The sequence below is a fragment of the Phalangium opilio genome, unplaced genomic scaffold (genome assembly GCF_054372755.1).
Source record: "Phalangium opilio isolate 3A_F unplaced genomic scaffold, DU_Popi_V2 ptg000085l_1, whole genome shotgun sequence".
Lineage (NCBI taxonomy): Eukaryota > Metazoa > Arthropoda > Arachnida > Opiliones > Phalangiidae > Phalangium > Phalangium opilio.
The window spans coordinates 856,354-928,442 of record NW_028324190.1 but is presented as its reverse complement, the minus strand read 5'-3'; the positions used below and the strand labels follow the sequence as shown (position 1 = coordinate 928,442).

Here is a 72,089-nt window from a genome sequence, read left to right as displayed (position 1 = left end):
CCGTTTTAAGTATGTCAAGTTTCGTACCGAACATAGTTTGCATAACGAGTCTAAAATATCATTTTAATAGCTAATTTTGTTAACCAAACACTCTCGCTAATGTTTCTGTTGCCAGGGTAACTTAAATGAAAATGATGAGTAATGCATTTTTTAATCAATATTTTTAATTAGAAATAAAATCCAGACTAGAAGAGTTGTACTTAAAGCGTGGAAGGGAATGGGTTTTGTAGGGGAATTTTTACCCTTTCTAAGCCTGAATTCTGCTATATACGGGCTCGCGTTACATGTCTTTTTAAAATATTACGTTTCGTCGGGGTTTCAACAAGGTAGTTTTTCTCGTAATAGAGTTTGTGGAAAATAGTAGGTATTTGGCTTTAGTTAAGCCTTTCTCACAAAATATTGAGGAGAAAATTCGATATGAATAAAACGGAAGCGTGTTTGTATCATACGTAATAGCAAAATCTTCCCGATGTTGAGAAGTTAGTTTTCTTCGAATAAATCTTGTGGCGCCAAGATTTCTGAGGAATTGAAGCGCTCTCTTCGCGTAAACTGGCGCGTGGACCAAACTCTTACGTAATTATAATGTGGAAGGGGAAAGAAAATAATTCCCCGCCCAGTTCGAATATCACAATCGATTTTTGGGTGATTTATTTACATTATTTCAAAAATTAGAATTTTGGTGAGATGTTAACCTATTTTAATGGAATTTGTTGTAGTTTAAACTTTAAAATAACCCCTACCTCAGTAAATTGCATCTAAAAGGTTCACTTTAAATGAGACTTACCCCTTTAACTCATTTCATATTAAGGCGACATATTATAAGTTAGGTTTTATTGAACGCTTTCAAGCAGTAATTACAATTAAACCTTTCAACCTTCGGAGAAAATACAATTTTATATTTTAAAATTAACATTTTATCGCCAATTTACAAGAAATCCAATTTAAATGTCGGTATATTTTCAAGTTTCAACTGGAAAATACGCCCACATCTGTATTTTTTCGACTTTAGTTAAAACTGTCATTAAGATGACGAAAAGCTATTCTATCGGCAAGTTGTTTGATGAAACTAAAACCGTTTTTGTCAAGTTTAATTTTTTTTTAATTCTCACGAGAGTAAGTGGATAATTACCCCCAATAAGTTTAAGAGTAGATTCCAACACGCAGTGATTTCGTTCGTGAACTTTACATTTCGAAATAAATTCAAAGTTTGTGTATTAGTGAGAAATTTAGATTTGGTGCGGTGACGTATTTAATTTTACGAGTTCGTGTTATTTAATAGAAGATAATTTCTGTTGTGACGACGGCTACTGTTCCCAACAACAACATGAGAAGAATGTAGAAAGGAACGCCGACGCTACTCAGGTCCAAATAAGTCACTCTTTTCAACGGTTTCTTCCATTTGAGCTGTTCAATTCTGTAATCGAGCTCAAAGTCCAGATATTTGAAAACTTTCGTTTCGAAAATGGGCGCCATGCTGCGATAGAACATTCGTCAAATCCCCTTCATAACTTTACCATACGATTGTTACCAACCTCAGTTGGACGGACTCGTGCAGTTGGGGAATGCTTCTCACCCAAGAGGTGTTGAACATGGTGTGTACGTAGTCGAACGCGACGTCTTCTTCCGAAAAGTAAAATCCACCTTTGCTCTTGATGACCTCTACGAAATTTTTGATGTCCTTTTCGAAATCGTCTAGGCCTGGCGTGCTCATCCTTTTATATGGTACCATGGAAAGCAGCATTTCGACCGTTAATATCATAGATTTTTTCCCGGAATTAACGGGTTCGAAATCATTATCCAAAGTAACTGAAAGTTCTTCAAATAGTTTCATCTTATCGAATGCGCCTAGCCATTCCTTAACAGCCGGGTCCTGGCTTGCCTGTAGATACGCGACAATGATGTCAGAAGAATTGGTAAGCTTAAAGGGCTCCATCAGCGACTTGCGGGTGGTAGCTTTGGAAGAGGTAAAAGGCGGTCTGCCGTTTGCACGTGTAATGACAGAGACCCCGCAAGCCTCTGGTGTAGCCCTTTAACATACAGATGGATATTCACCGAAACTTGGAGCTGTTCGTATGTTTCCGGCAACATTAATGGTGGAATTCCTGATTTGATCAAGTCCGAGAGAGTGTCGATGCGATTGTAGCTTTCCGTTGTGAACTCCGTCCTCAAATAAGAACCCAAGAAAAACAGAATGAAAGTCACCCCGATTCAGGGTTGGCAAGTTTTAAACAAATTGTTTTAAACTTTGGTTTAAAACTTGTTTTAAACAGCCATGAAAAAAAAACATTAATTTGTTTAAAACGTTTTAAACAAACAGTTTAAAACATGTTTTTTATGGAGAGGAATTTCGAATATTTTTAACTCGTTTTATTTGAAAATGAGCGAAAATAATAAATAATAGAAATAATAAGCTTCAGTCAAAACCTTGCAATAATTTGACTGTTTCATATGAGTGTTTAATTGTTTGGAAACCCTTCCAGTTAATTTATCCGTTACCAATCTGTATTGATGACTGATATTCAATAATTTGATTAAGAATAACTTATTTTGTCGTCTACCTAAGGTAAAGGAAGAAAGTTTTTCTACACTGTTGGTACATTTTACTGTTCTAAAGTGATTACGCGTAATATTTAAAGCCGGGCCCTAGACAGTGCTAAAATTAATACGCTTAATCCGTAAACGGAAAACATGAAGCGCCTACAAAGTAGAAAGGGGTGGTGAAGTTTCAAATGTATGAGTTCTGACCAAGAAACTCTGCAGTATGGAAGCGAAAATTCCTTAAAAGTGGCCCCTAAAGAAATTAAGCATTTGGACATTTGGGGTTAAATGAACAATTTTACCCATCACCCTCATTTTGTATGCGCTATTAAAAAATTACATTTTCCTTTTGAAAAGATCTCTTGCTCTTTTTAAACAGTCAGAAGAAGAACATTTCAAATATTCAAATTTGAACCCTCAACACGTACTCCCTTTTAAATAATTAATTTCATGATAAAATGTCTTCGGAAAATCTAATTTCGAATCGTGTTTTAAACAATAAAAACACAACTTTTTTTACTACATTTTTGCCAACCCTGGCAAGGACCCTTTCTTACACCTTCAAATTCTAAATTTTAGGAGCTCTTGATTTCGTCTTTTCGTGTTTTTCTTCTCAATACGTTTTCGTGATCCGTTGGTCAAGCTGTATGATACTCGCTTTGGGTTCAAGTGGTCCCTGGTTCTAATTCCACACGGACAATTTCTTACACCCTGAAATTCTAAATTTAAGGAGCTCTTGCTCTTTTTAAACAGTCAGTAGAATATTTCATATATTCTGTATTGATCGCTTAACACGCACTCCCTTCAAAATAATTAATATCATAAAATAATTTCGGAAAATCTAATTTGTTCTTGAAAAAGCTCAAATATGTTATTTTTCAATTAATTTGGAGGGAATAAATCGATTAACAATTAAATAAGTTGATTGAATTAAATTGTGATTAAAGAATAAATTAATATAAATAAAGAAAAATCGCAATATCGGATCTTCAGTCAATTAATAAACGTCACTCTTATTGTTTGTTTTTTCTGTCTTGGTCCAAACCAAGACCATTTTGTTTAATCAAGCAGGCTGTGAAAATAAGCTCCTTGCGCTAGCGCGAGTAGTGGCTTAAATGGAGAGCCGCGATGTATAATGTAGGCTATTAGTTCTGCAAGAGTGATTTTAAACATGTTTAAAACTAGGTTTTTTTGTGTTTTTTACTGTTTTTTTCTTCTTGTTTAAAAAACAGTTTAAAACAACAAATCGTGTTTTAAACAATAAAAAACACAACTTTTGTTTTTTATAAAAAAACTCAATTTTTGCCAACCCTGCTCCGATTAGCCACGACGAAGCCAGCAGACGACAAGTAATGTCGGGCAACACGGACGGAATCGCTGTAAGGAACATAATCATACAGTTCGTTTTTCCATGTGTGATTAAAGCGCCAGCCATCTTTCGTTATGGGGACATAATCTTTGATAATTGAGTCCCTCATAGAAAAATGATTCGCTCAAGGGTGAATTGTTGTCAATTGTAAGCGTGCGCTTAATCGCTTACGTTCGAGGCAGAAGAGCGACGCGTTCTCCCAAACATTTTCTAGGGTTTCTCCGGCCATTTTCTTGACCACTTTCTTGATGGGCACCGATTTGTATTTGTTGATTACGATAGAGTGAACGACGAGCAAAAGTGACAGAATGACCAAAGTGACCACAATTAAAATCACCACCTAATTAAACCGAGAATTGAAGTTATTGAATTGGGTGGTGAATGGAATGTTTATTGATATACTAAAGAGTCCATGTTTAAGAAGGACCAGAACGTGGACGTGACTCTCTTCGGGGCACACGAAAGGATTATCGTGTTGGTCGTTCCGTGGGGAGAAGACGGAGTGAAATGTTCCTGTCGTTTATCGAAAATTGAGCGTGGCGTGTCAAGCGTGAAGATATGAAATTTCTAAAATCATCGTAAGGTTTAAGTATCTATAATTCTTAGTTACGTAGTTAACTACAGCGTTTTAATCAGTTACAGTGAACAAGTCATCCGTAGATTCGATATATAATGAATTTATTAGAGAAACTGGAAGAGGAGCCCACTTGACTCTGTAAATAAAGCGAAAAAAGAATTAAAATATGAACTAAATATAATCTCATAAGTTTTCGTAAACTGAATGATATTCGTTTCTGATAGATAAGATTAAAATTGAATCACTTTTCGCAACTGTTTGACTCTTCGGCAGACCAATTTATTCAAACGAGCGAGGATTAATTCATCGCGTTAAGGCAATTCTTTCTCGCTCGCCCCAAATTAATAGCCGTCTAATTAGAGTTCCAATTGTGAAATTTACTTCATGTTCAGGGATCGTTTTAAATAATCCGCCATTATTTCGAACCAGGATATTTTGCATTTGATTATATCCCATACCTGACAAGAAATAGAAATGCAATCGTCAACCAGAATAATTTTTATTTACTGGAAAATAATTATAATGAATACCATAAATAAATAACAACCAGGGAAATTCAATTCCAAATTGCGTGCTATATTTAAACGTAGCAATTATCAAACCAAATATGTTTTTCAAATAAATCTTTAGCACATTCCAATAAAATAATCATGCGTGTTTAAACCTTGACAAAAAGTTTAACCAAAATATTCTTAAAGCAATTTATTGTTTTAATGACTTATAAGTAATTACTGAACAGCCATAACTTTAAAAAATTACAATTTATATTTTAACTATTATATAAAATAAATATTACTATTAACCCTAACTTTTGTCATCTATAAACTACTGTAACTCTCATTTGACTTTATTTATCAAAGGTAAAATAGTTACCATTAGTTTCATAAATACTAGTAAATAATTTGTTGATCCTATTATTTCCTATATTCAATGATAAATCTAAGCACAGTTCCATTGCCAGACTCCCGTAGTACGCTGGCTAATCATTTATCATCTATCCCAATGGCTAAATCCAATTAAAATTGTACTTAAGAACAGAGCGAAAAATAAAATATGCCAAACTACCACACTATACGGAAGAGAAAATTTTTTTAAGACGCGTTATATTTATACTATATAATTATTATGATATTGCCAGCTTTTCCAAAATACTATAAAACTGTATTTCTTTTCCCCCGAAATATTGCCAAATTATTGCTAGTTGTCTTATTTAATCATGTCATTTTTAACAAAAAAAAATTACTATTTTAGTTTTCTTAAATTAGGTTAAAGTTAATCACAAGAGATGGTATTCTATATGATGAATCTCGTGTAAAGGTTAAGAGAAATATCCGTTCTGAATAAGATCTTGTTGACACAATGACATTGGAAATGGGGTTCAAAATTAGCGTGAAAGCAAGTAGTATATTCTGGTCTGGGTTCATCAGAAATAGTCGAACTAAAATCTATGTCATGACATCACACCCTAGTATAATATCTTATTTCATCAGCTCAAATTAAGACTAAAAATATTGATGTGACGTCCCTTTAGCTACTAACTCTCAGTCTATTGAATGACACACTATTTCCTTTTCTGCAGCATAAATTAATCACCACCGCATGTACGTAAACTGAATAAAAATTAAGACCGAAGTAACAGATATTAATCAAAACGCGTCTTGGATTTAACCAAGACCTAAACAGTATCGATAAGAACAAGGTTAATCACTTGACTGAAAGAGCAGATATTGAAACTATTTTTAATTAAGTCTTACATGCTTAAGAAAGTAATGTTCCATCACCCTATTCCATTGAATAAACTTATTTTACTGGTAGTAAATATTTTCCCTCTCAATAATTTGAAAAATTTACTTATTTCGGGTTTTCGAGCACAATTTCATTCCCCGAAAACATTTTATAACTACATTTATTATCACTTTTAAGAGAGAGAAAATACCATATAACTACACGGTAACAATGACAAAACCATTTAGGGTAGTCTGCTTTAGCCTCTGCAGCGCCCGATACGAACAAGGAGGATGTATTATGTATAGTTGTGAAGTGCGCCTTGTGCCATTCTCATGCCTTGTCTTTCGCTGGCCTCGTCACCAAGGCAATAGCCCACTCAATTACGCGTTAAGCTGCTCGAGAATTCTGTGTGAATTACTTTTTAAGGTCAGCAAATAGTAATTGTTTTTGAGAGCATTCCTCGCCTTGAAATAGGACAACTACGAAATAATTCGAACAAATCTTATTTTATAAATAACTTCTACCATTTCAATTTCTATAAAACTATTCTACCAAATGCTTACAGAGTGCTACCAGAAGTCTCTGGGGCTACTAGAAATACTACATTTACTATAGGAAGATTCACAGCGACAAGTTTAAAAATCCCATATTCCTTTAAAAACCGTTAATACCAGAAGTAAACGAACTTGATTTACTTCTGTTAATACGGAAGATATACAGACTAAGTAGCAGAGTCGAGCCACAGCGTCGTAGATCACGCGACTCGGTGAACGCAGGCTATATTGCATTATAACCAAGTCAGAATTTTCAGGCTACGACCGCGCTTAAGTTAACAATTACAACAAAGAAATTTAAGAAAATCAAAAAATTACGAATATCATGCACGCCCCTACTGCTTGCGAACCATAGAAACGCCATGGCATAGAACCGTCGCTGCTATAGACCCTTTCTACGTAAAAAAGAGAGATGCCAATCCTCAGTATCAGGACATACAGGGGGTTCACCCCTCGCCGTCTCTGCTCTATTTATGATTTTTCCATCGAGCGAGATGGAAGGCAAAGTTTTACCCCATATCGAAGTGGTCTATTACATAATTCAGTTTAACCAAGAGTAAAAATCATAACGTCGCTATTGAATGTGCTGCCATTGTTGAAATTTGCACTAAAAAAAAGGTTTCACTATGAAGCGTACAGGGCATGAACGGGGATATGTTAGCAACCTATTAACGACACAATGTCATACACGTACTCTCTTAAAAGTGATAATAAATGTAGTTATAAAATGTTTTCGGGGAATGGAATTGTGCTCGAAAACCCGAGATAAGTAAATTTTTCAAATTATTGAGAGGGAAAATATTTACTACCAGTAAAATAAGTTTATTCAATGAAATAGGGTGATGGAACATTACTTTCTTAAGCATGTAAGATTTAATTAAAAAAAAGTTTGAATATCTGCGTATTCAGTCAAGTGATTAACCATGTTCTTATCGATACTTTTTAGGTCTTGGTTAAATCCAAGACGCGTTTTGATTAATAATTATATTGCCTTTAAATGATGAAACGTATGCTAGTGTATATAACTGTCAGGGAAAATAATTAATATTAATTATATGTAATTGAATATTCAAGAAAAACCACTAGCAAGGAAACTTGAGATTGAAATTTAAATTTCGGGTAGAAAACCACTACCCTATTCTACCCTACCGAACCTATTCCTTATGTTTAATTATAATATTCCAATAGAGATTTCTTCTACGCTGCTATTACCAGTGCTAATGGTGAAGTAAACAGTCGGTGTTAGAGAATTTGGGCTAGAAGTATTATAGCATGTATTTTACTTTAGTAGTGTTCGTTATAATCAGCACGCCGGAGCTAAAAAATTCCTCTAAAGGAATCTGTTAAGTCCTTTTCTACTTCCAGGGTACGATAACATACCACCAGAAGCGCAGAAACTCGAAAAGGTTTCATTACATACCTTATATTTTCAAAATACCATTTTCGAAATCATTTAATACCCGCACTGTGAAACAACTAATAGAATACGTTCATGGGCACTAAAAGGGTCGCGGAGGTATTTTGTAGTACCTTCAAAATACCTTTATTTTTAACAGTGTAATTTATTTCCTGAATAACGTTTCTCCCCAAAAAAGGGACAAATATTATACAAAAACGAGTATATCTTGCAGTCTTTAAAAAACTGCATTAATACACAATCCTTGGCAAAATAAGGAAACTTTTTCAAACCCACAAGGGCCCGAAATCAGAAATTAACATATGTATTGAAATTTTAAATAATTTTAATCGATATGAGAAATTTAATTGAATTAGTGCAAACATTTGTTAAGAGTCAAGTTTTTAAAACAAAAACGGGTGTAAATGCTGCGTTGTATTTCAAAGGAGCTCAGATTTTCAAGTAGAAAAATGAACTTTTAGTATTTTAACCATTCAGGGTGGAACTGATCAGAAGAGCACATATTTGGAGAAAGATGCCGCTTTACTACTCCTGAAATGAGATCCATCATTCTGATTTCTGGCTTTATAAGCAGTGTCGTTGTTCTGACATCACTATCTTTGAGTTTTAAACTCAAAATCTTTCTTGATTTTAGCTGTTTGTTCCGAAAAGCCGCATTTATGCACGTTTTTTTTGTAAAATTTCGAATCATAACAAATGATTGATCTACGCATTTGATACTAAATTTCTCATTTCCATTGAACTTAATTTCAAATTGCAATACATATGTTAATTTCTAATTTCTGGTCCTTTGTGGATTTCAAGTGACCTTGTTTCGCCAAGGATTGTGTATAAATGCTGTCTCTCCCACCAACATATCCGAATGTATTATATGCCTTTTCACTTTAATCTTTAAATAACATAAACAGATTATCCGAATGTATTATATGCCTTGTCACTTTAATCTTTAAATAACATAAACAGATTAAGCCTCGGTTTAAACACCTCAAAATTCAAAATGTCGGCTCCCTAGTATAAACACGCGCTCAGTGTGAAACAAGTGACTAGCATACCCCCAGTCTTATAAAATTCACCCAGTGAACACCGGGTATTAATGTCTCGTTTTTCATTCTCCCATTATGGGCAGAATACAAATAAAGAATTGTTAATTTTAAATAAAAAAGGATACTCTATCGACTTAACAGATTTTACGTATTCTAATAAAAATAAAGATTTCAGTTCATCACGAAATATTTTTGACAAATGGAACTTTGATAAAAAAGGAAAATGAGTATTATTCGATGTTTTATAAATAGAGAGCTTTCAATTGGAGGAGCTGAGTCTCGTGACATAATTTACGCTTCAATATTGCGACACTGTCTAATACAATAACGCGTTCAGAACTATTTAAAACATTAAAACATTTCTCTAAGTGAAACAGGAGAATTTAATATTAGCTACAGACTAGCGTCCGATAGGGAGAGTGAATTATAATTGAATCTCAGTGTTTTCCAGAGTTTTCATAGTTACGACATATCCTTAGCTTGAATATGAATGTACCATACGTTTTTTCACGTCAAGTTTTTACTCTCATGAGTTTCAGAGAGCTAAATTTTGAACAGTTTCTACATTTGGGTTTTGCTTCATACGAAAAAATATGGTTTTGAAATTATGAATATTATAGCCTGTGTTAAACAAGCCGCCTCTGGACTAGATTCCTAGACACTGTGAGTCGATAAGTTTTTCTTATTCAATAACGGATTGTTTTAGAGTGATATATTTGGTCAATTTTTAAACGATTTTTTGAATCGACATTTAAAAAATGACCTAAAAATCTCACGATACAAGAACGTGTCGCGAAATAAACTTTGAGAAACGCTGTCCTAAACCATATATATCAATAAAAACACCAAATAAAAAATATCCTAAAGAGTATTTTCACCAGAAAACTGTAATCAATGTTTTGCCCTTATCAAGCGGGAGAGGCTCTTTCAGATCATCAGTTCATGCTATAATTCCTCAATTCAAGAACTTGGAGCCTTCGATTTACGTGTATATTTTTGAAATAGTGTCGTAGCTGAACGAGCATTACCAAAAAGGCAACCGTCATTGAAGAGATGTACACGACAAATATGGCGCCAAGGTCTCCGAGAGACGACTTTGAAAACTCCAAAATCTGCTTTGTCTTGAGGTATTTTGAACAGGCGTTCTCGTTCAAAAGATAGTTGGCTCTGATTTGATGTCCAGTCTCCCAAAAGTTCATTAGTCTGTCGCGTAATGAAAATGTCAGCGAATGATCATTTTACCAATCCAATGATATTGTCTCTTACCTTAGATTAATCAAGTCTTGAGTGGAGGCCACAAAACCCCCCAAGCTACTAGCGTAAGGTCACACCAAGTACAGTTAGTCTAAACGTATGGTGCGGGACTGTCGGCGATAATTTGATTGGACCAGTCTTTCTACAAACAAGACTAAATGGTGAGGCGTGTTTGAACTTCCTACAAAATGATCTACCGGACCTACTGGAAGACCTACCATTAAGATTGCATCAACGAACGTGGTTCATGCACGACGGGGTGCCACCACATTTCAGTCGTCAAGTTAGAGCTCATCTTGATGCCACGTTCCCCGGGAGATGGCCAGCTATATCTCCGGATTTAAATCCGTGCGATTTTTTTCTATGGGGACATCTCAAAGACTTAGCTACCGCACCATAAGAAAATAATATATAGTATGAAACGTAGTACATTTTCATACTACAGCATTTGCTCCCAAGTTTGGCACGCTTACGCTTTTACGCCCCGTGAAGAGAAGTTTCGGTACTACGAGTAAAAGGGGGGCGAAACCGCCTCCGCCACCTAAGGTGCCCACGAAAGGCACGATGGGCCGGGGATACTCCTTACCTCGTGCAAGTGTAGGCACTAGCCTCGTTCGTCAAAGTCTCGCACCATCTATTAATTTATTATGATAATTTTGACATGCACTTAATCAGTTATAATTATCATAATAATAACTTCTAGACCTTTAACTATTTAATTACGATATAAAATTTGAAAATTTTCTAAGCAAATATTTCATCTTTTTAACGCCAAAAACTCTTAATAGGCGGCACTAGGAACTTTTTACAAATTTCAATGGAAGAAAATGCTGTTTACGTGGCTTAAATGGAGATTTTCATACTTATAGGGAGCTATATATTATTTTCTTATGACCGCACCGAAGTCCGTGATGTCCAAGACCTGAGACAATGCATAATTGACGGATGTGAGAGTATCCGAAACACGCCTGACATCTTTAACCGTGTTCGAGAATCCATTACAAGACGTGCCCAAGTTTGCATAAACGTTAATTGTGAACACTTTAAACAATTCTTGTAAACTGCATTTCAAGCTCTCTGTAAAACCTGTGTTAATAAGAATTAAATATACCTTTGTAATAAACATTAAAGGTACCTGTGTTAATGACCATTAAAACAACCTGTGTTGATGACCAGTAGGGTTCATAAGAGTCTCCCAAGCACTGTGGAAGGCAGGGGTGGTGCAAGTGGCGGGTGGTGCAGAGTGGTGCGGGTGGTGCGAGGGGGGAGCAGATGGCGCCAGTGACGCTGGAATTTTCGAGAAGTTTAATTTTATCACAAACACTAAGATAAGATAAGGGATAAGAAAAATAAAAACTGGGAATTCAAATCAGTTCAATTCTAGTGTAGTTTAAAATTTAATTTCTCAATGCTGATAAGATAACGGGGATATCTCGGAGAAAAATAAATCAATACAGTAGTGGTATGTTATATACCATAAAATTCAATATAGACAAAGGTTGATAACACTCTATTTGAAATGAAACGTGTTCGCTTCTCAGGGTGCATACTGCATATAATACCATATGAAGATAGGGTCAATTATGATGCAAGAAATAGACGACACTTCAATATGTTAATTAGATTAAAATTCGAGCCATTAATTTCCCCCGTATTAATAAAATGGCGAATGAAACATTCCCCGAGTGAGGGAAATCCCAATGTGTGAAACCTAATGTGGGGCGTAAAACCCCAGAAAGGGTGCCTGTTGGCGTGATTAGAACCCAATCATACCCTAGAAGAAAGTCACGTGACAATACAGTATAAAAGACGAAGTCAGTTTGAGGATAAGATATTCTACAACTCTTCAAGTCCTCCTCCGAGAATTGCTCCTGAAGTCACCCTACAGAAATGGACCCAGTCAAATTGTAAGTACTAATTTTCTGTCATAATAATATAGTTAAGCCTTGTCGAGGTTGTCACCTCTAAATGTATTTCATGCACAGCTTTAGGGATAACTTCATCATGTTCGAGCTCTCCGGTACCACACCACCTGCACCCTTTCAGGAAACTGAATATAGGACAAGCCCATTCATTACCTTAGAAAACACCGTCAGACGTAATAACTTGAGATTAATAGAAGAATTTGGAGATATCGGACGGAGTAAGGATTACGGTAAACCCGGAAAAACTACGGGAGAAGATATTGTGATATATCCTTTACCGAACAAGGTATATTATAGAGACGGCAGATTATATTACATATTGCAATACGTTAATGGACCTTATTTAAACTTCGGATTGAAACATTTGGCAATGTACAAAGTACTAACTACTACGGTTGAATTACCACCAGGGTCTACAATAGACACTTATGCTAGACAGTTCCCATGTATCATAAATAATAAAATCCATCGCTTCGAATTGAAAGAATTTGAAGACGCTACCTACTACGCGCACTTTGTACATATCACACTCCACAAAATGTACACAACACCGAACCCAACTATTTGTGAACTAGGGAGTTGCCATCTTCGCAACGAAGAAAAGTGTAAATTTCGGACATTCTATTATGGGGGATATGAGTTTCATTGCCCATACCAGTACTTAAGAGTTCTAAACTTAGCTCTACACATGTGTCTATTTATGGTTTTTAAAACCAACAAAACGGTTAGAAAAAATTATAAAGACAAAAACGATATGGCAGCGCATTATCTGTTTAAAGCTATGCTCATTTGCAGGCTGGCCAAGTGTCTTGACAACAACACCCATAGTTTAATGTTTCGCGAGATTCATCGCCACATGAGATCCAATAAGACCTACACTTATTTTGCAGACTTTTTGTAGGTGTCCCCGTTTGTTCGAATTGTACGTTAAATGAATAAAAATAATTGTCAACTCCAATTTAAAGAGCTGTTTTTATTTGTTGGTAGGTCTTATCTTATAATATTATAAAGTAGTGAAATTAATTAAAATCACTCTCATCAAAATATATCACGATTTTTAATTATCTTCAATTTAAAGAGCTGTGTTTTTATTTGTTGGTAGGCCTATCTTATCATTTAACACTAAGAATTACTACAAAAAGTGCTAAAGATTCGGTTCTATACCATTATCAGTTTGAATCGCTGCAGATTAACTTTGAAAAGTGCAAAGTGTAATGGCAGGGAAAATGATAGGGCTAAACGGGGACCAGTTTATTTACAGTTTCGTTGGCACTAGTTCCCTTAGAACCACATACTAACAAGTTGCATCTCGTTAAGTCTGTTCAAACTTATTGTTTGTTTAAACGTTTTAAACTAAATAAGAATTATGTTAACGTATTGAAAATCCACTTTTAATTAACCTTCATTTATTTATCCACCTCTGTAGAACACGGGATAAAACTCCACTAATTGAGAATACATATATGCACTTTAAATTTAAATTAGTTAAAATTAGTAATTCCCTCGTGGGCGGGTTGATGTGTGGATGGTTCGTTTACGTTGGTTGTCCTTCACCCTCCCGCTGATCCATGAAGCGATGAATGTCACGTTCCTCCTGACTTGTCAGTACCGGAAAGTCCTCCACTTCCTCGTGGTCCATAAAACGATGAATGGCTCGTTCTTCCTGACTTGTTAGATCCAGAAAGTCCTCCTCTATCTCCTCCTCCTCCTCTCGGGCCAATACGTCAACACCTTGGAAATGTTCACGCATGTGTAAGATGGTCTCATTCTGACCATTGAACCATTTGTCGCAGATGTGACATGCGACCTGAGGATGTGGGGGAGTGTCATCCAGCGTGATTACTTCGACACTCTCCATGGGCTCGTTCAGCGCACGATTCCCATCGTCAGACAGTTCGCTTAGATTTTGGGGTGAAAGCACCGAGGACACACTACAGATGCCGTCGGAAGGGACACCAAAAACAGAGGGTGGACTGGGGAGAATAGGGTCGGGAGTGGGATGGGTAAGTTTTGGCCTTTTGGCCTCGGGAGGGGTGGGAGGGGTCAAACGGTTTTAAATACTCATGATGAGCTCGCGCATAGCAAGAGCTTCCATGCGGTTCAACTCTTCCATACGTAAAGAGTCATCAGAGAAATTAAGGGATAACCTGTCAGGGTACTCGGTAAAGTATGGAGTCGGGGGGATAAGGGCGGAGGTTGACGGAATAGGGGTGGGGGTTGGTGGAAGTGTAACGTCCGTAAGGGAAGGGGTGTCGGAGCTAGAGCTAGATTCAGAGCTAAATCTAAATCTCAGCATTGAACGCTTTTTAGGAGAAGTTTTCAAGTGCCGGGCTGTCACGTGGGCAGTTAACGCAAAAAATAACTATCAAAGACAGAACTTCTAACAGATGTTAGGGAACAGTTGGAAAGTCGTCCAGAGTCAGGAATAGAAAATGATTATTTCAAGTGCACGCCGAAGTTTTTATACCCTTGGCGTGATAAAATGACCTTATGAAATTTCTCCATCTTTGGGTATGAGGGGCTATGACTAAATAAATATTTTACACTATTTGGGAGATACGGTATGATGTATGCTCTAAGTGTTTCCCCAACAATTATTTCCGCAATTATCTGATACACATTGAACTTTAAAGGGTTTAATAAGCTTCATTTGCTCACACATTTCCCACCATAAATTGGAAATACATTTTTCCCCGTTTGAAATGTTTGCGTTTAGAAATGTGGTTGCCATATTTTCTATTCACTATCAAATTAGAACGTTCAAACATTTGTTGTTCATTATCCCGGAAAGTATGTGAAAGAAACCAAATTTTATCTCAAAATCGGTACTCTTATCAGATCGAAAGTTCGACTTTTCAGAAAGTTGGGAGTTTTAATTTCCATATTATTTCAAAATCTACTTTTATTATTTATATACTTTAAAAATATATACATTTACTTTTAATTAATTTAACATTATTTTTTGAAGCATTCGAATAGAGGGTTTATCACCCACCCACGGCCCCTTACAAACACCTCCCATTTGGATGGTTGAAGTGCTGGAGGGAAGGCATATCCATCCTCCCCTCTACACCACTTGACGATGAACTCATCCTCCTCCGCTTACTTCCAACGACGTCACCGTCCAGGGAGGCTATTCTCTAAAAATCGAAAATCATTCGGATCACTCCGAATCCTTATGATTCGGATCGGGCTCATTCGGAGTGGACCGAGAAAACCGTATTCTCTAACCCCAATCCTTATCATCATTCGGATACTTCGAAACTTTTCTCTCAATCCAAATGGACGTCACTTCCTCTTAAGCCACGTGTTGATTTTTCCATCACGTGCGGTACTTTTCCACGCCCACTTCTTCCTTATTGGTCAATTTTATTAGGCGCGCTTTCAAATTGAAAGGATGGACACTTTGGTTTTACCCAAGGAGTGGAAAATTTTGGAAAACGAGTCTTTGTATTGGGAATACATTCAATACAAAGAAAATTTTCTCTTTCGATTTCTTTTCTTAAGATACAAACACGTGCTTCTTTTTTGGTTTGAAAATATTTATTTTTGAGTTAATTTCACTTGAACATTAATTTAAAATGGGAGTTAAAGTACACGCCAAGCAACAATTAATTTACGTCGAGTTTTTAGAAGCTAATAGAAATTTTGTGGACATGAAATTCAGCGCTACATTTAGTAGGGTTAAGTACGAGGCCATGTGGGAGGACCTAGCCTCCCAATTAAATAGTTGCGGAGTTGGGGCGACGAAAAATGTTGAAAAGTGGAAGAAGGTATGTTAATTTAAATACATTTTAATATAAATTTTAACATAAATTTTAACATAATAACTCCGTTAGTGCTTTACGGCATGGAAATCCGCCGTAAAAGCCAAAGCCTCTAAGGCCAATATTGGCAAGACCGGTGGTGGGCCACCTCCGGAATCTATTACGGATTTAGAAGGGAGGCTAATGCAAGTTTTTGGAAAGGGGTTGGTCACGGGCCTAGAGTCGGTCATTGACGCTGGGTTCCCCGAAGTTCATACCCCATCAACTTCATCCCTCCGTTCTCCTGCGGCCAACGGTTCCTCAAAGGAATCCACCTCGGCATTTGTTCCGTTGGATGACAACTTTGAGGTGGATGTGGCACCGATTGTCACAATGGTGGTTGGAGTACCAACCATAACTACTCCAACCAGCCGCGAGATTTCCGGTGGCGAATCTAGCGCAAACGATGAAATGGGTTTTGTGCCAAACTCAGTTGCAGATTCTGCAAAAAGTATTTTTATATAGCAAATAATTTAGGCTAATCCTGACATTTACTAACAAGTATAACAAATTTATAGAATTGAATGAGGCACGAAAAAAGAGAAGGGCCGAAAGCCGCAAAACGCCGTATGAACGGGCCGCAGAGCATTTGGGGGAGACCCAAACTGCCCAAAATATCGAATATGGAGGCATTAGGAAAGCTCTAGAGTCGATAGCCGCGTCCCAATCAAAACTGGCTGAGGCGGTAACCACATTGGCCAATGCCTCAGTTATGCAGGCTAATGCCTCAGTCAGGCAGGCTAATGCCTTTGAGATAATTGCGCAGGCCTTAAGGGACAGAGTCTGAGCATTGGCGAAGAAAAAAAACAGCCCTTTTAAGGGCTACTCGTCAATAATATACTGTCGAAATAAAGGGTTAAATTTTTTTTAAAAATGAGTCGTCACGTATGATGACTTGACCGTCGGATCCCTTGTGACGAGGAGATTTGTAAAAAAAATTGAACTCTTTATTTTGGCGCTATATTGTTGGCCAGTGACACTTGAAGTTCCGATTTAATCTCATATATAGGATAATGTCGTGAACATGTGCGGAGTATATTGCCTTCTCGTGGCAAGTGTCGTAAACTTGCTTTGCAAGGCCGAAATATACACGCTTGCTTATAATAATACAGTTATAAATTTCACAAAAATAAAACTTATCATAATATAATATGGTTTTTATAAACTAACCATCTTATTACATTATTACTTCCATTAAAGTAAACTCTAAGTAAATGTGTATGAAAACCTTGAAACAAAAATTTTTATTTAATAACATAAAAGAAAAAAAATCTTAGCCCTACGTAAATTAAAATGTAAAAAATTAATAATTTCTAAAAAATGTAAACATTTTCAAAGAAATATTTAAAAGAAACGTTTATGAGAAATATGAAAATCTTGAAACAAAATTTTTATTTAATAACATGATAAAAGAAAAAAACAATCTTAGCCCTACGAAAATTGAAACGAAAAAAATTTATAATTTCTAAATTAACTAAAAAATGTAAGCATTTTTAAAAGGAATATTTAAAAGAAACATTTTTGAGAAATATGAAAACCTTGAAACAAAATTTTTATTTAATAACATAAGAGAAAAAAAAAATCTTAGCCCTACGAAATTTAAAACGTAAAAAATTAATAATTTCTAAATTAACTAAAAAATGTAAGTATTTTTAAAATTATTATTTAAAAGAAACGTGTATATTTCGGCCTTGCAAAGCAAGTTTACGACACTTGCCACGAGAAGGCAATATACTCCGCACATGTTCACGACATTAGCCTATATATGAGATTAAATCGGAACTTCAAGTGTCACTGGCCAACAATATAGCGCCAAAATAAAGAGTTCATTTTTTTTTACTAATCTCCTCGTCACAAGGGATCCGACGGTCAAGTCATCATACGTGACGACTCAATTTTTAAAAAAATTTAACCCTTTATTTCGACAGTATATTATTGACGAGTAGCCCTTAAAAGGGCTGTTTTTTTTAGAGGGTACATCAACGAAAACGACGAACCACTCTGTCCCTTAACCTTCGCCCTCAGGGCCGGATTAACCACTAGGCAAGTTAGGCAATTGCCTAGGGCCCGGATATCTGAGGGGCCCGTAATCAGCTTGTTTTCAAAAACTGAGAAAATGAAAAACCAACAAATATATTCTCCACTCTTTCTCTACCGAAAAATAACGTCACTGACACTATGGAAAAGCCATGTGAGATGTTACGGCAGCCTTATGTTGAAAAACCCGTTACCCAAAAACATTATGGCAATTTAAAAAGGCAGAAAGAAAAAGACGAAAAGAAACTTGAAAATTCAATGGAAATGTATTTTTAGAAGTCGCAATCCTCGGAGAAAGAAATTTCATTTTGAATTCGTGTTGTTACTGACCGTCGTTAAACACTGGTGTTGCATTGTATGATTCCTTGATAAGTTTTATTCAGGGTGGTCGTGATAATTTGAAATATTTTAAATAATTGCTCAGCTCACAAAAGAGATAATTTACAAAAGTAACGAAAAAAGGGGAAAAATACGTAAACGGTTCTTCGCCGAAGGCAAAGGAAAGAACAAGGCGACCCATGGGTTGGACTCGTAATAGTAGCCACATCATACCGTACCTGACAGAAAATTTGAGTGAATAGCCCTCGATGCACTACCTTAACTGTTTTAAAATGACTACTTCATTTTTTACTTCTGTTATAATTATAATAGTGTGACACGAACGGAAAACGTGAGTACCCCCACGATGAGCATCCTTTAACAGTGGTTAAACGAAATACCTATAAAAGCCCATTAAAAGAAGTACAGAAAATGAGAGTGAATAACCTCTCGATGCCCAAACAAAAATAATAACCCTTAATCCTTACTTTAATAAATTTACTTACGTTATAATTTTAATATTTAGGGCCACAAGCTAGTACTTTCTTTTAAAATTATTCTCGATTTTTGGAGAAATACACGTAATTTCTAATAAAAAACATCTTTGACCATTCTAAATATAACTTCGGAATATACTTCCTTTTGCTTTTTAAAAATTCCCCTTGATTTCTTTGGATTTTGAAATAGGGGAGTGGGATTGAAAGCGTGAAACCCTTATTGTCGACGGGTGACAAGAAATTTAAAGGGAGTATTAAACCTTCCATTTTAATTAAGATAGCACCATAATCCTCTATCTCGCTTTAAATATGTCGAGCAATCGTAAAACACAATTCAAAATGCTTAGTCTTACTGGCACAATTAAATGGAGTGCTTAAAGTTACTATTATAATCCCCATTCTCTTAAAATACACGAACGTAAAAATCACCACACCACAATTCTCTCCCATTCACTCTCCCTTAAATGACGAACGAAAAATTCTATACTGCCAAACGCGCTACTCTTTCACGTCACGTCTACTGGTACTAGTACCAGAACGAGTACGAGTACAACAGGGCAGGCCAAACTAAGAGTCTCATCGTAGATGTACATCATACGATGTGGCTAAAAACGATGATAACACACTGATGGGACGGGACGCTTTCAAATTAAAAGTGTTTTACGTCTAATGACAAATACTAAAAAAACAATCTGAAGTTAACAAGGACACTGATGAAAAGTTCAAACCTATTTTTAACATTAATGCCCCCGATGAATCTTTCTCTGGAGCTTTCCAAGAATTGGCAGAAACGTATTGCAATGATTTAAATTTTGAAGAGCTTGAAAACGAACTGCTACATTTCAAGCATTTCGTGAAGAATGAAGAAAGCAAAAACCCAGAATTCTTTCATTCCTTCATTCGTACCAATAATATAATTTCAACTTTACCAAACTTAAGAAATTATTTTGAGAATTTACTTGTGTTTGCAATGCAAGTGGCGAAAGATCCTTTTCGGCTTTAAAAAGAGTGAAAAACTACCTAAGAACCACATTAGCCCAGGAAAAATTAAGTTCTGTATCTTTGATGTATATTGAAAAGGATTTACTAAATGTCTTCATAGAGTATGAAGAGATAACTGATAAATGTTTTGAGTTAGAAAGAAAGAAATTTAATTATTGAGTTCAAAAATAAATTTAAATATGCAGTTAAGTGTTAAGTCATTTAAAGATATGAAAAATAGTATGTCTCCTGGATTCTCTATAACTGTGGTGTGTTGGGGGGCTGGGGCCCGAAACTAAGGCCTTGCCTAGGGCCCAAAAAATGGTTAATCCGGCCCTGTTCGCCCTTCCGGGTTCCAGTTCCCATTACGAGGGGGAACAATGTGAGGATGTGGGCGGTCATCTTCCACATATGGGGCATCGTCGTCCTCTGCGTCAATGTCTTCCCCAAGGCCATTCGCCATACACATGTTATGTAAAACAACACATGCCATAACGATTTGTGCCGCGAATTTCGGATTGTAATGGAGAGCCCTAGCCTTTAGCAAACACCGAAAGCGTTGCCTTAGGCATCCATTACACCTTTCAATGGTACATCTAGCCTTAAAAAAAGCTGACATAAACCGAAATTCTGGGGTACCCTCTTCGGGCCCTATAATGGGGACCAATAACCATGGAGTTAATGGATAGCCACTATCTCCTACAAAAATAAACAAAAAATAAATAAATAAAATTATTAAAAATTGGGCTTTGTGACTTTAAACTAACCCAACTCAAAATTGAAAAAAAAACAGTCACACCTCCCCATATAAAATTAAATTGGTTAAAATAATTTGGTCAATTAAATCCGCTCGCAATGAATATATTGGATGGCACATACTAGCTCCCTATTATTACTTGTAATTCTGTGGAGGGTCAGTTTTTAGTCATGTTAGAGATAAGCAATATAATTAATAATTACCAATTATCCAAGAATAATTTAATGACCCATTTAAGTATGACCGTTCCAAATGTCTTGAAACTTTTGTACTGCGGTAAATAAATGAGTCGTGCGTTGACCCCGCGAACTTGGCATTAGCCGCAAGAATGTTTAAGTCATAGTCGCAGACTAATTGAACATTTAAGGAATGATAAGACTTCCGGTTCACATAAGAGCTCTCCGGAAAGTCGGGATCATTATTCGGAGGTGGCACGATTGCAACGTGGGTGCAATCAATTACTCCGATAGTTCCGGGGAAATTGCACTCATCTTGAAACCTCATTTTGATGGCATGTTTCTCTACCTCCGTTACAGGAAATTTTATGTGCCTCGGTACTAGATGACGGTTTATAGCTTTAGTAACGTCTGTTAGACTTCGGCTTACGCTAGATTGGCTTACACCAAGAAAAATGTTTTGCCCAACATCTAACTGGTATGAACCCCTACCGTAAAACCTCAGTGCAATGAGAACCTAGAAAAACAACGTCGATTAATCGTAAATTATAATCCAATTGTGTGGAACTCGTGAGATTATTATACATTCATTAATGTAGATCATTAGCCCTCTATCAATAATTTTAATAGAAGCTAAACGAAACAACCTAATTTAATCTAGTAATTCCTAATAATTTATGCAATTGGTCAAGAATAGGTGGTTCTAACCAATTATTACAATTGACAATTAAATCTGTGTTAATTAATGTAATTGCATCTAGCGAAATGATCCCTTAAATGTATGATAAATTTAACGCTTTCTTACCTTTAAATCTACTGGCAAAGCCGTCGATCTAATATCTTGTAGAGGCTTGGTCAACGTTTCGCAAAGGCCTAAAGCCATGTCCCGCGTTAACCTAAAATTTTGCCTGAACCGAAGATCATCTAACTCCCACGCTTGATTTAAGCCTCGAAAAACCCTTTGAACTCGTAAGTCGCGACGGGCAAGGCGATTACCACGTTCAAATCGCAAGCGATGAAGCTCGAGTTGAAAAAACAAAGCAGCCATACTAACAAAATATGAACCGCAGCCAAGGTGCCAACAAAGAGGTATGGGAAAAAAAACTAGAAAACTCCGGCGGAAGTTCCGCGAATCTAAGATTTATGGAGGGAAGAGAGGCGGTAAAAACTCCGAATGCCCGATTCGGCCGTCTCTTACGGCCGCCGAATGATTCGGAGAGGTTATCACCGTATGGTTAGGATAAGGTGCTTACAGAATACGTTTTACTTTCATTCGGAGAAATTGACTCCGAATGAAAAGATTCGGATCGAAATTCCTCCAAAAGGACCTTAGAGAATTGCCTCCCAGCTCCCGGTTCCCGAACAAGTACCCAATCGTGTGGTCCGTACCCCTCGGTTGCAACATCGCACCTTCAAGTTCACCGCCCGGGATTACTTCCAAGGTGTCGAAGTAAATCTCCGGGCGGAGAACATCCATAACGGGGAGTCCATTTCGAATTCTGGTAATACAAATAAACGGAAATTTATGTTAGAAAATGTGAAGTATTATTACTTTATATGCAATTATATCATAACCAAATTCACCACCTTATGCTGTCTGTTCTTATAAACTCTAACTTAAAATTAGTTATACTCGGGATATAGAAACTTTACGCACTTCTAACCACAACACGACCAATCATCTCCTCGCGGCTTCGTAAATTTGTTCTTGGATGATATTATAAGAATAATATAATTATTTGTTATTACTATGTATGTCTATACAAATCTTGAATTTTATTCACCCCTTATATCCTCACATTTATATGATATAATCGTATTATATTCTTGTAAATCATACAAATTTAATAGTAAAGAATAGTGAAACCTCAGGGGATGATAACTAGAACTTAGAAATATATACAACCAGGTACTTACATGAGAGGTGGTGTCCATTTTCCCTCGTACTGGTCGTTTTTCTCTCAAAGACAGAACTAATAGATGTTAGGGAACAATCGGAAAGTCGTCCAGAGTCAGGAATAGATAATGATTATTTCAAGTGCACACCGGGGTTTTTATACTCTGGGCGTGATAAAATGACCATATGAAATTTCTCCATCTTTGGGTACGAGGGGCTATGACTAAATAAATATTTTGCACTATTTGGGAGATACGGTATGAACTATGCTCTTAGTGTTTCCCCAACAATTATTTTCGCAATTATCTGATACACATTAAACTTTAAAGGGTTTAATAAGCTTCATTTGCACACACAATGTTTGCGTTTAGAAATGTGGTTGCCATATTTTCTATTCACTATCAAATTAGAACGTTCAAACATTTGTTGTTCATTTTCCCGGAAAGTATGTGAAAGAAAGCAAATTTTATTTCAAAATCGGTACTCTTATCAGATCGAAAGTTCGACTTTTCAGAAAGTTGGAAGTTTTAATTTCCATATTATTTCAAAATCGTGATATATTTTGATAAGGGTGATTTTAACTAATTTCACTACTTTAATATTACTCTTAGTGATTCCCCAACAATTATTTCCGCAATTATCTGATACACATTAAACTTTAAAGGGTTTAATAAGCTTCATTTGCTCACGCATTTCCCACCATAAATTGGAAATGTTTGAAATGTTTGCCGTTTCTTGTTTTAGTTCAAACTTTTCTCCTAATTTCTGTTCAAACGTCTCTAATTTCCGTTTAAACTTTTTATACTATTGTTGAAACGATTCCTACTTTTGTTCAAACGTTTCCTATTTATGCTCAAATGTTTCCTATTTTCACACCGAACTCATATTGTATACTCATAAGTTCTGAAGATGGAAAGTGCAAAAATGTGATTTTAAGTTATGACTGAAACACAATTGAGAACGAAGTTAAATGACTATAAAGTGGGCGGAAATGTTTTTAAATTACTAAAGTGTGGATAAACCCGATGTGAAATGAAACAAATCGATTGAAATTAATCGAAAACGACTCAGAAAATGGATCAAAGTGTTGTTAATCTACAAAAATGTTCTTAAAAACTTTATCAAATGGTCAAATTTCAATTAAAAGTGACGTGAAATGATTAGCAATGCAAATAAAAGTTAGGTTTTCCAGTTAAAATACACTTGAAAGCGATGTCGAATAACTTAAGTGTAATTGGTATTACTGTTAAGAGACTAAAAATCAAATTCCATTTACGATATTGTTAAGTTTACCTTCGTTTCTAGAAAGTGTGTCGCGGAGATCTTAGATTTTTCGGATAAAAGCAATAAACTTTCAAGTCCAGAATTTTGTTAATAAATGTCTAAAACACAATTGAGAACGAAGTTCAATGACTAAAATCAAAACGTGGGCGAAAGTGTTGTTAAATTAATAAAATACGGATCAACCTGTTATAAAATTAAAAATTTCGATTGAAAGTAACCTTAAATGACTAAGGAAATGGATCAAAGTGTGGTTAAACTACTAAAATGTTGTTGAAGACGTTTACAAATGACTAAATTTCAATTAAAGGCGACGTCGAATGGCTAGCAATGCAAATAAAGTTAATTAACGTTTATTTAAATTCCATTACGATAATGTTAAGTTTTTCGTGAGTTTTAGGAGATCTTAGATTTTCAGTTAAAAGTAATAAACTTGCAAGTCGAATATCTCCAAAATCCAGGAAAATAACCACTTCTAATTGTAAGGTTAAATAACTATCACTAATCAAAAAGCAATCAGCGAACGATAAAACCAATTTTACCCTAATTATGAACTGACGAATTTGTGTGATTTAGTGAGAAATTTCAATATATCTAAGAAAAATTCCAAATTATTTGAAACCAATGGAAATACTCGGATTCGCTAGAGTGAATCATCATCAGCCTTGGATGGATGGGTCAAGACTTCGAACCTCGGGGGCCGCCTAATGAAACACACGCCGGGAGATAATACGCGCGTGGCGGACCCGCATCGGTCCTGAACTGTTGCGCGCCAAATTTTAAAATTTCATCTCCCCTATAGACCCTCCCGCAACATTCTAGTCCCACCATAGAGGGAGGGGCCACTAAAAATCATATTGAGCTACATAATAGGGACTTGGCAGTACTACGTCATGCAACGTCAGGCTACCTTCCACTAGTGCTAAAAAACATACCAGGAGGAGGGGCTTATATAGCTTTCATTCTGTTAAAAAACATACCATAATGGCGCTGGGGGCGGAGTTAAGCCTGAATTGCCAAGTCCCTACATTCCTCAGCTTCCACTCCCTATTATAAATTCTCTGGAAAAACTCGTAGGATTTCATCCGCCGGTTCGGCGGCTTGCATTTGTTCCTCTTGTTGATTACCGAACGTATAGATTAAAATTAAAAACTCACGAACTTCCCGACAAAACGAAAATCAAACAAACTCCCTACAACTAAGAGTAAACTATCGTAACAAAGGCTTTTAACGTTCCTGCTTTCGACAAAAAACAATAGGTTCTCTTCTGTGTCCAAGACCAAGAGCGGTCTGTGCGGCCCGAAGACTCGCCTCGCCCTGTGCCGGCAGACTCGAACCTTCGTGACAACTCAACTGTCAATATTGAGCCAAGGCTTAACGTGTTAACTTGCTTTTTTCCTGTTTTTAAAGGCGAAAGTTTATTTTTAATCATTTGAAATCGTTTTTAATCGTGAAAAATACCTTAAAGCAGACATTTCAAAGATGTTTTCTCTTCTAGGACTAAATAATTACACGTAAAACTCGTTTACCGACGATTTTTCCCCGCTAACTCGTAAAAACAAGCAAGCAGAAATGTAAAAAAAAAATTTCCGTTTTTGGCGCCATCTCATTGGCTATGGTCATTTAATAGTTCGAAAATTCGCCGCTACACCTAGTGGCGCTGATCAGGAATAAGGCTAATTTTTCCAAAAAGTCAAATTTAATAAACCATAAATATCATGTGAAAAAATCTATCATTTATTAAAATTAAGAGTTACAAATATTAATTTAAAACTTATGAGAACCAAAGTGGGAAGATAAAAACAACATGAATCATTTGAGGCACTTAATTAACGTAAAATTATAGCAAAATTTTCAAAAATTATAGCCACTTCCATGCACGGTAGGTTGAAATTCGTATTGATCAGAATTTCCACTTGGAAGTATGTCATCAACATCCTATGGTGAAATAAAACAAATTACTTCAACATCCTTATAACGAAAGGTATTAGAAGAATTAATTTAAAAAATTCAGGAATATTCTCGCTTTAATTCGATAAATGTCTTCAGGGTGTGATAGGTCAAATTAGTCTCTTTCCAATGGTACCAGCTACTTAAGTTCGCACCAATTAGCACCTACCACTTTTTTTACGATACGGGGTCGCGTGACGAACCTCTTCGTTGTCGTGGTCGGTAAATTTTTTTTTCTCAAAGGTGAAATTTTCCTCAGTTAGATCAGTTGTTAGTGGTTTACCGGCAAACTCTTCCACTGCAAAATAAAGATCAAATATTAGAAATTTCGATAAAATCCCCGCTTTAAATATAAACTTACGATGTCTGACAACATCTGGCATAGAGAGCTATAATAAAAACCAAAACTTAATCCCTCTTTCATTGAAGAGGTAAAATGACTATTCAAGGCCGAGTTCCAAACGCAAGCAAACTGAACATCGAACATCGAGACCTAGGAGGATAGAGGTGAAAACACCTCCATCCTCCTAGTTGAGACAAAAGAACATGTCCATTTTCGAACAAAATTCGCTCTTCTAGAGAACTGGATATCGGCAATCTTTTTTTTTTTGGTCGTTTCGAATTTTTGCATCCCTCCAACATTCTATTATTTAACATTAGTTTACCCATTTTGCTGGAACTCTGCCTTTAAGGGACTAGTTCGGGCGGAAAGGGTTCCGAACTGAAAAGCAAGCATCGAGACTAACAACGGAGCTAAATTTAACTGAAAACCGTGCGGTTCTAGCGAATTGAAGATAAACAAAAGAGAGTTTCCTTCAGAGGAATTCAAATATTTGCAAGGAATAATTTAAACCGCTTTCAATTGTTTTTCTTCAGTTTGCTAGAGGCCGCCCTGCACGGCTTTTATTCAGCTAGAACCCTCACAACTTTCGCTCGCAAAATCTGATAAAATTGTTCGTTTCGATGCTCAGTTAGCTAGAGTCCTTTTTCGCTGGAACTCGGCCTTTAAACTACAGTTTAACGCCAGAACTCACCAGTTTCTCCTCATAAGAAGGAGGGACTCTATATTGCACATCTGATTTGTTGTTTCCAGGGGTCGCCCTGATGACCAAAATGCGTTTGTATTCTTTATATAACGATAAAGAAGCATTTAGTTAACGTCAAGAAGTTAAGTTAGATTAGTTTACCAGGGTTCGTACAAAATTTTTGGAATGAAATTCCCCGACTTCACCAGCTTTTCCCTGACTAAATCCCACAAATTTCCCTAACGTACATGGCGAACATATATGAAAACCAATGTAAATTCAGTCGAATCATTTTTGCACTAGTTATTGTTATAAAAATTAGCCAATTATTTCGTTTAAATTTAAGTTTTAGTAAATCATAAATAACCGGAGCTCGCTCCGCAAATTTGGGGCTCTGGTCAAATCTCGGACAACACATTTTCTTGTCACTTTTGTACTGTTATCCAGACTTTAAATTCCCCTTAAATATATTTTTCCCCGACTTTTCCATGACCTTGTAGGTCAATTTTAAATTTCCCCGACTTTTCCATGACCTTGTAGGTCAATTTTAAATTTCCCAGACTTTTCCATGACCTTGTAGGTCAATTTTAAATTTCCCAGACTTTTCCATGACCTTGTAGGTCAATTTTAAATTTCCCAGACTTTTCCATGACCTTGTAGGTCAATTTTAAATTTCCCAGACTTTTCCATGACCTTGTAGGTCAATTTTAAATTTCCCAGACTTTTCCAGGATTTCCAGATCGTGTACGAACCCTGTTTACGATCTTACCTCGGATCAAAGGCACTAAGATCTTTGCTGTTTTCCGAAATCAATTGGTTTTGAATTGTAAATAAAGAAGCGTTTAGTTAACGTTAAGAAGTTAGGTTAGATTAGTTTACGATCTTACCGATGTCCACAGGCCCTGTTTTTCGAAATAAAAAATTGGTTTTTAATTGTAAACGAATCGTCTAACAAGAAAGCGAGTTTTACTTATCTTTACTTACTTCTTCGCGGTGTGTTTTTGCCCGGGGTGTTTTTGCCCGGGGTGTTTTTCCGCCTTTTTGCAGCTTGCTCTCCCTGAAATTAAAGGGAAAGTAAAATGAACACTTAAAACGATGTAAGTCGAAACAAGACGACCCAATAGCTAGGCTCGTAAGTAGCCACATCGTTCCGTACTTAACAGGCGTACATAAAATTTTTGTGAAAAGCCCCTCGAAGCGCTACTTTAAAATGTGCTAAAATGATTACCCGTAAGCCTTAGTTCAATATTGTAATAGTGCGACATTAAGAGAAATTTTGAGTGAGTAGCCCCTCTGCGCGCTACCCTTAACAATGCTAAAATGATTACACACAAGTAACCCTTAAGAGAAGAAGAGAAAGTTTTAGTGATTACCCCCTCAATGATCGAATTACCTTTAACAGTGAATGAATCAACCCCCCTTGTACGTCCCGACCCTGAGGATTGCCTACTCCCTTTTTGTTACGTCGAAGCTAGGCCTAGTCTCAAATGATTTTGTTGAAACGCTAATCTACCCCGGTCCTCCAAACCTACCCCGGGATCAAGCCTATCTTTCCGTATTTGATAAATCAATTCTCCATGTATATTTTGTGTTTCATTCCTCCAATTTGAATTTAATAATTAAGCATAAAATAAATTAAATAAGCCCCCTTAAAAAATTAATTAAAATAATTCACTTACTGTTGATGAAGAAGGTGCAGCACCAAGGCTGATAGCCGCCTGATTTTCTTTCTCCATGATCCGTTCATTTAAAATTCCAATAACCGTTTCCAATTCAGATATACGGGATTCTAACTCAGTCACTAGGGATTCCTTATCCACTAAAAGAGCACGCAATTTTTCATTTTGGTCCGTTAATCTCTCATCATCATCAAAAACGTCATCATCAAAAAGGTCATCATCCTTGGAGATGGAACTCTGTAACAAAAATGTGGCTAAAAGTGAAATAAACGTCAAATAATGGAGATAAAACGCCTTTAAAACAAGTGCGAAAAATCGGACTGTACGGTGCGAAAAAACATAGTGTGCCCAACGAAAAAATAGTAGGCCAAACGTCAAATGTACCTCTCCAGGAATGCAAGAATAGAACGAGCAAGTGGTCTCGTCCAAATCAATGCCAGAAATCCCCTCCAAGTCTCTGGCATTTTGAATATTCGCACCATGAGCTCCAATGGCCAAACCCATCAGATCATCTCGGACGCTAAGTTCTTCCAAATACCCTGAACCAACAGTTGAACTAGTACTCTGCACACGAAACCAGAACAAGAAAAAAACGGAATCCATTGAGAATGAGTTGAAGAATAAAAAGTAAATGAAAGCAAAAGAGGCTTACACACAATTAAAGGAGTGAAATAAAAGTATTATAAAAATAATTCACAGAAAACATCTATGAAGAGTGTGTGTCACCAAATGGTTCATATATCATCCATATCTCAAAAAGGCCATTGTGTAAATCTTAATACCTCTTTCACCTTCACCACTACACCTAAACTAAAACCAAGACTGAAACTATAAGCCCCTAAACTTAGAAAGAGGTAAATACCACCTATCCTCCAAGCATGATTACAAAAGGCTGACAGTTTCAGCCTATATAGTTACCACGTGCTCGACAATTTGTAAAACAACATTTTGTAATTGCAAAAACTAATCCCATAACCATAAGAAACTTTTAGCAAAGAACAAATTGTCGAGTGATAAAAATAGAATCTAATGTATATTAAACTGAAAATAAAGAAAAAATTGCGACGATAAGCCAAAACAAAAGCATAGGGATCATTTTTAGAAAGATCAAGTGTAAGTACAATAGGATTTTCAAGGGCATTAATCGGTTTTTTTTTTCTAATAAATGTTAAGGAGTTTCTGAATGAATATATATCTAAGAAGAGGTTGGATTGCGCCTCATTTCTAAACAACGAAACTAATAATTTGGCGGGAAAAATTCTGTTGAAGTTGGATGCAAGCTTAGACTAAATAAAGCGAAGTTACTATTATTATTCGAAGATGCAATTAGCATCTTCGACGGAACTAAGCTAGTTTAATTCAGTCTCAAATGATTTTGTAGAAACGCCGAATTAAATTGATTAAGCCCCCTTAAAAAATTAATTAAAATAATTCACTTACTGTTGGTGAAGAATGGGAATCCATTTGATTCGAAGAATCGCCACCGGCCAGTTTTTTTTCGTCTAAAAGAGCTTTAAGTGAATTATTTTCCTGTTCTAGCCGGATTATTTTTTCTTTGATTTTTGGATCAATTAGGTCGAGATCCGAAATGGAACCCTCCGCTCTCATTTGCCCATTTCCTTTAATGATTTTTTCATTTTGTATTTGAGCTATATAGCATTTCAAATCCTCGATTTTCTCCTTCAAGGCTCTTTTATCGCCAATTAATCTCTGTAATTAATTAAAATTAGTTGGGGAATATAATTGGAGAGTTTAAAAACTGTTACATTATTTTCTTTCTGAACAGCATTTAATATTTCCCCCATGCTTTTACATTCGAACTCAAAATGATCCGCTTTTCTGGTCTCTTCAAATAACCGTTTACTTAACTCCTGGGCATCATTTTTACGCGATAATCCCACCTGGTTCATTAATTGGGCAGTTTTGCCCACTTCCTAAAATAGTCAGGTCAATTAATTTTTACTCTAATCTAATCAAAGTAGGTGAAAATTGGCCAAAATAAAATATCAAGGATCTTACCGCTTCCAATTGCATGTTCTTTTGAATGTATCCAGAGATCATCTCTTCCTGTTTTTTTACGTGTCTTTTCAGATCGGATTGATCAATTAGCTTCTTCTTATAAATCTCTAGTGTAGTCTCAAATTCTTCAGCTTTCTTATTGGAAAACTCCAACTCATCTCGCAGGTCCATGGAAATCTTCGTGGATTTTATTTGTGCCTCTTTCTCCAATTGCAAAACTTTATTCTTCAAGAATTCCACTTTTGCCTGTGACTCATCGTTAGCGGATTCAAGACTAAAGATTTTTTCTTGTAAGCTTTTAATTTCTAACTGCATTTGTTCATGCTTTTTTTGGACCACACTGCTAAATTTGTTAAATCAAGAATTAAGAGTCTAAGAAATAAATTGCTAAAGTTTCTAACGAACCTGCAGGTATCTTCTAGAATTTCAACGATTGTATTACCCTCCATCTTCCAACCTTGGATGAAATAAAACTATGTATTTATTGGGCTAAATTGAAGAATAGCCCCTGCTCTTCCAAACTTAATAAATCATATACCGAAAGAAAGCTTACGCCTTCCTCTATTCATTACACCATTATAATGAGCGCAAACAATAATTAACATTAAAAAACTAATTATATATATATATATATAGCAGTGCCAAGGGCTTTGCCGGAACTCGCTGTGATGATACACGCGTCCGGTGCAAAAAAATATAAATACAATCGTAGCTTCAAACATCCGAGTTTCAGTGATCAAAGAATCGCATTTTTAAAAATACAAACCGCACCTAGTTTTTTGAAGGATTTATTTCTCTACTATGTGATGATTTTTATTTTTTATAAAAAAAACTATTATAGCTGAACACTTTAAATTTTACAGGATAATATGAAACCTTTCAATACACGTCTCATTAAAAATTCAAGAGATTTGAACCAGTGGATGCACTATTTGGGCCAAAAAGGTTGATAAAACTGGTCCCCTTCCATAGACGCCCATGTTAAAACCAGACAGGTTTGAATTTTGGACCGAACCTATGTTATTCTCATTCTTAGGGTCGATTGAGGGGGCTTCTAGAATCTAGAGCGCGTGCAGCTAGCGTGATCAAGTGGGCTATGTTAGAAGCAACGCCGCTTATATGTAGGGCGGCGGCGTTGTAAAAAGTAAGAGATTAGGGGAAAGAATGATATTTTTTTAATGTTATCGGGTGTTAACTCTACTCTCCCACAGGCTTTAATCCATCTTAAACACTTTCTAATTGAGTTTTTGGTTTAGGGATAGCTGCTTTAAAGACGTACAATATTCCTTCCAGGTTATAGTTCAAACATAAAATTCAAATTCATATAAAACTAAACTTAATTTTGACAAGTATTTTTAAATTTAGGTTAATGAAATTCCTCAATCATCTAATAATCTTAAATTTGGTCTTTTCGAGTCGATAAATCAGGTTGTTTTTGCCACAGACACAAAACCGTATAAACTAACATAAACGACCTTGCAACTTAAGTTAAAATGTTACAGGAAACCTAGACATAATCACAATTCCCACGTAATACCCCCACCCCAATCAATTCAGTTCCCATGGTCAATGTTTCCCAGTCCAAAATACGAATGTAGGCACATAGCTAGATTTTACCTCCCATATAACCCCACCAACGAAACACATTCAATCTGATACGAATGTATGACCGTGAAAGACTTTTCAACAACTGCATTCATCATTCATATAACCCAGGACGGTGTCCCCCCATATCACCCAATCTCATTTGTCCCAATCAGAAGAATTTAACCCAAATCATATATTCCTGATTCACCCAAACGTATTTCTCCCAATTCCCGTTTGCCACAAAAGGCGAAAAAACAGAAGTTGGCACAAAAACATACCCGTTTAATTAATTCGTATTTTCCATTAAAAAAAGTAATATTTTATAAATCATTTAACAATGTTGCGCCTTTTCCAAAATATTGATATTTAGGTTCATTGACTTCCCAAATAATATGCCTTTTCCAAAACATTACTGTTATGTTAGGTTAGGTTAGGTTAGGTTAGGTTAGTAATATTTTATAAATCATTAAACTATGGTACGCCTTTTCCAAAATATTGATATTTAGGTTCATTGACTTCCCAAATAATATGCCTTTTCCAAAACATTACTGTTATGTTAGGATAGGTTAGGTTAGGTTAGTAATATTTTATAAATCATTTAACAATGGTACGCCTTTTCCAAAATATTGATGTTTAGCTTCATTGACTTCTCAAATAATATGCCTTTTCCAAAACATTACTGTTATGTTAGGATAGGTTAGGTTAGGTTAGTAATATTTTATAAATCATTTAACAATGTTACGCCTTTTCCAAAATATTGATATTTAGGTTCATTGACTTCCCAAATAATATGCCTTTTCCAAAACATTACTGTTATGTTAGGATAGGTTAGGTTAGGTTAGTAATATTTTATAAATCATTTAACAATGTTACGCCTTTTCCAAAATATTGATATTTAGGTTCATTGACTTCCCAAATAATATGCCTTTTCCAAAACATTACTGTTATGTTAGGATAGGTTAGGTTAGGTTAGTAATATTTTATAAATCATTTAACAATGTTACGCCTTTTCCAAAATATTGATATTTAGGTTCATTGACTTCCCAAATAATATGCCTTTTCCAAAACATTACTGTTATGTTATGTTAGGTTTGGTTTGGTTTGGTTAGGAGGACGTCTCTTCCTCTTTGGAGCGGTTATAAAATTCAAGTAAGTGTATCCCTTATGGAATGAAAAAATAAATAAATTAAACCATCAAATTCTACTCTATTTGAGTCTTTTTGGGTATGCAATATTGGGTTAATTGGAATAGGATAACTGGGAATTGGGTTGAATGTGGTTTGGGTAAATTGGAATTGGGTGTTTTAAATTGGGTGAAATGGGGGGGGGGGGGTAACCCCTGGGACTGCTAGAGGCACGGATTTGCATGAGCACTTTCCTGCAACCCATTGAAACAATTCACACAAAATTTAATTTTAAATGTTAGTTACTTGATCAACATTAAACCAAAATCTAATTTTAATTGATAAACGTGAAATTTTAGCGGACTAAAAATCTTTGTGGTAATAAGTTCCTCAGTTCCCTGGACCCAATCCCAATGGGGAAACGAAAGGGGGTTTTACGTTTAGCGTACCACTTGAAAAATAATCACCTACACTCCTCTCTAGTATAGCTACCTAGCTACCTCATTTAAAATGGGAGACATAACACCCCCTAATTTAACGCACGGATTCTTCTATGTCGTCTATACTCTAGCCTGGCCAGTACTCCGGCGGTACTTGGGCATATTAAAAGATCCCAACGGGGGTTCTGTGGATCAGAATAGTTCAGAATCTCGTAAGGGAGAGGCCAAATTTGCTGGTGATGCCAGTGACGACGCAGCAGGCTTAACATTTATTCAAACTAACCTTAATAATTAATTTAAGAATGTATTCGCCTAATGAATATCGACTACAACAAAATTATCGAAACGATAACGTTAATAAATATTCGAACTCACGAGAAATTGCAGGAAAATCAGCTTGGTTTTTGTCGACTAAAAGTTGAACCGTCCCGGACTAAAACGCGCCGACTTTTTGAAGACTTTAATTTCTCTAGCGCCCACATGGAAGAAAACGCGCCTAGTGTTATCATGTATTTATAAAATAGTTTTTTATAAATCCATGGTGTTATAGACCTAAAAGCGTCAATATTCCAAAAAAAGTAGCAGACTAGATAAAAATTAATTTATTATATTTTTTACCCTCCCTATAGAACAAATATTGATGATAAGATTAATTTAAAGAAAAAACGTTTTGAGATATGTCAGGTAGAGCTAGGAGGATATAGGGGCAGGTTTCGGCCTGTACAATAGAGTGCTGTCAGTTGTGACGTCAGATCCAAGGTTAAACGTTACGAGTCTGCCTTTAGCAATGAGCGGCCATGACAGTTACCGTTTTTTCTTTATGGGAAAACAGCATGGGTGACGTCACACCGGCGCTTCTGACAGCACTCTATGGGAGATTCGTGCACGCGCACCTAGCAAAGAGAGTATAGGGGAGGAGTGGAAGCTCCCCCGCTCCACAAGGCTAAATTACAATGTTGCCCCTAAATTATACTAGTGGTACGAGGGAGTTTCCGGCTCAGTCGCGCCACCAACGATACCATTTAAAGGGAGCCACCGGAGGGTATGCTAGCCAGTCTGCCTATTCGTTTCAAATTTCGACGCTGCACTTTCGTGGCGCTGAATCTGCACGTCCAACTTTGTTTCAGTTTTCTGTGGGAGAGGCCTGGTTCTAGGTGGCCATGGGGGGATACTTTTATTCACTCCCCTCGTAGCTAGAAGAGGGCTCGGAAATCCGCGGGAGGGAAATGCAAACCCTCCGATGGCTCCCTTTAATGCCTCAAACAGAAATGCCTCGGTACTGCGCATTGAAGATGTGCGGTAGAAAAAAGCAACAAGATTTACCCCTCTTTCCACTCCTCCCCTATACTCCCTTTGCACCTAGTCATCCTCAACTTTCGAAAGCGAAATAGGCCTAAGAGGTCGAAGGTCACCGAAAATAGATCAGAAACCAGCCACGATTGTTTTAAAGACAAGTTGGAAAAACCAAAATATTACCACTCCGAGTCAAGAGGATAACTACTACTACAAACTTATTTACCTAGATATAGAATTATTTCTCTTTTTTGAAGTAAGAAATTCTTACTAAGAATTTACGAATTTTTAATACAGTATTCCAAGCATAGCGAATATACTGTAAAGCAGACGACATTTTACATCCAATAAAGACAGTCTGGGAAATAGCAGCGCACTTCCTCTGGTCCAAAACCAGTTTATTAATTGCCTGGACTAGTTTTTTAATTCGAGAAGTGCATGGGGTTAGTGGTCCTCGGGACCAGTTTATTAATTGCAAATCTATAAGAGAACAAAGGCTGGGACCACTCCGGAGACCACTTTATTATTTCGGACTCCAGGGGGTCACTGGTCCCAAGGACTAGTTTAAAAAATATCCTTATTTCCCAGACTGGTTAAGATCCGCTCTCTACCGCCTCTGCTACAGCGCGCCTGCGCGGAAGCTTTCAACGTTGGTGATAAACTCGGGAAGGAGGGAATGAAAAGGGGGAAGTTACGATTTTTCAACGCGCTCTCTTTAACACTATAGGACCCGTCTATAGCGTCTTTAGGTTTTTGGTTCATTTGCGAGTATGCTTTTTTTATTCATCACAACTTAGCACTGGTAGATTATAAATATTAAACTAAAAATTGTTATTGAAATAAATAACTTTTGAGTAATTTTTCCGTTTTTTTCATTCATGATTGGAGATTCGGCCGAATATTTCGTAATATTCGGCCGAATACCGAATACGACAAAAATGGCCGAATAGGCCGAATATTCGTGGCATCACTAATATGAACTATCAATTCATTTTATGAAACATTGTTTCATACGGACTAAGGAAGAATTAGCACTAAACACTAAGTTTAGTTATACAGAAAAATATTTATTAACAATTTTTAGGGCTGTGCGAATAGTGGTTTTTCAAACCGAATCGAATACGAATCGAATAGTAAATCTCCTATTCGAAATCCGAATCGAGTACTCGGTCAAACGAATATTACTCGTTTCTCAAAAAATCTAGTTCAAGTACTCGTTTTTTACCAAACGAGTACTCGAAAAATCGATTACTCGGTTTAACCAGACGTATATTCGATTTAAAACGATTAATTGTTTTCAAAACAGACCTAGCAGGGCAATTTTTTCAAAATGAGGACTCAAAAATTTGATTACTCGATTATATTAGACGAATATCCTTTTCCGAACGTTTAAAAGTTTTGTAATTACACATAGAATTCCACAATATATTGCATTTCCCGCGTAGAATGAAATTTTTCCATTCTCTTATTCCTATGCTAAGACCACGGAAGTGTATTGCAGAAAAAGTAGAGACTCGTAGCTTCGCCTCTACTAAAAAATCTAGACCTTATTTGTCCATGAAAAGTGGTATGAATATTGCACCTCCCTCCGAAACTAGACGAAACCTTGAAAACATGAAAGATGGCCGCGAGCTACTGACGTTTAGGATTGCTAAGCCTCAGCCTTTTGTGTATCGTACGGATGCCAACTTGCCGAAAACAACTGGTTTTCGGCTAACCGATTAATTTAAATTGCCGTGTCATGGTATGGTATATTTGTGTAAATTAGTTTCACGGTTTTAATGGGTTTATTTCATCGTGGTTCAATTAGTATTTTCGTTGTAAATAGCCAATAATCTTTCTGTTAATTCTCGTTGTGAAGGATTTACCACGAGAAGGTAGACCACCGGCATTAAATGATGTCCAGGGACGAAGACTGGCAAGAGAGGCTCTTCGCAGGCCGAAGCTTTCATTGCGAAATATGGGACATATGTGGGAAGACATCACCGGTAGCAGTCTGTCGGTTCCAACCCTGTTTCGAAACCTCAAGAAACATGGTGTGAGACGACGACGCTATTTATGTAAACCAATGTTAACGGCAATGCACAGACGAGAGCGAATGGAGTTTTGTCGAGAGTTGTTGACTTGGCCAAGAGAAACTTTGGAGAAGTATATTCTCTTTTCTGACGAAAAACTATTATATAGTAGTTGTTGTTCAATAAGCATTTAAACGCTCACTTTGAGATATCCATTTGAGGCCTTCCAGAGCTCTTCTTCCGCGCCAACTTTGTGGGTATCCAGAAGGCGCTCCCAAAGAGCGCAACAGCGGAATATCGAAGAGACTAAGACGAGTGGCCGCTTCAGCGTCAATATGTGGTGTTGCTTGGGAAACAATCAAGCCGGAATCTTCCACCATATCCAGGGCAGGTTGACCCGTAACGCTTACATAAACGTTTTGTGGGAAGCCATGATTCCATCGGCAGCCGCAATTTACGAATTGGAACATGCAGCAGAGTATTATTAATTTACTGTTTTCCCCGAAGGACCATGATGTTTTATAAAAATTTTTGGCTTTCAGTCTCAATTTCATGCAAGACAACTGTCCAGCGCACACTGCCAGGGTCCTAACAGCCTTCTTGAACGGTGAAGGAATACAGACGTTGAACTGGCCTGCCAAGTCCCCCGATTTGAGCCCGGTTGAGAACCTTTGGTCAGCAGTAGTTCAACTCATGGAGAAAAGAGTTCCAAATAATAACGAAGACCTACTGCTGATGGTCCAAAACGCTTACAATTTGCTGCCGCCAAACTATTGTGAAACCCTATGCCTGTCGTTTCGCAAACGGCTAATAAAATGTTTGAGTGTGCACGGCCGTATGCTCGATAATTAAATAATTTTTGAAACAAAATTGTTAATAAATATTTTTCTGTATAACTAAACTTGGTGTTTAATGCTAATTCTTCCTTAGTCCGTATGAAACAATGTTTCATAAATTGAATTCATAGTTCATATTTAAACGCCTCCGTTGTGGGTGAGGTGTTTCTAGGATAGTGGGAAAATGGCCGGGGGATATTGCCCTGAGAATGGGGGCTTTACTTCCTGAAATGAAGCTCATTTCTAACCAACACAGTGAAAACAAGTTCATAAGATATGTTCCATAAATTTGTCACTGGTTACTGAGAGCTTGTCATGATGTGACGTAGGTGAAACGTCATAGATTCCCGTAAAGCGACGCTTCGTTAGGCACTGTCCAAGGCTTAGCAAGAACTGAATAGGCAGATGGACTGCAAAACTGCGTGAAGTCAGTTCTGGCGTCGTTCTCGAACTAGCTCTCAGTAAGTCTCTAGCACTACGAAGTATATGAAGTGTCATACTTATGGAACGTATGTTTTAAATTTATGGAGAAAGATATACTTTAAAATACGACTATATGTCTCTCTTGGGGTGAACAACGCGCTCATTTGTAGATTATAGTAATGGAAATGAAATGGACCTCTCAGTGAGATTACAAGTTTCGTGTAAACACGCTTTGCAAATCTGGCATAAATCGTTAATTTCCATTTCGTCATTAGTTAGAACTCGTGTCAAAACGAGTCGGGTTCGTTTTCACGGAATCACAATCATCATACACTTCGAAGTTTCTAGAAATCAAGCTTAACAGCTTATTTTGAAGGTTTGAAATGCGGAAAATATGCGCTTGAAATGTTGTAAATAGGGGTTTAAAATTGTGTAATTATAGTTTTCAAATGGGTGTAAATAGGGGTTTGAAATGGTGTTAATAGGGGCTTTCAAATGGGTGTAAATAGGGGTTTGAAATGGTGTTAATAGGGGCTTGAAATGGTGTTAATACGGGCTTGAAATGGTGTAGATAGGGGTTTGAAATGGTGTTAATAGGGGTTTGAAATGGTGTTAATAGGGGTTTGAAATGGTGTTAATAGGGGCTTTCAAATGGGTGTAAATAGGGGTTTGAAATGGTGTTAATAGGGGCTTGAAATGGTGTTAATACGGGCTTGAAATGGTGTAGATAGGGGTTTGAAATGGTGTTAATAGGGGTTTGAAATGGTGTTAATAGGGGCTTTCAAATGGGTGTAAATAGAGGTTTGAAATGCGGAAAATATGCGCTTGAAATGTTGTAAATAGGGGTTTAAAATTGTGTAATTATGGCTTTCAAATGGGTGTAAATAGGGGTTTGAAATGGTGTTAATACGGGCTTGAAATTTTGTAGATAGGGGTTTGAAATGGGGTAAATAGGGACTTGAAAATTGGTAAATAGGGGCTTCATTTGAGATGAATTGGGGTTATAAGTTATGTAAATAGAGGTTCGAAAAGGTGTAAATTTTGGTTTGAAAAGAGGTAAATAGGTGCTTGAAATGGGAGTAAGTAAGGACTTGAAATCAAGAGAATATATGCTTGAATAGCGGTAAATAGGGGCTTCTTATAAGATGATTTGGGGTTAGAAATGGGGTAAATAGAGGTTCAAAATGGGTGTAAAGAGGGACTTGAAGTGGGTGTTAAAAGAGGTTTTAAATGTTGTAAATAGGGTCTGAAATGGTGTAAATAGAGAGTTTGAATGGTGTAAATAAGGGCTTTAAAATGGTGTAAATAGGGTGTTGAAATTCGGTAGACAGGCACTTGAAATGTTTAAGAGAAAATTTGAAATGAAATAAATAGGGGTTTGAAATTTGGTAAATTGGGACTTTATATTTTATAAATAGGAACTAATATTTTATAAATAGGATCTTGTATTTTGTAAATAGGGGTTTAAAAATGGTGTAATAGAAACCTTTTACACCTATTCATTTTTATTAAATTAGCACCATTTAGTGGTCTAATCGAAGTTTTTATTTTAATCCATTTAGGCGTAATTTGAGCACCTTTTATAGAAAGATGTTTAAGAATCCCTTTTACAACATAGCGCTATTTTCATACCATTTCAACACTTTGTCAGGGTGTAAAAATAGTGCAAAAATAATTTTATAACAATGCAACACTCTTCAGGCACCTTTTTTTTCAGTGTATTTTAGCAAAATTATATTAAACTTAAATACTTAATTTAATTGTGATTACTAATTTTAAACTCAGAAAATAGTTTAACTTCCGGGTGTATTGGGTTGAGCGATAAAGTTAGTGGTTGTCTAAGTAACTTATAAGTTCGAATATTGAGAAAGCACAAATATGTTGCCAATCGAATTGTATTAAAAATATACTTAGCTCATTAGGCTTTGACAAATAAAACTTAGTACGAAAAGGGTTCTACTCTGAATGTCTTAATTAAGAGTAAAGTAACACAACAGTTACGTAATACTCAATTAAAATAAATATTAAAGGAATGATGTTGAAAATTATGAGATATATGAGAAATGATTCTGTTACTAATTAAATATTAATTATTAGTCGATTTAACTCGGGAGAATTTTAATTAAAAATATGTCCATTGTAAAGAGAACGATGGAAATAACGATGCGGTTTTGTTCAGGGTCGAGTCCGTTGTCTTAAGGGGTAGTAAGGATAACAAGTTGGGAAACCAAAAAATAACCTCTCCATCTCGAGACGCAATTAAGAGGGTTTTCTTAAATAATTAAATAAATATAATTGATAGTAATTATTTTAATCATCATATATTTACCATAATTCAAGGTTAATCGTTTTGAGAAACTGTATTCTAAAATCATTTAAAACATAGCTATTGTTGACCATTGAATTCCAACGTAAGCCTCTTTAACAATTTTTGGAAATTTAGTGTTTATAAAGCGATTGATTCACAATAAGAAAAGTCTCAATTGCCTGAACCTTGGTAAAAGCTCGGCCATTGGGAGACTAGACGTTTCTCGTAACCCTAGCCGATCGCCACGTACTTGTTAATCCTGCGAGACGTCATCGTTACTCGGAGAGGTAAAATCTCTCCAGTAAACTCTGGCACCGAAGATCAGGTGGAGACGTTGTGGTAATTGCTCATAGCCACCAGTTAAAGTTTAGTTGCATAGGGCGGCATACAGTACATACCAGCGCCGAGGTTAGGTTGATCACGCACAAGTCCTGTTATCTATCCGAGCGTACTAGACCTTTATATTATTTTTATAATTTTCCCTCGTCTTTCCTCTTTAGCTTTCCCCTCTTCTCTCCTCTTAGGTTTCCCCTCGTTCCACCTATTTAGCTTTTCCCTCGTCTCTCCTCTTTAGCTTTTCCCTCGTCTCTCCTCTTCAGCTTTTCCCTCGTCTCTCCTCTTCAGCTTTTCCCCTCGTCTCTCCTCTTCAGCTTTTCCCCTCGTCTCTCCTCTTCAGCTTTTCCCTCGTCTCTCCTCTTCAGCTTTTCCCTCGTCTCTCCTCTTCAGCTTTTCCCTCGTCTCTCCTCTTTAGCTTTCCCCTCTTCTCTCCTCTTATGTTTCCCCTCGTTCCACCTATTTAGCTTTTCCCTCGTCTCTCCTCTTCAGCTTTTCCCTCGTCTCTCCTCTTCAGCTTTTCCCTCGTCTCTCCTCTCTAGCTCTCCCTTCGTCCCTTCTCTTTAGCTTTCCCCTCGTTTCTCCTCTTTACCCTTTCATCGTCTCTCCTCTTTACCTTTCTCATCGTCTCTCTCGTCTCCCCTTTTTTAGCTTTCCCTAGCTACACTTTTTTTAAAGACAAAAAGACGAGGAATCCTAAGTAGAGAATTGAAAAGACCAACTCTAAATAAAGCTCGTGGTTCATTTGAGCAGGCATGGCGCTTATCACTGATCTGCACGAAAAAAAGTAAAGTCATATATTTACCAGTAACTTTCGTCGCCGTTCTCCATCTCGCTTCTTGTTATAAATTGGTCTATAAAGTTAGTCTCATATTCTAGTTCAGAAAATTTGAAATTTTGAAAATTAAAGCTACAAGCAGTATGGTCCATTGACAGAGTTGTCATGATTACAAAAGTGTAACAGCAATTTGGAAAAAGCATTTGTAGGTTCGAATTTTGCGACGAATTACTCTTAAATTACACTCGTCAAATTGGTTCCTTTTAATTCAGGGTTCTTACCAGTTTTGAGCCGAAAATTATATTCAGTGTATTGAGCTATTTTAATTCGGGGGGAAAGGAGAGCTTTTGAGGCGGGTTTTCGGCAGTCCTCGCCTATCCGCCATATTGTGCGGGAAATTTAACATGGATTTCTTCAGTGGTCCGCACTGAGGGAGGGTGAAAACCGGCTCCGTTTATTGGCAGGCCCAACTGTGACGTATCCCCCCTTCAACGAATATAGCTTTATAGAAAGTTGTAGCAAATTATTGAACGGATAATTGCCAAATGCCTGCAGTCAAATATCTTAGTTTAATAATTGTCAGTAGAATCTTAATGACAAATTGCCTAATTTTTATATTCTTTCAAACTTTAATGAACCATGTGATTGCTCTTTGTTGCAACATAAAAGTAATAGCATGTATTCCATCATTTAAATATTTTGTGTTATTAAACGACTGTATCCTAGAGAGGTAATGATTATAAAATGTAAATGTGGTCAAAATTAATGTTTTGAAATGAAAATGGACGACGTAAATTTCGTCATTTTGCGCCGCGACAATTAAAATAATGAAGAATTGACAAATATTATCCTTATGGATAATAATACTAAACAGCAATATATTATTTCGATAAAAAAAGGATTCTGACAGAATTTTGATTTAATTGATAAATTGAAGTACAATATCTTTGTAAATAGTTCGGATTTATTATTTAAGCCTCTGCCGTAAGAAAAGCATCGATTACACAAAATTGTGCCGTTCAACAACTGCAACGTCATCATGACGTCAAAAGAACACCGATTTTATTTTCCCAAACATCGATGTTTTTCCTGATGAGTGCTACTGAACGCAGCCCAACTGTTTTAACTATTTTAATTAAACGAACGAATAACATTATCTTTAATCACTCAGTAGATAATTTCAAGTTGATTTGCCATTGTAATATTTTTAAATATTAGGCAAACAGAATTTTTTTGGAAAAACACTTAAAATAACAAGTGATTCAGAACATAATATAAGATTTTCGGTAGAAAAATAATATGTCTTAAAATAGCTTGAGATGGCGAAAACTCAGTGGCTTCACACAAGACTAGTATCATGTAAGATCAAAGATAAGTAAACTTCACCAACCCTTGCATTTCATTAGCTAAATACAATCTATATCTATATAAATCAAAGTCCTGACTGACTGACTGACTGACTGACAGACTGACTGATAATCAACGCCCAGCCCAAACCGCTTGCCCTAGAAGGCTGAAAATTTGCAGGAACGTTACTCATAAGTAGTAGGCGCGTACTAAGAAAGGTTTTTCCAATCCGACGCCATCTTAAAAAATGGCGACCAGAAATGTAAAAAATCTTTTCTATGCAACAACGGCCACACGTTTCAACCGATTTCGCAAATATTTAGTACACTGGTTTTCTTTAACCTACAGACGGGCTGAATGCTCTTTTGGGCTCGATTTGTTGCCATCTTATAAAATGGCGGCCAGAAATTTAAAAACCCTCCTTTATGGAATAATGTCCGCGTGAAAAGTAATAAAAAAATGTTCCGACGGGCTGACGGGCAACGCCGAGTGCCTTCGCTCCTAGGGTGCTAAAAAAATTGGGTCATCAGTAAAATTTGCCCATTCTTTGTATCATTGTGATGGAAGTTCTAATTATACGCGAGCAACGCCGCGGGTAACAGCTAGTGGACAATATTTCTTTAGCCAAAAGCGAATTGACTAATTTGGTGACTTATAAGTCGTTCATTGCCTTTCATATTATCAGAAGAAACTATTTTCTTCTGATATTTCTGAATCTGAGCTCAGTAGGTAATAAATGAGAGAACTATCCCACCTTATACATGACTCCCTATGAGGAGTTGTGAATTCTACGGGGGAGTACACTCATGAGAAAGGACGTAAATCGAATTTCATGCCGTAAAAGAGAGACTATATTCGGCGAGCGGTTTTGAAGATGTTTCGGGGATTGATAAGATAAAATTTAGACGGTGAATCATGTGGAGTTTTTACCGGTTAATTAGAACGGAGAGTAAGCTGTCCCATTTTACACATGACTCTGTACGACGTATTCTGAAATCTACGGTGGGGGATACACCCGTGAAAAAGGACGTAAAATAATTTCTTGTCGTAGAAAACTGGTTAATTATAGCGGAGCGTAACCCATCCCATAGGAATTTGCTGACACGTAAATCGAATTTCTTGCCGTAAAAGAGAGACTATATTCGGCGAGCGGTTTTGAAGATGTTTAAAGGATTAATAAGATAAAATTTAGACGCTGAATCATGTGGAGTTTGTACCGGTTAAATAGAACGGAGAGTAAGCTATCCCATCTTACACATAACTCCGTGCGACGTATTCTGAAATGTACGGTGAAAAAGGACGTAAAATAATTTCTTGCCGTAGAAAACCGGTTAATTAGAACAGAGTGTAACCCATCCCATAGGAAGTCGCTGACAAAGAGCTTTAATGAGTATACGTGTCGGTAAAGGAGGTAAAATAATTTCTTACCGTATTGAGACTAAATTCGACTAGCGGTTTTGAAGATGTTTTCGGTAAACGAAATTTAATGAAATAACAAATAGTAGGTACTATATAAGGGAACTCATGAGCAAACGAAGTCTTATTCTAATATCCGAAGTCAAACCAAAAACGTAAGCGCTAAATATTTAATCGTCAAGATTGTTAAAATGTGATTTTTGTTCTTAAATTTTTCTAAATTAATATATAGGAAAAAGGAATGACGTGCATCGTAGAAGCTGCTTTTCTCAGAGCGAACAGTAAATTTATTTTGAAAGAAATATGTTACTACGTTGTAGAAACGGGAGAGAACGAGATTTTCACTCTTGAACCACCACACCCTTGGGAGCAACTATCATATGCTGATAAGCGGTTATGCTCTTGGATTTCTAGCAATATCTGCCGATTGAAGTGGGGTGACGGGGAGTTGGAATACTCGAAACTAAACGATGTCGCTGTGATGATATCAGGGAAGGGAAAAACCTTCTACACTAAAGGGTTGGAGAAAGCTAATTTTTTAACGGATTTTTTGGGTGTTCAGGTGATAAATCTTGAAGACTTAGGATGTCCCAAATTAACAGAATTAACAGAGTTAACACACTCAATCTCCACGACTTGTAAATATCATACTGACAAAGCTAACTGCGCACTTTTTAAGGCATACAAACTCTCTCTCTTTGTGAAAAATAGTTTTCAAGTGGTTTTAAATAAAAAGAATAAAATTTAAAATTAATCCGCATTCTCGAGTGAATTATTAACTTTCCCTACTATATAAACAGCAGTTTATTTTTGAATATTATTACCAACTAAGAAGTTCAGAGAACAACAACAATCAGAAATCAAGATGTCCACACCAAAACCAACTGTATGCGGGTTGAAATATACGACAGTCATTGGACCAATATTTGATCGATCGGGGTTGGAAATGACATTCAAGTATTTGCGGTTCCGAGTTAGGAAGAACCACAGTTGGCAGACTGGGTTCTTCGAAGATGAGGAAAATGGTAGTATAACCGTGCACTTACCCTACCACCCGAACATCGTCAATTGTAAAAACGGACTAGGTTTCGCAGGTGACTACATCACGGTATGTATTTAGTTTTTTTTTCGTACTCTATTAGCATATTTTACAAGACTATCTATACAGATCGAAAAGCTGGTGTTTCCCGTTGAGGGGGAGTTAGACGATGATGTTCAGGCGCTAGAGGAGGCCTTCACCCACCCAGCCGGATTTCCATCTGTTCCATCAACATCCACGTCAGCAATTATTGATACTACCACCACTCCAGCGATTCATACCACCACTCCAGCGATCCAGGCTTCATCAAAGTCTAAGAAAGCTGGCAGGGTGGTTAAATCCAAACCATCTCGTACAGTAACCGCTAAAAAACACCCCACCAAGAAGAAGCCGGTAGTTGAAACACCTGAGCTCAATAACATCATTGAGCAGGAGTTGAAGTGTCTCGCAAAACTCAAACCCGCTGACGGTACTTCCAGCAGTGAGGAACTAATGGACTCAGACTCAGATTAAAAATAATAATAAAGAAATAAAAATATATCTTTGAAATAAATTTGAGAAAACAGAATTTGTGGTTTATTTATATCAATAAGTAGGTACTTAAAATGAATAAATTTAAGTGATTTTCTTTGGGGGGGGGGGTTAAGTCAAAAACATATAAATACTCTTTATTTTTATCACAGGGGATTCATTGGGAGTTATGATACTGATAATTCACCATGTTTCCGTGTAACATATGTTTAAAACAGTTTTCACGACAATTTAATTTGAATCGACATATACAAGAGCAGCATAAAAATGTAAAATATAGCTGTGTCACTTGCGGGATTTCCTTTGCTCGAAAGGATAGATTAAGGAGACATTCCAAACAACACCCCATTAAAAAAAACTCTCTAATATCACGCAATCTCAAAATGTTCTACCGGATGATTTTCAGGAATTTACCGTGTTAGAAGACGCGATTCTTAGCGCCAAATACACCCTTTCTAAAGTCTTCACAGATGTCGACTTATTCATGAGCTCCATCGCACCAAGTTTAGTGAAATACTTGGAAAACCATTAGAGATTGAAAAAGGCTATCAAATGGTATATTTTATTAAGAGTAAAATATACTAAAGTACTGAATAGTGGAGAGGTCGTCGAAGACTTTCCATGCCTTCGATCTAAGACGCAGACCAGCCTCATGCCTCAACTATTACCAAGACTGCTTGACATCTGTACTACACAAATTGCAAAAGCGATGGAGGAGTATGAAGGAAAAGGGAGTGGATGGGTGATCGAACGCATAACACTTTTGCAAGTGGATATTATAAAGTATCGCCCCTAGTCGGAGGGACGTCTATTAAACTACCGAAGGCAATTAAAAATTGTAAAGGTGTTTTAAATATAAAATCGAACGATGGGAAATGCTTCTTATACTGCATTCTGGCTAAATTACATCCTGCAAAATCAAAGGCTGACAGAGTGGTAAATTACTTCAAATACATTGATGAACTGAACTGTGCAAATATTACCTTCCCCATTCGAATTAAACCCACTACAACTAAAAAATTTGAGGAAAGAACTATCTCTCTATAAATGTATACGCCTACGAAAGTGGTGTTTTCCCTCGGTACGTTAGCGAGAACAGAGTTATTGAATAGACCTCCTATTAATATCTAAAAATGGCCGAAATCATTTCTGTTTGATTAAAAACCTAAGTAGACTATTGTGTGGCTTTACCAAACACAATGGGTCTAGATGTATCTGTCGGTTTTGCTTACACGCCTTTTCAGGAGTCAATTCCAAGCGAAATTACTCTGAGCATATTAAAAAAAAGTAGTGTTCACGAACCACAGCGTGTGAGAATGCCGTTTAATAAACCTACCCTCACCTTTGAAAAATATGAGTGGATGCAGAAGGTAATTATTTAAATACATTTCTTTAGACTATTTTTTTAAATTTCGCACTTTCTTACAGAAAGCCTACGTTATTTATTGCGACTTCGAGAGTATCTTGAAACCTATTCATACCTGCAAACCGGATGTGAATAATTCTTCAACCACAATACTGGATAAGCACATAGCATGCGGGTTTAGTTATGTAGTAGTTGGACCTGATGGTAAAATGTACACCCTCGAGAAGCCAATAAGAACGTCTCATTCATACCTTCTAAAATAATAGGTAAACCCAAATCACCGGTGACATACAGAGGGATCGATGCAATACAAATTTTCCTTAAAGTCTTCTAATAGAGGAGGGGATTATTGCTGAGGCTTTAAATCAATTTGAACCAATGAATTTAACATCCCTGGAAGAAGCCGAGCATCAGAAGGCTACACGATGCTATCTTTGCACACAGATTTTAACATCCGAGGATCCTGGTGTTTGCGATCATTGTCACTTCAGTGGTATGAATTTCATACTAATTTAAGTTTATTAATAGTTGTAACATATCTAATCTAATTTAGGGAATTTTCGTGGTACTGCACATCAATCTTGTAATCTGAAGCTAAAGGTTGGATACGTAAATCCCGTGATCGCCCATAATTTAAGCGGGTGATTATTTTAACCTGTCTTTGATGGAACTGATGCTTAGAAATTAACCGATTAAACATTAAATAGGTATGATTCACATCTTATTCTGGCAGGACTCACCCTCGTAGAAGACAAAAGAATCACGTGTATCCCCTCTAATACTGCAACCTACATCAGTTTTAGTATTGGGAGACTACGATTTGTTGACTCAATGAGATTTCTTCCAGCCTCATTGGAAACTCTAGTTTCTAACTTAGCCGCAGGTGGAGTGGAGAAGTTCCACATTCTTAATGCAATATACCCCCTGAAAAGGTTAAGCTCATGCTGACCAAACTTGCATACCCGTATAATTACATGTCTGATATGGAGCGATTCGATGAATGTACCCTACCTTCCAAAGAGGATTTCTTCAACACTCTCACGAACGAACATAGTTCCAAGGAGAGATATGAAAATACACGTAATGTTTGGAATGAGTTCAACATTCAAACCCTAGGTACGTTACCTTCTAACCAATTTTTAAATTAATAATTTCGGCGTTTAATATTCAATCTATTCCTAGGGGAACTACACGATATACAGGGTGTTTCTGAAAAGTCCATCACAAATTAAGGGGCGTGTTTATGGGACCAAACTGAGCGGAAAGTACCAAAGAACATGGGGTGTACAACATTTTGTTACGGAGATATGGCCTTCCAAACATTCGCCCCTAAAACAAGGAAATATCCAAAAATGAGGAGTAACACTTAAGACCGACTAACCAGCTTGTTTAAAATTACTAGACAATTTCAATAGCCTTTAATCGAACAATTGATTTCTACCTTTACTAATCAGAAGCGTATAAATGAGTAGAAGTATGCCTACGGTGGTAATGTAAAATTAATCCCAAGTGACATGATGTTTCAAGATCTTCCCAGCACCAAGTAAAATGGTTCTGATTGAAGGGACTTTTATTAGCACAGCGTAAACAACGTTATTTTCAGGAATTAGTCCAAATGTCCACGGGCGGCATTACAAAAACGAGGCAGTCTTTCGAATGATACTTGGACATGTTGGAAGATCCCTGGCTTGTTCCTGTTATCTCAAACCGTAAAAAGCTACGCAAATCTTCATCATCACGGACAACACTCTTGTACGTTAGGTATGACCTTGAGAAAACCTAAAAGGACATCTCGAATGTATTTGAAAAACCCATCTCCAATTAAGGGGCGTGTTGTTTGTTTCCAACAGAGTAAACTCGCCCAGAGAACAATTACAATGCAGAGCCACGTTTCGGCGTTAATGGCCCACAAAGGTGGTCCCAAAAACAAGAACAAACTTTAATTTGTTTCGTTCAGTAAGTGTTTCATGTGTCATAGATAAAACGCCATGATTAATGCACAAAGAAAATGTTATTGACAAGTTTTCGGACCGCGATGCTGAAATGTGGTGGTGCACCATCGTGCATGAACCACATTCTGTTTATTAAACCTAAGGGTACGTCTTCGAGTAGTTCTGGTAAATCGTCCCGTAAGAACTACAAGTAAGCCACACCGTTTAACCTGGGCTCTAGGAAATATGGCCCAATTAAATTGTCACCCACAATACTACACCACACGTTTAAGCTGAATTGTACTTTGTGAATTCTAACGCAACGTGTAAGGGAATCATTTGTAAGACGTGCTAATGTGTGCCTTAACGCGGGTGGTGAACACTTTGAACAATTTTTGTAACTAGTTGCAATTAAATGTTAAAACTTGTCAATAAATTCATTTTCTTCGTGCATTAATCATGGCGTTTTATCCATGACACATGAAACACTTACTGAACGAAACAAATTAAAGTTTGTTCTTGTTTTTGGGACCACCTTTGTGGGCCATTAACGCCGAAACGTGGCTCTGCATTGTAATTGTTCTCTGGGCGAGTTTACTCTGTTGGAAACAAACAACACGCCCCTTAATTGGAGATGGGTTTTTCAAATACATTCGAGATGTCCTTTTAGGTTTTCTCAAGGTCATACCTAACGTACAAGAGTGTTGTCCGTGATGATGAAGATTTGCGTAGCTTTTTACGGTTTGAGATAACAGGAACAAGCCAGGGATCTTACAACATGTCCAAGTATCATTCGAAAGACTGCCTCGTTTTTGTAATGCCGCCCGTGGACATTTGGACTAATTCCTGAAAATAACGTTGTTTACGCTGTGCTAATAAAAGTCCCTTCAATCAGAACCATTTTACTTGGTGCTGGGAAGATCTTGAAACATCATGTCACTTGGGATTAATTTTACATTACCACCGTAGGCATACTTCTACTCATTTATACGCTTCTGATTAGTAAAGGTAGAAATCAATTGTTCGATTAAAGGCTATTGAAATTGTCTAGTAATTTTAAACAAGCTGGTTAGTCGGTCTTAAGTGTTACTCCTCATTTTTGGATATTTCCTTGTTTTAGGGGCGAATGTTTGGAAGGCCATATCTCCGTAACAAAATGTTGTACACCCCATGTTCTTTGGTACTTTCCGCTCAGTTTGGTCCCATAAACACGCCCCTTAATTTGTGATGGACTTTTCAGAAACACCCTGTATACGTAACCTGCGATTGCCTTCAATTAGCCTCCGTATTCGAACCACAACTGGACTGTGCTCATGCCTTCACTGGCCCCGGTAATTAATTTAGTTTTGAAAACAGTACAAAAGTGAGTTTCTAAAGCCTCCATACCATAGGTTTTGCATGGGAGGCTGCCTTACTCATGACGAGGGTTAAACTTGATCTAATTTTAGACCCGGATATCCATCTGTTCCTAGGTAATATTCTTCTGAGTTCTATTAAATAGTGTAAAGATATTCTAATAGAGTTAATATTATAGGGAGAGAGGTATTCGTGGTGGTAGAGCGATAGTGGCTCATAGACACGCAGAAGCCAACAACAAGTATCTCCCGGAGACATTTGACGAATCTAAACCATCCAACTTTATAGTTTATTTGGATGTCAACAATCTCTATGGTAATAAAATCTTATTGTGAATACATTAATTGATGGTAACCGAATTAACCATATACTCAACTTCTTTAGGAACAGTTATGGAGTATTATCTTCCTACGAGAAGGTTCAGCTGGGTAAAAACTGAAAATCTTTTAGATTATACGGAGAAGCAAATATTAAATTTGCCAGACGACTCTCCATATGGATTCATACTATCCGTTGATTTGGAGCACCCAATTGTACTTCATGAAGATCATAATTGCCTTCCTCTTGCACCGGAATCAAAGCGAATAACTACGGATATGTTTTCAGCGTATTATAAGCTTATAATGAAAGAAAATGGTTTGACTGTCAGGGACACGCTACCCAAACTTCTAACTGATCTAATTAACAAACGTGAATACGTTATTCACTATCGAAATTTAAAATACTACATATCGCTTTGTTTAAAACTTAAGCAAGTTAATCGTATTTTGACTTTTGAACAAACCCCGTGGCTTCAACCTTATATTAATTTTAATACTGAGAAGCGAATGAATGCCGTTAATTTCTTCGAGAAAGATTATTTCAAGCTAATGAACAACAGCGTTATTGGTTGGTACTTATTAATATATGATTAAAAACTAATAAAAAAATTTTAATTAACAAATAACAAGAAATGTTTAATAAAAATGTTTTTAGGGAAAACTATGGAAAATCTACGCAATCGAATAATTTTCCACCTCTTTCAAACACCTGAGATGGCTATCAAGAAAGCATCATCCCCTGCTTTTGAAAGATTCATTGTTTTTCATAAGAACCTTGTTAGTATACAGATGGCTAAAAAATCCTTAACTCTAAACCGTCCAATTTATACTGGTTTTGCTATACTGGATTTATCCAAATTGATTTTGTAAGATACCTTTTATTCCTTTTAAATAAACTTTGTGAAATCAATTGAGTTTTTTTCTCTAGATATCAGTTTCACTACTACGGAGAAATGGCAACCCTACTTTTCACGGATACTGATAGCCTGACGTATTCAATTGAAACCTTGGACGTATACGTTGACTTTCAGAAAAACAAAGAGTTATTCGATTTCTCGGGTTATAATCAAGATCATCCCTTATTTTCCAATGAAAATCGGAAGGTCTTGGGTAAGCTGAAGGATGAGATGGATGGAGTGCCCATCCAAAGCTTCGTAGGCTTACGTCCCAAGATGTACAGCATTCTGAGTGCTAAGGGGGAAAAAAGACCGCGAAAGGAGTGTGTAGGCGTGTTGTTAAGAATACGTTGACGCATGCTGATTACCTAAATTGTGTGAAACGAAGAAAAACTACCAAAATAACTATGAAAAGAATTACTAGTGTGAAACATAGTTTGCACACGATAACTCAAAACAAGCTAGCATTGAATCCGTGTGACAACAAGAAGTTTATTCTGGGTGACGGAGTTCGTACTCTCTCGTACGGACATTACTTCATTCAGTACTTGAAAAAATTACACGAAGATTGAAAACTGAATAATAATAAAATTGACAAATACAAAATTAAAAATTTATTGCATATTTTTCGAACATGAATTCCTTAATCATACAATCATTAACTGCCTTATTTTTGGAGAATCTTGAAATGATATCATATATTTTAACCCCTCTACATCTATTTATAGCGAAGTAAACACAGAAACCTCCGCAAGTTAAAGAATAGTAACTTTGTAACTGTACTGAGTTATACGTGACCGTTTTACTATTTCTTTCAATGAAATTAGCGAACTTAAACACCTCGGGGCTATTCCCGATGGAGTCAAAAATTCAGTGTTTTTTGAGGCTGAGAAATATATTATACACCAATATTCTCCAGCGTCCTGTGAAAAGTCGGTGTTTACAACGAAGAGAGATGGAAAATTCCATACCACCTTAGGTAAAGTATTTGCCGCGAAAACACCACGAAACAGTCCTTTGGTAAACTTATCAGTTTCAAATATCTTCTCTAATTGGAGGGTATCCATTACTCAACGGTTACGTTTCTGTTCTTGTCAATTTCAATGAGGGGCTGAAACTCGGCATAAACAATAACTGCTACTGTTTCTGGAAGAGGTTTCTCGAATTTAAGTTCGAATCGAATATTTCCGTTTTTAATAAGATGGAAGTGAGACGCGTTAGAGTCTAAATCAACTGTTAAATCATAGCAAAACAGAGTATAGCCTCTAGCAAAATCTTCCCGACTTATCACGTTTCCTTCATCTCCCGTCTGAGCTGTTTGGAGGAAGAGATTATATTACGCTTGAATATAACTATTTTTCCCGAAATTGGGTGTTAGTGGTTTATGGGGTACGAAACTTCCATCGATGTAAAGAGCAATGTGATTTATGTTATTATGCCGAAAGTTATAAGGACAACTAGCTAACTCCCCAAGAAAGGAGCTCTGCTTTACAAGTCCAATTACGATTATCTTGGGAGAAGAACCCGTAAACAGGTGGTCTTGAACAACGCTCATGTTACCTCTGGGAATCGAAAAGGAAGTACACTCTGTACGGTTTACAGGGTACTTCGCACTAGCAACGTTTTAAACTTTGGCATGACTTAAGGGGATTTCGGGGATTAATTTCATCTTCCGAATATAGAGAGAAGCTGACAATATATTCACTTTGCATGGTACGTCAGCGTGTAAACAAAAATCCAAGTTAGGTTTTCCGAACACAAATTTCATGTCTACTAAATTTAGTAGATATCTCGGTTGTTGACAGAAGTCTATATGTACTGGTCCGATCATATCAATCACACCATTTTGGGCGAATTTCGCTCATTTCTGGAAGCCAGTTTTATTATCGAAGTCATCAAAATGATTTGGTGTATCCCGGTAATACAGAGATGATGTTAAGTGACTTTCTTTAGCCGAATCCCCGAGTGTTAACTCAGTCTGAATCAGACCTTTATAAGGGTAATTTTGAGCTGATGGAGTTACAGATTTTTCGTTTAGAAAAAGGTAAACCTCCGGAAATAAACTTTGTAGAAAGATATTGGTGGGGGCGATATTATCCATAGGTGTGGTAACTGTACCATCATTTGCAATAACCGCTGCTTTCGGAGTCAATCCATCGGCTTTTAGGATCTCGACTTGAACGTGAATTAATGTTCCAGATACATCGACGTAAGTCTCGGAGTTGCCGTTAATTAGGAAAGTCAAGGAAGAGTTGTTCGTGATACTAGAAATGGAATTATATAACAATACCCGTTTGCGTCATTGGTACATCGAAGAGCCCTAGCTCTGAATTTACGCAACCCTGTGAATGCGGGTGTAACAGACTCATAATTTTTATGTTGTGAAAATATCTCGTGGAGAGGGGATTGATTTTGTTGTTCTCCTCTTCTTACTCTTCCTCGGAGTGATATTAGTACGACAGACCCGCTTCTTTTTAGCACCTGATCCTGTCATTCGTTTTGTTTCTTCCGCTGTGGATAATAAAGTCTCTTTCCCAGCAGTCTTTGCTCGGGATTTGAAAGAGTTTTTGACTGGAATACCACTAACCACGTCAGTGGCCACTTTTGCACCAGTACTCAACAGTTTCCTACCAAGGTAAGCAGCGCCGCGTTTAAAAAGTGGAAGGACCCCCTATCAGGAAAGTCACCTTGTATTGGATCCAGTGTTCACAACTTTTACTTGTAACGAAGTGTTCAGTCAATTCGGGATTGAACCAAAACTATTACTGTATTGCAAAATATTGCTCCATAAATTTGAAAATCGTGTTAGAAGGCAATAATTGCTTTAAAGCACGGATTACATAAACATCGAAGCTTTAACAACGTGCCTTGTTTCGCAGCTATCTAGTTTTTCCACGATTCTAAAATGCAAAATGGGTTGAGATTCCGTGTTTTCCTTCAAATTAGTGCAAAGTTCGACTGTGTTACCGCATTCGCTACGTCTGTGCCAGTCGAGGAACTTCGGAGCTCATTATGAACGAGCACGCGAGATTTGTGGTGGAAAGAGTGAGTATTGCGCATGCATCTATACAAATTCGGCAAAGTAACGATAGATTAAGTTGGGATTTATAACATGGACGAAGAGTTTTCAATAGTTTGAAAACAGTACGCGTCCAAAACTCTGTCTAACAGGAAATTTGAAGCAATTAGGCATGGTGATAAAATATCGTTAGATGTTTGTGTGAAATCAGATATTGCGTTGCACCTCGTGCTTCGAAAAGGACTACTCGTGACCATGTCATTACGTTTCTTAGCGATAAGAGTTCCAAAATTTATAAAAAGTCTCATTTTAGAAACTGTATGACGTTGCGAAAAAAACTGTTGACCTGAGACAATATCACCCAGGAAAAAGGCTCTATCTGGAATTCGTAGGCTATCCGAAAGGCCGGTAAAATTTGAATTCGTATTCATCTTAATCTCGTGTAAGATAAATGTTGAATTTTTTTGTCAGAATAAACATAACGTATATTCCAAGTGATAATGTATATAAGACGGTAAGACTTAAATTCGGGCTAAAACTGCTCCTAAAAACAAAAACCCAAAAAAAAATTCATTCTCTCTTTATTCTGTTTTAGCATGGAGATGTTTTTACTCACCCGACAATTTCGAACTCTCGGAATTGAGCTATCTTGTTAAAGCGTAATCGAACTTTAAGCCACCAAATTTGGCTTCAAGAATTCAACACGCTATCTTATTTCCAAGAAGCCGATTACCAAATATCACTAAGTGCAATCTTTGAGGTCTTTCTTCCGAAGGTGCGTACACTTTGCGTTCTTAAGAGACATCTTCTACCAAAAACCACTGTCTTTTGCAAAGGTGTGGACGATTATCATTCTCTTTCTCTTCTTGTTCAATTTCTTCACGATTGTCAACCGAATCGTACCGAGACTACACCGTTTCCTAGTCGACCAAATTGACGGTGGACATTGATCGCAACATAAATATCTTCGATGATATCTTCAAATACCCCAACATGCGCATTGTTTTTCACAGGACCGACCTCTGCATGGATTATTTGCGGGTATAATATAATGGCTTTAATCTAGGGGTGACGATAGATAGGGAAGAGTCATGCATAGTGTCAGTCGTAAAACGTAGACGGGTCGGTGTTTTACTGATAATTAAGGCGAATTTATTGGTATGAAATATATACAAGGAAGTGTGTTTTAAATGTAAGTTTTAAACGTTAATACGCGATGAGAGAAGTAAATAGCGCGGGATCGAATGCCGGGCTGACTGGGATTCCCTAGCTGAGATGCTTTTCTCCCTCGCTTATGGTTTCCCTCTTTCTGCCTGTCTTCTGTGGTCGCTGCTACGGTCGTTGTCAATAGTGAATGATGCCAAGTTTCAAAATCTGTAAATATCAGGGAAGATTTACCCTTGGTTTCGTCGATTATTATTTTATTCTAAGGGAGTGGTAGCTCCCTAAGATAAGGCCTGATGACGGCGCTAATGTATAAGTTTATACATAGAGTTGATAAGGGTGGTTTTCATTTCCATAAAATTAATCACAGATTTTGGCGAAAAAATAGAAAATCTCCATAGAAATAACATGGGAAATTTCCCAAACTTACCCATTTTGAAACTACCATTAGAAAAATAACATAACGTTTGAAAGATTTGAAAACGGTGTTAAATGAAAGCCCTATTTTTAAAGTAGGCGCCAATTTTTGTTTCATTAAAAAAAAAAGAAGCATAAGTATTGTTTTTAATAGTTTTAAGTACCTGCTCCGAATTACGTGGTTTACCCTTAAAGTGTGGAACTTACGACTTTTTGCTTGGGTTAAGTGATAAAGAAAGTCATTCTAGGATTAACGTTTTACTCCGGATATAGTGACTTAAGATAATCGAATTGGTAGGGCAATAAGCTAGCTTAATTGTCATTAAAACTTTTGCGCGTCCAACTAATTTAGTTGCGAAGTGCAGATTAAACCTAATTAAACAAAATTAGCAATTAAAGATAATTAAACAAAATAAGTAATTAAAGATAATTAAACAAAATAAGTAATTAACGATAATTAAACAAAATAAGTAATTAAAGATAATTAAACAAAATAAGCAATTAAAGATAATTAAACAAAATAAGCAATTAAAGATAATTAAACAAAATAAGCAATTAAAGATAATTAAACAAAATAAGCAATTAAGGATAATTAAACAAAATAAGCAATTAAGGATAATTAAACAAAATAAGCAATTAAAAATAATTAAACAAAATAAGCAATTAAAAATAATTAAACAAAATAAGCAATTAAAGATAATTAAACAAAAAAAGCAATTAAAGATAATTACCAATTAATTATAGGTAATTAAACTGGATTACCAATTTTAGGTAATTAAACTGGATTATCAATTATAGGTAATTAAACTTGATTACCAATAAAAGATAATTATAATATATTACCGATTAAAGATAATTTAACTTGATTAACCATTAAAATAATTAGACAATATTACCAATGTCTATAAAACCTGTTTTTACACGAGTCTAGTCTATAACATCTGTTTGTGTACAATTCTACGGATCTGTTTAAGCGCAGACCTACAATATATTTTTGAGCAAAGGGGTTTAAAATCTCTTTGTGCACAGGCCTATGCAATCTTTTTGTGCACAGGCCTATGCAATCTTTTTGTGCACAGGTCAGTGGAATATTTTTGTACTCAGGTCTATGTCACATGTTTATACAAAAGCCAATAGAATATTTTGTGCATAGATCAATGGAATATTTTTGTGCACAGTTTTATGAAATATTTATGTGTGCAGGTCTAGGGAATATTTTTGTGCAAATGGGTATGGAATAGTTTGGTGCTATGGGTATGGAATAGTTTTGTGCTCTGGGTATGGAATAGTTTTGTGCTATGGGTATGAAATCTTTATGTACACAGGTCTATGGAATCATTTTGTGCACAAGCCTTTATAATCTTTTGTGCACAGGTCTATGGAAACTTAATGTGCACAAGTTTATAGAATGTTTTGTGCACAGGTCCATGAATTCTGTTTGTGCACAAAACTATGGAATCTGACTTGAACATATCTATGACATCTGTTGTGCACAAGCCTGTGACTTCCATTTGTGTACAAGTCTACGGAATGTGTTTGTGCACAACTCTGCGGAATGTGTTTGTGCACAGGTCTACGGAATCTGTTTGTACACAGGCCTACGGCATCTGTTTGTGAACAGGTTTACGGAATCTGTTTGTGAACAGGTCTACGGAATATTTTATTTGAGCACAGGTCTAGGAATCTTTTTGTGCACAGTTTTATGGAATCTCTTTGGGCACAGGTCTATGGAATCTTTTTGTGTACAGTTTTATGAAATCCCTTAGTGCACAGGTCTATGGAATATTTTTGTGCCCAAGTCTATGGAATATTTTTGCGCCCAAGTCTATGGAATATTTTTGCGCCCAAGTCTGTGGAATATTTTTATGCACAAGTCTATGGAATATTTTTGTGCACAGGTCTATGGAATCGTTTTGTGCAAATGGGTATGGAATCAGAGAGTAAGGATGACGGTATAGAACAGGTTTTACCCCCCCTTCCTTCCCCCCCCTTCAGGGGGGGGGAGGGGTAAAACCTGTTCTATACCGTCATCCGGGGGGTTGGGGGGGGAATTGATGACGTCACGTGATGGTGTTGGAGGGGGGGATGAGATTGGGGGGGGGGGTAATTGATGACGTCACGTGATGGTGTTGGCGGGAAATTTGAATTTATTTTTATTGTAGTGGTATGACGTCACAGCTAATTTTTGATGACGTCAAGTGGCTGGTACCTGTAGGGATAGGCTTATGCTAGGCTTATGCTATGGTAGATCCTGAAAAACATAGGCTTATGCTAGGTTATTCTAGGCTTATTATTATTAAGAATCGAATTTTAGTCAAAAACTTTTAATGAACACAATCAATTCCAATTAATTCGCGAATGTACGCGTCGTTATTTAAGCAAATGTAGAATAAATTATATAATTGTAGTTTACGCGTCAAGTTTTTGTCACGAACCAAGTTACAAAAATCTTCGAAAATGCTCGAAGGAACTATACACGCTGCTAGGAAATTTTTAACACGGTCGTAATCATTGTGAGACATAGTACCGCGACTTACATAATATTTTTGATATATATCATTCATGCGTTTTACAATAGCTTCGTACATGCATTTAATAACTTCGGCTTGATCGTTTAAAAGCTTGAAGTGAAATCTCATAAAACTAAATTTCTCGTTCAGTTTCCCTGCTTCGGCCTTTGTTAGAGTGAATACGCTGCCATCGTCGAATACTATATTCCCCTCCATAACGGTTATTTTTATTTTCAAGTTCAAGTAACGATATTTACCCAGGTCGCCACTTTCCAAAGCTGAATAGATCTCCGTCCACTCCTCCATAAATTCCTTCAAAACGTCTTCCGAGATTATAACAATAGTCCCGTCCTTTTTTGTCAAAATCAAGCTTGGCTCGTACCCGCTCACCCCAAACACCGCCGAGCAATCATTACTTAGTCTAACACGGGCGTTCACGCGGTAAACTCCTACTTTGGCGGACATCCTTACGGCAGGTCTTTACGGTTTAAAAGGTTACAACTGAATGGTCTTTATTGCGAGATTTTCTTGAGAGTGCGGGGTTGATAATTACCCTGAGGGTATATTGACTGATGCTTTTCTTTTTTTATTGTCCTTTATTGGCCAGATGGTTTAAGACCTTAAAAAGGGGGCGAGGGTACACCATTTGTATTGTTGTCAATGGAATCTGAGTGATTTATGACTCACACAAACGTGTTAAGACATTCCATCGGCTTTTTATTTATACGTAATATTTATACGTAACATCGTTCAGACTGGTCTATGGCCATAAAAAGGGGCAGAACTTGAACAAAAGAATTTATCCCCATCCGTTTTTATTTTTACTATAAAGACGTGTTTTAATGGGTTTAGGGGTATGGTCGAATCAGTTGTATTGTTATGAATTGAATCTATTTTCGGATTTATTGCTTTGTTAGTCGGTGACTCTTCCTACCACGAAACATTTAATTGTTTCCAGGTGTTTGCCCTGAAGGCCTTATCCTGACAAGTCTCAACATGTTATGTCTTTGTTGCGTTACCCGAAATTAAAGTAATATTTTTAAAATACCAAAATGCAAATTCAACTAGGAATACAGTTACGAGGATGAAAGTAACGGCCACTATTTTCCCTGGCTTTGAAAGAGCTTCGCGAATTAACGTCTGCTTAGTAACAGCATCCATTACAATCTAACCTTTCATCCCCTTATTTGGGATATAAATAGCGTCTGATTTGGTCCGGACCTCATTTGATTGTTAGACACCGCCAGGATAAGATGAATCGTGAAATTACCCGTCTAGAAACGTTTGGCGCATTTGCGAGTACGTTTGTAAAACCGTCAGAACTAGCCCGTCATGGGTTTTACTATTTAAGTTCGGGGACGGACGCTGTTAAATGCCATTTTTGTGACTTAACGCTACGAGGATGGGAACCTAACGACAATGTTTTCGAAGAGCATCAGAAATTCAAGGCAGACTGTCCATTACTTCAAGGATTACCAACAAATAACATGCCTATATTCATCCAAAACCCATTGACTAAAGACATGCCACCAAACAGAAAGTACAGAGATGTCCCTCAAGAAGAGTGGGAGAAAGAAAAAGTCATTCCGCCAACCCAACCCATACCAACAACACTTACTCCGAATGACGATATTGTACTAAGAATTAAACGCGTTAATCTCGAGAAAGCTATAATTGAAATGTTTATTCAAGAACTTTTGCGACATGAAAGTTAGATCCTATTATTGTAATATATTCCATACCTTATTACGTTTTATAAATTATAAAAGAACCAGTCAAAAACTTGAAATGTAACTCGAAATAAATATAATTTTTTTCCTTAATTTGTTCTTTGTAATACTATTATACCTACTACAGTCTTGACAAAACCTTTTCAGTGGTGATAGTGTAGGGTGTTACTTAGCTTTTCTCAACACATTTCGTGTTAAAAGTAAAACGTTTTTGAACATTTACATTGCATTGTACACACACTAAACGCGTCATTTAAATTTTTTAAAATCCCACAGGAATACATGTGAAATTGAATAATCCACCGACACGAAATCATTCATGTACGTGGCAATTGACTGACACGAAAAGCGTCATTTGAAAAAAAAAACATTTCAAATGTTTAAAGCGTTGAAATAAATTCTAACTAAATTTATCAAAATCATTCCTATTTTCAGTCTTGAGAGTTCCTCAAAATTATTTATGGCTTTTAGGGATGGGGGGGGAATGACCTCGGGTCCCTGAGACGCGTGGGAATTTATTTTTCTTTGATTGGGCCACCCCACAGGTTGGTTTATGACCTTGAAAAGGGGGGGGGGGCTGAACTTGAACAAAAGCATCTATTCCCTTTGTCTTTCTGGGTCATTTCAAGACTTCTATGGCCTTTAAAAGGGGCTGAACTTGAACAAAAGAATTTATTTTGTCAATTCTTTAATTGGACCCCTCACCAGGTGCTTTAGTACCTTAAAAGGGGGCGTGGTCGAAACAGTTGTATTGTTATCAATGGAATTTATATTTAGAGTGTTTTATGACTAGGCCAAACGTGTTAAGACATGTTTATGACATTGAGGGGGATCTATTTTTTTTTCTAATTGTATCACGAAAGTATAAAAGGGCGGATCAGTCTAGGCTACTTATCAGTTTACTTCTGACCGCTGTTGATGCAAGCCAAGAAATCTTCTGCTCCCAAACAAAACTTGTGAGTTATTCCGTGCCCATAACCTAGTGCTTTAGTATTTTTAACTGTTAGTATTGGTATTTGACTCTTAGTATTTTAACTTAGTTTTCACAAGTGTTTTCAATTTAACTTAAATTTTTTACAAGTATTTTTTATAAGTATTTTCATTTTTTTTTATATTTTTTACAAGTGTTTTAGTATTTTTTATAAGTATTTTCAATTTTTTATATTTTTTACAAGTGTTTTAGTATTTTCATTTAGTTTTACAAGTATTTTCAATTTTTTACAAGTGTTTTAGTATTTTTAACTTAGTATTTTACAAGTACTTCAATTTTTATAAGTACTTTCAATTTTTTTATAAGTACTTTAAATTTTTTTATAAATACTTTCATTTTAACTTAGTATTTGACTTTTATAAGTACATTACTGTTTTAGTATTTTAGTATATTTTTGTGTTTTAGTATTATTATTTAAGCCTATTCAGATTTATTATTAGTATTTTGAGGTATTTGTATTTTTAAATTATCGCAATGGCCAACTCTAATGTAGAAATTGAACTCCCCATTGAAGTTGATAGTTTTTTAGTCGACTTTCCAGACTCGTTAGAAATAGCCTTTTTAAATGCCGATGACACGTTTATGGCAAACTATTCTACACCCCCGTCTAATAATAGATCTCCGTCTCCCACCCTGTCTATGGCATACAATAGCGCTCTTCCTCCTTTGTCCCCTCTGGAAGAGGCGTTTCAAAACGACGACGTTTCTTTCTTAGATGGTTATACTACCCCTCCTATAGCTCCATCTCAGAACGAGTCAATGGATGAAGGGGAAGGACAGGTAGGGGGTGGGGTTCTTACTCCTCCACCTCCACCCCCATCTCCGCTAGTTGCACCACCAGGTGTAAACGTGATTTCTAGCGGGGTAGTGTCCTTCCCCAATTTTAATCTTGATGGATGGGAAATGGAGGTACAATTCAACAACAACATCGTTGAATCTGTAAGCGACTTCCTAGAGTACGTTTTGGACGACTGTTTACCCGATGACATGATTGCAATTTCGATGACAAGCATTAATAATCCAGGCATTCAAACCGCGGACTTTAGTTTTAGAAGAAGAGACCAAATAGATATTGGATTCATACTAGAAGTAGTGGCTGATAAGGCTTACAATTCCGAAGGGGGGTCAAGGTTTTTTCTCGGTCCTATAGGAATAAACATACAGCGCGTGAGGTTGCCCCAAGGCGCCTACCGTTCGAAACGGCTAGGAATTTGTAGCTTCGAGACTTTTGCCAGGGAGAAGAAATGTATTGTTCAGATCAAGAACAACGATCGGCTATGCCTCCCTTATTCTCTAGTTTTTGCTAGAATACACAGGGATCATACAATGCATCCCCTTGACAAAAGCCTCGAGGCGGATTTCAAAACACTATGTCGTCCCAATATTAGTAAAAAATCGGGAGAGAGGCTTAGGAGGATGGCGGAGGAATTAGCCGTGGCGGCGGAAATACCATTGGACGAATGTGCGGGGGCGGGTGCTCTACCTAGATTTCAATCATACTTGGCTGATTACCAAATAATAGTTTTTACGGTTAGAGCAAACGTCCCCCACCGTATTTTCGGGGAACCCGATTTCATACCTGGTGCCGATGGTAATCCAAAGCCGCGGCTATACCTTTTCAACTACCAGAATCATTTTGACGTCATCACCAAACCTAAACCTCTCTTCAATTTTCATTATTTCTGCGAGAGGTGCCTTGTAGGATATAACAACTTAGACTTCACTCACGCTTGCAACAAGTATTGTTATTCCTGTCAAAGGGCCGAAGATTGCGTGGGGGGTGAAATTAGATGCGAGACCTGTCATCGCGATTTTAGGGGGCAAGAATGCTTTGACGCCCATAAGGCTAGTGGAAGCAAAACCCTATCAGTCTGCCAAAGGGTTTTTAATTGCCCCCGTTGCGCAAAAACAATAGATATGGGGAAACGCAAGTCACTTCACAACTGCGGGGAAGTCTATTGCGTAATCTGCAATAAATTCAACCCACACCCCCACTATTGTTTCATGCAGGTTACCGACTCTAAAGCCCACCCTGCGGCTAAAAAAGCTAAGACCCATCCTTCGGTTACTATCTTTTATGATCTCGAATGTGTTCAAAATACCCCAGACCCTTCAAACCCTAATGCTTTCCTACACACTCCTATCTTATGTATTTCTCAAAAAATCTGTGATCAATGCATTCTCGAGAAATCCGATCAATTTACTTGCGCCACCTGCGGGCCTCGAGAACGGGTGTTTCTCGGGAATGATCCTGTTCTGGATTTTTTAAATTATCTTCAAGAATTCCACAATTCTCCCAAAATAACCGTTATAGCACATAATGCGAAGGGTTACGATTTACAATTTCTGTACAAAGCCATGTTAGCCATCAAAGCGTGGCGCCCTCAAGTGATAATGACGGGAACGAAGATTATGCAAATTCGATATGAGAATTTGACATTTATAGATAGTTTAAATTTCATCCCATCCCCCTTATCTAGCTTTGTTTCCACTTTTGGCTTAGACCCTAGTTTAAATAAGGGATATTTCCCGCACTTGCTCTTCAACTTTGTTCCCGAACACGTGTTTGATCAGAAAGATCCTACGAGTACAAATTATGTCTTGAGGGAAAGCATGCCTCTTTTAGAATCTTACGCGCCAGACAGGCTAACCGAAAAACAACGTTCGGTTTTAATTACATGGTACAACGAGCAAGTTGAAGCCAAAAAAGGTTTCAACTATGTTGAAGAGTTGATACATTATTGCCGTTTGGACGTTAGGATTTTAAGAGAGGGGTGCTTAAAGTACAGGGAGATTTTTGAGAAGATTGCGGACGTTAACCCTTTTAACACTGCCGTGACAATTGCCGGGCTTTGCAACGCCGTTTTCAGGAAGGACCACCTAGCGCCAAATTCAATTGGAATTGTTCCACCTCACGGCTATAGAATGAAAGACCCTCAATCTAAAGTAGCCATCGAGTGGCTGAGGTGGGAAGCCCATAAGCGCGGGGTCATAATTAAGTCGGCTTTTAACGGTTCCGAACCTAAAATTTTGAACATTAAAGTCGACGGACTTCTAGTAGACGATCTTGGCGCAGATCAAAAGGTCGTCTACCAATTCCAAGGTTGTTTTTGGCACGGGTGTAGAGCCTGTTTCCCGGTAAACAGAGACCTGGTTTTGCACGGTGACGTCACCCAAACTTTACACTCCCGCTATACTGATACTTTGCACTGTAATAAGAGGCTTAGGGAGCTGGGGTATAAGGTAATCGAAATGTGGGAATGCGAATTCCACAAATTGAGGGAGCAAAAGCCCGAAATTAACACCTTTCTATCTTCCATCCATATCCAAATCGACGCGTGGGAACCACTTAATCCCCGTAACGCATTTTTCGGGGGGCGTACTTCCGCTCTTTGTCTTCATCACAAGGTTAAGCCGGGAGAGGAGATTCGATATGTCGACGTCACTAGTCTATATCCATGGTGTAACAAATACGGTAAACTACCTTACGGCCACCCTACGATCTTGACAGACAACTTCCCACCCTTTAACGAGATTGAAGGTTTTATTAAACTGGATATCCTGCCCCCTCGTAACCTCTTCCACCCAGTTTTACCCCAAAAGATCGGGGGGAAATTGTGCTTTGCCCTGTGTCAGCTGTGCGCTGAAAACAAATATCAGGGGGATTGCACACATTCCGACGAGGAAAGAGTTATTAGGGGGACGTTTGTGGCGGACGAAGTCCATTTAGCGGTTAGTAAAGGTTACGTGGTTGTTAAAATCCACGAAGCCTGGTCGTACAAAATATCTCAGTACGACCCCTTAACTAAATCAGGCGGGCTTTTTAACAATTACGTCAACTGCTTTCTGAAGCTAAAACAGGAAAGTAGTGGCTGGCCTTCTGACGTAGTAACCCAAGCGCAGAAAGATCAATACGTAGCCGAGTACTACGAAAAGGAAGGGGTAAAACTTGATCCTAGCTGTATCGAGAAGAACGCTGGCAAGCGTACCATCGCCAAACTGTGTTTGAATTCGTTTTGGGGCAAATTTGGTGAGAGGACTCGCCTTGACAAGGTAGAAGTCTTTGATGATCCACAGAAGTTCTTTAACTTGTTCTATGACCCAGCAATTGAGGTCAAGACGTTGATACCAGTTAGCGACGACATTTGCGTTGCGAAGTGGTGTTATATCAACGAGATTGACCCAATTAATAAAAATGTCAGTGTTCCGATCGCGGCGTACACCACGGCCATAGCTCGGATTAAGCTTTATTCCTACTTAGAGTGCTTGGGTGAGTCTGTTTTATATACAGACACGGATTCGATACTGTACGTTTACACACCAGGGGGCGTAGAAATCGAAACTGGGAATTTCCTCGGTGAAATGACCAATGAGCTTGAAAAGTACGGACCCCAGGCCTACATCGAAGAATATGCGAGTGGTGGATGTAAGAACTACGCATACCGAGTTGTGAACCCTGATACCGGATCGAGAGCCGTCGAGATGAAGGTTAAGGGGTTCCGACTTAACCATACCACCAAAGATTTGGTTAACATGGATAGGTTAATGGGGCTTATAGGCATTTACGAACCGCCGGCGGAACCAATCCAAGTACCAATCACCAAGCAAATACGCCGAAAGGCTGATCACACTGTTATAAGTGTCGACCAGTCCAAGGTTTACAGAACTGTGGTGGATAAGGTTAGGTTAATTGAAGATTTCCGCACGCTACCTTACGGTTACCGAGTTTGAGCACATTCGACAGTATCTGTTTCTGTGAGGGGTCTCTTCTTTTTTATTTATTTATTTATTTATTTATTTATTTATTTATCTAGTCAGTCTCGGTGATATTTATTTAGTCAGCATGTATATAAAGTCTAGCCATATTGTTTTTTTGATCAATATTAGTCATTTTCGTCTCGGTGAAATGTCCTGTGATTAACTAATTTTTTCGTCAATGCTTCCTTAAATATCCCATGTATTTTCGAAATTGCAATTGTTCATTTTCGTGTCGATCTCTTCTATATATACAAACACTTTACAATCTTTATCTCATTAGTTCGTTGAAAGTCAAAGTGTAAGGTCATGTATCCTTTCTACCATCCTTTTAACATGGTGATAGCAGGCCCGTCTCAAAGCGGGAAAACTCAATTAGTTTTAAAAATATTAGAGAACAGGGAAGCCATGTTTTCCCCTAATATAAGCGAAATACATTGGTTCTACGGTGAATGGCAACCTTTTTTCGAAAGTTTGAGAAAATTTGTGGTTTTCAAACAAGGTATGCCAGATTTATCAGAATATACCGGCGGTAAGCCTTGCCTTTTAATCATTGATGACTTGATGACCGAGAACAAAGGAGAAGTTGGTTCTCTTTTTACCAAGGGAACGCATCATCGCAACTTGAGTGTAATTTATATCGTCCAAAACGTATTCCATCGATCCAAAGACTCTAGAGATGTTTCTTTGAACGCTCATTATCTTATTCTTATGAAATCTCCTAGAGACAAATTGCAAAGTTCAATAATAGCTAGACAAATGTTTGCCGATAAATGGCGTTTCGCTGTCGACGCCTACCGTGACGCTACTAGTTTACCTTTCGGATATTTATTATTCGATCTACACCAAAGATGCCCCGAGAATCATAGACTTAGGACAGGAATATTTCCCGACAACCCTTGCGAAGTTTACATCCCCAAATAATTATAATAGTAGCTGGGTGTTTAGCCATCTCTTCATTTAGTCACTATGCCTTATGCCGTTCGGTCACAAAGAAATTTGCTCTCCGTTATTGCCAAATCCCCTCGAAAACAACGTAGGATCATATTACGTAACGCCAAGAAACCCTTAATTGACGCAATCGCAGAGTGTGTTGAAAATACTTTACACGGTAACGTTAAATTAAATAAAAGTCAGAAAGCTAGATTAGCTAGGCATTCAGCAAAACTTAGAAAAATTGCTAATAAGAGAATATCTTGGAAAACAAAACGTGATATACTAGTTCAGGAGGGCGGTAGTTTCTTTTCTTTCCTTTTCCCTCTCGTTTCCTCAATTATCGGAGCCATAACCGGAGGTAGTCAGTAAAAAATGCAGTACGCTCAGAAAATGGTCCTTGTCCCTAGCTCTACCTTTAAAAACGACCCGTTCCCACACCCCCAACAACAAGTAGTTTCGGAATTGGACAATGAGATGAATGTTATTTTAGCTCGTAAAGATTTAGACGAAGCTTCAAAATGGCGCTTATACGAACAGACTGTACAGAGATATAATAATTTACATAATATCGCTAGGCAACCTATACCTACGGTCCCCCAACCGACCTCCAACTATTATAACTTGGCTTGGTTAGACGATATCCCCCTTAAATATATAGGGCATGTACAAAGTATCGTTGATCAGTTGTCCACTACCCCTGAAAAGCTTAGGTGGACAGATAGTGGGGAAGTTATAGTTAATGATGCAATAATACCCGGCTCGAATATTAGAGATATAGCTTTAGAATTTGTCAAGCCTTCCTCTAACAAAGACCCAAAACCTAGAGGTTTTTACGCATTTACAAACCTACTTTCTAGTTTTTCCCCTCTATCCTCGTATACAATACCCCAACAAATTAAAATCAAAAGAACTAGAGCTCCTAAAGTTAGTGTCAAGTCAGCAGCTAAAAAACTTAAAACCGAGTCTCCGAGATGGGCAGCGTACGTAAAATCTCCAAAATTTTAGAAGGTATCTACTTTAACCCTTCCCACCCTGCCAGTTTCGGGGGTGCTGAAAAATTATATTTAGCAGTAAAATTAAAGGGGATTAGTAAGAAACAAGTACTAGATTGGTTAAAGGGAAAAGACGCGTACACTTTACATAAGAGAGTTTTTAGAAAGTTTAAAAGAAACAAGGTGGTTGTAACTAACATAGGAGATCAATATCAGGCGGATTTGAACGATATGCGTTCTTTGAGTCAGTACAACGACGGGTACAAATACATATTAACCGTAATAGATTGCTTTAGCAGAAGAGCCTGGGCCGTACCTTTAAAATCCAAAAGCGGTGTTGAAACGGTTGAGGCTTTTAAGTCTGTCTTTAGAGAGAGGGTTCCTAGGAAATTACAAACGGATAAGGGTACCGAATTTAGAAATTCCCAATTACAAGGATACTTGAAGGAGAAAGGGGTTATATTTTTTACAACTGAGAATGACGATATAAAAGCGTGTATGGTAGAAAGATTAAATCAAACTTTAAAGTCACGCATGTACAGGTATTTTACAGAAAAGAATACCAATAGATATATAGATGTTTTAGATGATCTGGTAAATGCTTACAATAACTCGGTGCATTCCGCGATAAAAATGACTCCTTTGGAAGTTACGGGCACCAATGTCCTTCAGGTTTTTAAAAATGTATACGGAAAGTACTTTAGCGAAAAGAAAGTTTACGGGAAAAAATTAAAGGTGGGCGAATACGTCCGAGTAAGTAGAAATAAGATGATTTTTGAAAAAGGGTACGAGCGAACTTACACAATAGAGGTTTTTAAAATAGTGGGGAAAATTGACAGACGCCCTCCTGTATTCAAACTAGAAGATTTAAACGGGGAACCAATAAAGGGGGTGTTTTACGGGATGGAACTTCAGTCGGTAGCTAGACCCGAGACGTACAAGATCGAGAAAGTAATTCGTAAGCGGACTAGGAGAGGACAAAAGGAGCTCTTTGTAAAGTGGCTAGGCTATCCCCCTTCTATGAATTCTTGGATTCCGGCTAAAGATGCAGTCTCCCTTTTACCTAACGCTACCGAGCAACGCTAGCATGAAAATTTATGACAACAACAAGACGTCTTCGTACACTACCAAGTTGCCCCAGGCTATAGAGCTGATCGGGGATGACTGGGAGGTTGCTCTAGTAGAAGTTTTGTACCCAATGTCCTTTTTTAACATACCCAGTGAGGAAGGTCATGTGCAGGTGGTCTCGCATGAAAATAAAAAAGGTCGGGACGGAAAATCACAGCCTATTGTTAAAGCCGAGGCCTTTATAGTTCCCGGGGGTTATTACAAATCATTAGAAGCCCTACTTAAACAAATAGCTTCAGGGTTAAACGGCTTTCAATACGGTTCAAAGTTTAAATTTGATTCGGATCCCCTCTCTGATTACATTTCTTTAACTATTCAACCTAACGGTATCTTGGCTCTTTCTCCCACTTTGAAAAGGATATTAGGATTTAAAACCCCAAAAGGCCAAAGTACGTCTTTCTCTTGCCCTTCAGATAAAACCAGCCAATCGTATAGAAGCTCTGTTCCCGCTAATTTAAATTATTATATTCCCGACCAATTGTTTATTTATTCCGATATAGTACTAATGAATTTATAGGCGATACGGTAGCCCCGCTACTTCGTATAGTAGGCGTAGACAGCGAAAAGCCTCACGGTTCGACTATAACTAAATCATTTAACTCTCCCCATTACGTTAAAGTTGCTAAACGTTACTTTGATACTATAGACATTGATATAAGGAATAGTTTAGGCCAAGCCGCGTCATTCGAGTTTGGAACGTCGACCTGTAAACTACACTTTAGACCATGCCAAAACCCCAAACATTAGAGTCTCGTTGCGAGTATAGGAGGTATTATTTAGATCAGGTAGGGGGTGGAGGGGTGTCAAAAGTATTTGTCGGGACACCACACCAAAAAGGACACGGAATAGGAAGCGCCCTGAAAGGGGTTATTTAGATGGGCACGCCCCTTATTAATTAGAGGTGCAAAGTATCTGGCACCTAGAGCCATTAGTACGGGACAAAAGATTCTTGGTGACGTAATGCAAGGTCAGAATGTGAAAAGTGCAGCGAAAAAGAGATTGCAGGAAACTTATGAGAACATGACTGCTGCTCAGCAAGGTTCAGGATTAAAGATAAAGAGACGCAAAGTTAAACGCCTGTCAGTTTATCACCGTCATTCAAAGCAGACGCCACGCGATATATTTAGCTCCTGAAAAAATCATGTTTTCTCTCCAAGCTCTTAAGAGTGAATTGGACATTTTTGCCCCTGTGCCGATTCAAACTAGTGTCGAACATGCTCAAGGTGTATGGGCCAAACCCTTGGCGGCCATTGGTGATAGCTCTACCCTCGAATACCTCATCTCGGGCAATGGAGATAACTACATCGATGTAGCCCACACCATGCATTACAACAAAGTCAAAATCACCAACGAAGATGGAAGTGATCTTCCTGATGCCGCCGTGGTAGCTTTCGTGAACAATGCTGGCCACGCATTGTGGAGAACTTGCGATGTTTTCTTGAACAATACCCGAGTTTCTTCAGCCGCTCAAAACTACGCCTTCACTTCTTTTATCGAAACTGTCTCAAATTACGGACCCGCGGCTAAAAAATCTCACCTCATGATGGCCGGATGGGAAAAGGACGAAGCCGGAAAGTTCGACGACTTTTCAAATAAAGGTTTCGTCGCCCGAATGGCTAAAACTGCTAAATCGGCCGTGATTGAATTTTTTACACCAGTGTTTAGTGACGTGTTTAATATTCCCGAATATCTCTTAAACGGTGTGGACCTTAAAGTCGTGTTTACTCGCAACAAGGACGAGTTTGCCTTAATGTGCCAAGAAACAGCCACTCTCAAAAACTGTAAAGTCAAGATACTAGACGCAGCACTAGCGGTACGTAAAGTTAAGCTCAGTCCTAAAATATTGTTAGCGCATGAAGCCGCGCTTAATAACGGTACTGCCAAATATAATTTTACGCGCACCGAACTTAAAACTAAAACTATCTCTACCGGAAGTAGCACCGAGAGTTTTAACAATATATATCTAGGCCCTCAGCCTAATCGCGTCATTATTGGAATAGTTTCCAACGCGGCGTTCAAGGGCAGTTACGCTCTGAATCCCTTTAACTTTAAAACTTGGGATTTAAATTTTTTGTCTCTGTACCTCGATAACGAACAAATACCCTCGAAACCGTTGACTCCTGATTTCGGTAAAAACTTGTATATACAAGCTTATCAAACATTGTTCGCGGGCACGGGTATTCATTATAAAGACGACGGTAACGATATTACTCCCGACGAGTTTGCCAACGGGTTAACCCTCTACGCTTTTGATCTGACACCGGACCTATCTGCTAGCGA

At 37.2% G+C, this 72,089-nt stretch overlaps 3 protein-coding genes and 1 long non-coding RNA gene across 5 annotated transcripts; all 4 read left to right on the top strand.

The window, feature by feature from the left end:
• Positions 1-45,568: 45,568 nt before the first annotated feature.
• Positions 45,569-46,335, top strand: LOC149650614 (uncharacterized). Its single transcript, XM_089849095.1, has 2 exons — positions 45,569-45,836; positions 45,897-46,335. Exons 1-2 carry the CDS (start codon positions 45,594-45,596, stop codon positions 46,278-46,280), a joined length of 627 nt encoding a protein of 208 aa, XP_089705221.1. The 5' UTR covers positions 45,569-45,593; the 3' UTR covers positions 46,281-46,335.
• Positions 46,336-47,614: 1,279 nt separating this feature from the next.
• Positions 47,615-48,747, top strand: LOC149650613 (uncharacterized). The gene is made up of 5 exons (XM_089849090.1): positions 47,615-47,668; positions 47,727-47,868; positions 48,002-48,157; positions 48,218-48,305; positions 48,372-48,747. Exons 1-5 carry the CDS (start codon positions 47,615-47,617, stop codon positions 48,610-48,612), a joined length of 681 nt encoding a protein of 226 aa, XP_089705216.1. The 3' UTR covers positions 48,613-48,747.
• A 2,107-nt stretch (positions 48,748-50,854) lies between these two features.
• On the top strand, positions 50,855-51,618 carry LOC149650612 (uncharacterized). Of its 2 annotated transcripts, XR_016371526.1 has the most exons (4): positions 50,855-50,926; positions 50,987-51,067; positions 51,130-51,266; positions 51,336-51,618. It is a non-coding gene; the product is annotated as an uncharacterized LOC149650612 (long non-coding RNA). The 2 variants fall into 2 exon arrangements; XR_016371525.1 differs by lacking the exon at positions 50,855-50,926 and having other exon boundaries at positions 50,970-51,067.
• Positions 51,619-51,801: 183 nt separating this feature from the next.
• LOC149650611 (uncharacterized) lies at positions 51,802-52,774 on the top strand. Its single transcript, XM_089849094.1, has 3 exons — positions 51,802-51,839; positions 51,927-52,137; positions 52,200-52,774. Exons 1-3 carry the CDS (start codon positions 51,821-51,823, stop codon positions 52,519-52,521), a joined length of 552 nt encoding a protein of 183 aa, XP_089705220.1. The 5' UTR covers positions 51,802-51,820; the 3' UTR covers positions 52,522-52,774.
• The last annotated feature ends 19,315 nt before the right edge of the window (positions 52,775-72,089 follow it).

Excerpts from the sequence above, each read along its gene's own strand:
- LOC149650614 (XM_089849095.1), top strand. The coding sequence starts at position 45,594 with ATGTCCACACCAAAACCAACTGTATGCGGGTTGAAATATACGACAGTC. Across the intron at positions 45,837-45,896 it reads TCGCAGGTGACTACATCACG|ATCGAAAAGCTGGTGTTTCC; the intron begins GTATGTATTTAG and ends CTATCTATACAG.
- LOC149650613 (XM_089849090.1), top strand. The coding sequence starts at position 47,615 with ATGCCGTTTAATAAACCTACCCTCACCTTTGAAAAATATGAGTGGATG. Across the intron at positions 47,669-47,726 it reads AATATGAGTGGATGCAGAAG|AAAGCCTACGTTATTTATTG; the intron begins GTAATTATTTAA and ends ACTTTCTTACAG. Across the intron at positions 47,869-48,001 it reads TGTAGTAGTTGGACCTGATG|AGGAGGGGATTATTGCTGAG; the intron begins GTAAAATGTACA and ends GTCTTCTAATAG.
- LOC149650611 (XM_089849094.1), top strand. Across the intron at positions 52,138-52,199 it reads GATTTATCCAAATTGATTTT|ATATCAGTTTCACTACTACG; the intron begins GTAAGATACCTT and ends TTTTTTCTCTAG.